Genomic DNA, 72,089 nt, shown 5'->3' with positions numbered 1-72,089 from the left:
AAAAAAAAAGAGTATTATATATAGCCCATCCCATGCATCCTCATAGATAGTACATGCATCCTATCTGATGCACATTATAATAAGATAATACATGCATTGCATCCCATTCACATCAATGGATAGTACATGCATCCCATTCATGCACATGTTGATAAATGCACATGCCTTCTATGCATATTTTAATAAGTGGTGCATGCACTCCATCTCATCACATATTTTAAGGCAGTATCAACCTCATTAGGCCAACACAACACAAGCATTGCATTCCATGTTGACATATCTCATGCACTTTATTGGTTCATGCATTCCATACAAGTACTTACATTAGTCATAAGAATATATCTCATCACTCAAGTAAGTATGTCATTGCATTTCATGCACAAGGATTCATGGATGGTAGATTTTTATAGAACATGCATTGCATTTTATATACCACCATCCCTGCAACATATCATTACATTCCTTGCATACACATTCGTGAATGATGAAATTTTTACCAATTAGGGCTTATGCATTAAAACTCCATTTACCTTAGGCATATTTGCATTTCATGATATTTTTACATCATCATCATATTCATGCATTCATAAACATGATTCTGTGTGCCATATAAGTTAAAATTTGTTTTTGTAACATTCATTCAATGAGGGTAATAATATAAAATTTTTGGCCTTTGTCCTACGATTGTTCTTGATGTATAAACTTGAAACTTTTGGGCATGAAGGAAAACTTTTGAATTTCTATGAATGGACATCTCTATTTACAGTTCATTTTTAATAATGGTGTGCCTAAAGGAGTCTGTGAAAAAGAATGATGGTTGCAAATATGCTTGCACTGAGCTTTTGAGGCAAAAAAAAATCTTTAAGTAACCTAACTTGAATACATGAGGAAATTTGAGCTTAGCGTCAATAATAATAACAAATTTTGACTTGCATATTATGCATCATTTGTTTGAATTCATTGTTTTCCATGCTAGCTACAAGCAAGGAGTAGTGATTGTATATATACTTTTGTTAAATCTTGAAAGTAAAAAAAAATTATTTGCAATAAAGTCCCATATAACAGTTTTCAAGATTAAATAATAAAATAAGCTTTTTCAAAGGGAAATTTATGATGGTGAGTATCTTGAAGTAATTAGTGATTACTATATATATATATATAAACCTCAACTGATACCACTACACTTTTCCTTGACCACGCCTATGTTTCAATCCTTTTGAATAATTTTACTCACCAGTCAATCCTTTAAGGGAAATGAATTTCCACTAGTGAATCTTGTCATCATTTGATATATTGAAATCATAATCTTTTCTTAGGCAATGAACAAAAAAGACCAATTTTGAAAAAAATTTTTTAGTAATTCAATGTGTGTCAAATCTTGCCAATATGATTGAACCATCCAAATTCTTTTGATGGCATAGACACAAAAAAATGTTGAACTTTCTTTCTTAGGTAACCCTTGTTTCATGTCTTAAGGCATAGTGACTAAAAAAAGCTAAATTCCTTCTCGCCTAAGATAATTTATTTCATGCCTTAATATCTCTTTCCCTCAAAATGCTAAATAATTTCGAATCAAAATGAGCCTTTTTGTGAATTGTGCTATCAAATTTTAAACATCCCATACAATCTGATTTTCATCATCATAAGAACCTTGAATAGGAAAATAGGATGGGACAACAGTCACACAAAAATGATTGATGGTTGTAAACAAAAAATGAAAACAAAAACAAATAAGTGCTTTTATCTATTTCTTCAAATACATTGCTTTTCTAATCAAGTGATCATGTTTGAAATGATGAATGGCCATCTTTCTCTATCCTTTGCTTATAGAAAAATTATCTACTTGTTACCCCTTTGAGCCTATTAAATTTATTGTTCCCAAAATAAACTTCAGCCAAGGATCACTTTTTACATTGGAGGGTAAAATAAAGATATCTTTAAAAGCCCAACTTCAAAGAAAGTTTCTGATATTGAAAACATCTAACATGCACTTTAAAAATGAGGGTCTGAAGCAAAAAGTGAATGAAGTTTTAGGAAAATAGAATTCAAGAAGTTGATTGCTAAAAATGAAGTCAAATGCCAACAAAAAAATTTAAAAAAAGAGAGAAATAAAAGAGAAATAGAGAAATGAAAAATGGTTATAACATTATGCACTTAGAAAATTTGAATGAATTCTAATAAAGTCCTAACAAATTCAAAGTTTTGGAAAAGGGACAAGAAAAAGGCCCAAAATAAAAAAATATAAAAAAAAACACAAAACAAAAAAAAAAAAAAAACTGTTGAAATGAAAACTTTTCTTCGAGATCATTTTCCTAAAGATAACTCCTCTTCAATTTAAGTTTTTATACTTAAAATGACAAATGGCCATCTTTCATTATCCTTTCACAAATGTAGAAATTTATCCCTTGCTACCTTTTTGAGCTTAATTGAATTCTTTTTAAATAAACCCTAACTAAGGATCACCATCCATATTGGAGGACAAAAAGGGAACACATTTAAAGGTTAAGAATGGGGATGTTTGAATGGAATCTTGTATGTTGGGACAAAAGCTCAATATGAAAGTTCACAACAAGTTTTAAATCCAGTTAGTGAAAGAAGAGGAAAAAAAGGAAAAAATAACAAAAAATAGAAAAAGAAGAAAAAATGAAATGAAAGGAAAGGAAGAATAAAAGAAGAAAAAAAAAGAAATGAATGGGTGGAAAGTAAAAAGGAATAGACCTCAGAGTATATCCTTTGAATAGAAAAATGATCATTGGTTTTAAATATCCTTAATACTTACTTTGAGCCTTTCTATCTTTTGCTTTGCTAACCTTGAACCTTAACCTACGTTACAACCTTTGGAAAGTCCATATTGGATCAAGTATGAAGACTTAAAATTGAAGAGTTTCTCATGGAAAAATGACCATGAATCTTTTGAGTCCCCATTTATTAAATAATTTTCTATCTAGACTGTTAACCCCTTTTGAAAAAATTCTTTTCCTCTTTTAAATTAATTTTGAATTTTTTAAATGCATGGTGTGTTAATAAAAAAACAAAGAGTAAAAAAAGATAGACACATGGTTTTTTTCTAGAGAATGCTCATTAAGATCCTTCGTCTAATTACCTTGAATAATATGTTTTGAGCCTATTTATCCTTTTTTCAAAACCCCGAACCTCAACCTACATTACCTACCTTAAAAAGTTCATTTTGATCAAATGTGGACACTTGAATTAAAAAGTTATGTCCTCGAAGATTTTATCAAGTTTTTCATTTTTAAAAAATATATAACCTCTAAGGTGAAAACCCAAAAAGGTAGTTTAAAGCTACAACCACTCTTGAGACCTTAAAAGAATTTTAGAGTTCCAAGGTTCTATCTAGAATAAAAAGTTATAATGCAAAACCTTTTAAAGGATTAGTACCCATTGAAGACTTTGCATTTCACCAAAGCGTGAAAGTAAAAACCTAGCCCTTTTCTCTTCACAAACCTTTCTAAAAAATATTGATTAGTTTTGATGCACATTAAAGTATCATGTTTTCAATAAAAGAAAAGTGTCTTTTTTGTAAGCCCAAGAGAAATCCTTGCAATCTTCCTCGAGCTTTCCTTAAAATATGCCCATCAATGAAAATTTTGAATTACCCCATCCATAAATATTCCAAATAGTAATCATTGAGTATTTTTCAAAATATGCTCACTAGTGAAAGAATTGAATTGCCTATCATGCCATCTATAAGCATTCCAAACAGTAATCATCAATCTACAAGAGATTCAGAAGTTATGTGTTTTTAGTTTTTCTCATTGATTATGAAAACACTTTATGTGGGGTAATTTTGAATTTCTTTGGAAAAGTTTGGAGATTAGTTGAGCATTTTTGTACAAGATATTGACATCATTTTTGGTAAAGAGTGAACCTTGAAATTTTGAACAAAGATTTTTTGAAAAAAATTGAAAAAAAGAGAAAAAGAGAAAAAAGTCTTTTAATTTGTATCAATTGCAAAAGACATTTAATTTTCATGTTGCAAAAACAAAATGAGTCTTCGCATTTGTATAGTTTGCATCTACATTTGTATCACAAAAAAGGACATCACATTTGCATCACTTATATTTGCATTTATGTGGGCATCATTAGAAAAACATTTGCGATTGCATAACTTGCATCTATATCAAAAAAAGGCATTCACATTTATATCGTTAGCATCTGCATCATGAGAAAGACATTTGCATTTGCATTACTGGCATTTACACTTGTATAAGACATCTGTATTTGCATCCTAAGGAAAGGTAGTTGTATGGGCTTTTACATAAAAAGAACATTGTAATTTGCATTGTGAAAAAATCAAATATATTTGCATCAAGCATTCACATTCTTGCATTTGCATGGACAATTGCATTTGCATCGACATTTCCATTAGCATCATTTGATGTTGTATCATGATTGTATTTGTCAACTTTATAAATATTAGAAAAAGAAAAGGAAAAAAGGGTAAAAAGAGAGAAGAAAGATCATGAAAAGATAGTTTGATAGGATACCAAAATATCAAAAAGGTTTTAAAAGTTCAAAGAAAAATTATCTACAAAAATCAAAGGGATTGTTGAAAAAAATGAGAAGAAGAGATTTAATACAAGATAAGACTTGAGTCCAAACAATTTCTAAGACCTCCAGGCATAATTTTTAAGACCACCAGGTAAAACATTTTAAATTTTTAAAGTTTCAAAGACTTTTGCAATCCTTAAGACCTTTAAGACCTCTGAGCACAATCTTTAAAACCTTCGAGCACAATCTTTAAGACCTTTGGGCAAAACCTTTAAGGTTTTAAAGATTCAACAATTTTTGAAATCTTTAAGACCTTCGAGCAAAACCTTTTAAATTTTTAAAGTTTCAAAGATTTTTGCAATCCCTAAAACCTTTAAGACCTTCGAGCACAATCTTTAAGATCTCAAGGCAAAACTTTTTAAGTTTTTAAAGATTCAAAGATTTTTGAAATCCTTAAGACGTCATGGCACAATCTTTAAGACCTTGGGGCAAAACTTTTTAAATTTTTAAAGATTCAAAGATTTTAAGATCTCGAAGACCTCCGGGCACAATCTTTAAGACCTTTGGGCAAACTTTTTAAGATTTTAAAGGTTCAAAGATTTTTGAAATATTTAAGACCTCCACCCATAATTTTTATGACTCTTGAGCATAATTTTAAGACCTTAAGGCACAGCCTTTAAGACCTTCAGGCATAATTTCTATATCCTCTAGGCAAGATTCGTAATTTTTTCAAGCTAAATCTATTTTAATTTCGACATTTATAAGACTTTCGGGCATAATCTCTTATTTTATTTCCAAAAATTATTGAGTTTTTATCTAAATTCGTTAGTTAAAATAAAAACAACAACAATAACAATATCAATAAAAAATAAAAAAATAAAAAACAAAAACAAAAACAATAAAAAAATAAAAAAAATGGAAATAAAGCAAGGGTTTTCCCATTCAAAATCATTATCTAGACAAAATTTTCGTCTATATTTATCACCCATAAAAAAAGAGGACCATTTATCACCCATAAAAGACTCATAGATTTGCCTATTGGGAAACCTAAAGTCAACTCAAGTAAAATTTGACCAAACAAAGTCAAAATTATACAAAACTTGGTCAAGATGGATAAGAACCCAGATCAATGCTAAAAATTCAAAACCTAATTGAAGTCAATGTGGTTCAAAATTGAATTTTTTTTTTAAATACTAAAATTTTCATTATGCCTTGGGAAGGGCAAAATTACCAAAATATCTTTATAGGGGTATTTTTGTAATTTGACTTCTTGAGTTTGGATTTTTGTGAAACTTTTTAGATCTCAATTTTATAATATTTCATGATTTTTGGTGCATTAAAATCATAGAGTACCATGGGAAGGGTAAAATTACCAAAGTAACCTTTGAGGGATATTTTCGTAATCTGGCTTTTTTGAGCTCAAAATTTTTTGAAACTTTCTAGATTTCAATTTTATAATATTTCATGATTTTTGGTGAGTCTGAAACCATAGTTGTACCCCAAAAATGTGAAATTACCAAAATACCCTTATAAAGGTATTTTCGTAATTTGGCCTTTCCAAGCTCAAAATTTCACAAAAACTTTTCAGATGTTAGTTTCATAATATTTCATGATTTTAGTGCTTTAAAATCCCAAAAATGAGCACCGAAATATTGATTTCTAAGAAAATGACCATAAATATCGAAAACTTTATATTAGGGGTAAAATGGTCATTTTCATGGGTTTTGGGGCATAAAAATTTTATATTGGCAGTGTTTAATGTGGGCCATTAGATCTTTTACTAACCTTTGATCCAAGGGCCAAAGGTGGCTCCTTGGAAATAAGAAAAGAAGGAACTATGGCCCTTGGATGAGTTTTCATCTAAGGGCCCTCATGGATCAAGATTAAGATCTTGTTTCTTAGAGGCTCTACTGAATAAATTGACTAGAAGCTACTGAATATAAGGGGGAAGGAGGGCTGGCTAAAAAAAAAAAGAGAAAAAGGTAGCACATGAAAAAAAAAAGGGGGGGAGAGCACAAACAAAAAAAGCTAAAAACAAAAAAAAAGTTGAAAAAGGTAAGATAGCCTATATAAGGGCAAAGTTTGCACTGTTGATATCATTGTTTTGTTTGTTACCATGTCTACACCAGCCATGACATTTTCTGCAAAAAATTCTTACTTGTTCCTTATATGTTTGATTTTGGTGTAAATGTTGATAAAGTTTGAAGCTTTACATGTTATATGTTTCTCTTTTTTTTCTTACCAAAAGGATGAAGTTTTGGTTTTTTTTTTTTTTCATTTGGCCAACTGCTCCTTGCTTCTTTCAATGGGAGCTATAGCAACAGGCCTTATCCCACAAAGTTAATAGTTCTTGCCCTTCCATCTTTCATGCTTAACCTCTAGTTAGTTGGCTAAAATGATTAAATAACTTGAAAAGCATATGGAAAACCAAACATGCTGCTTGTATCCCCATAGGCAGTCATAGTTTGTTTGTTTGTTCCACCCAGATTTTGAAAGCTACCTCCTTTTCTACCTTAGAGGTTCTAGCCATCTCTTAGTTTTCTTCTCTTTGCATATGGTTCAAATTTTTTAGGTAGGACTTAGGTATGAGTTTAGAATCCAATTTTGGTGTAAAAAAATAAGAAAAGGAAGTTTCGAGTTCCACAAATATGTTTTCGTTCTATCTAGGTTCTCTTTTGGCTACTCGTGAATTCCAAAACTCAATTGGTGATGGTGTAAAACTAGTTGTAGGTTGTTTATGTTTGTTTTTTCTCCTAGTGTTTACATGTTAGGCTTTTGTTTGCTCACCCAAGCTAACCCTTTCATCATCCCTAAGTCATTTTTTTTGGTAAATAGAATGAATACTGTAGTCTTGGTTTTTTTGGTGACCCTTTGTTCTGCATATGGATTGTTGTTTGGAAACACAAAGCTTTCTATTTTCATATGTTGCATGTCATATGTGTGTTTGAGAGGAAGTTCAAACTTTTTCCTTCCATGCATGTCCTTAGTTATATCTCTCATAAAAGGAAGTTTAAGTCTTCAAATTGTATGTTGTTTTAAAGTCTCCTCCATGTGTGCTGGTAGAATGGTACAAAGGTGGTCCTCATTTGCAAAAAAAAAAAAAAAAAAGAATATATTTTTACATGTATGATAATAATATTATCCATGGAAGGCCATGGTGTGGGACCATTTTGGCTTTCTAGGTATATTTCTTCTTTGCATTTTTATGGATCGATTTAAAATGGGATGTTAATACCATTTAGGCAATAAAAGGCCATGATGTGAGACCACGGTGATGGCATACTAAGATCTCATATACTTAAGGTTTGTTTCCATAAAGCATATTTTCATGTGTACTAATTTTAATCATACTCGTATCTTATTTTGGGTTGTTTAAATTCAATTGTAAGTTTAATTTTACGCATTTTAAAATTTTTTAATGTTTGGATTCTCATGCTCGTTTTAGTTCAATGATTCATACTTAAATCTATGATTAGTGTATTTTGATTTTTCTACACTTTAAATTTATGCCTAATAATAACAATAATAATAGTAATAATAATAATGATGATGATGTTTTTAAAGAAAAATGAAATATATACAAAATATATAAGTACATAAAATCCATTTTTTTTAGAATTATAAAAAACAAGCTTGCCCTGAAAGTCTACCTAGATGTTGGAGACTTTTAGAAGCTCGTAAATTCTTGAAATTCAAACTCGAACTTACCTAAGAACTCAAACTCTTTTAAATTTATAAGTATTTGCATGAATATATTTTGTGAAGTAATCTATTCTCGAATGTTACCTAGACGTTGGGATATTTATGAAATTTTATTTCATTAAGGATATTCATACACTTCCATGGCTTAAAAAAAAAAGAGAAATAAATTTGTTTTGCTAAAACTTTTGTTACGAAAATACCATATTAACTAATAATAATTGGACGAGATTCTTAAATATAAAAATTCATACCCAAACTCTACCTAGATGTTGAAGAGTTTATGTGGTTTTTTTGTATTTGAAATCCTGGTTATTAAATTCTCACTTAATCATCATTTTTGCATATGTTTCATTTTTACATTAATGTCTTCATTTATATTGCATATATATGTTCACTCTAGTTGTGGATGTTTAATATTAATTATATGATATTCTTTTTTATCAAAAGTTTTCCTAAATTTTTTTTTTAATAAATAAAATTAAAATACCATTTTATGAAATATAATTGATTGATAGTCTGCTTAGATGTTAGGAAGCATCAATAATTATCATTTATAAAAATGTTATTTTATTATTTTAAGAAGAAATGTTATGCTAAATCTTTAATGAAAAGATTATTTTTGAATTCTGCCTTTATGTCGGAGACTTTGAGGATATTTCTTTAATTTAAAAATTTTCTTAATATTCCTTAATAAAAGATCTTTTTTAGTTTCATTTCTTATAGACAAAGTGAATTATGATTAAATTTCATATACAAAACCATTTGATATGATTTGTACAAAAGTTTATGATTGGTATGAATTTTATGAGCGTTGTAGGGGTGCTAATCCTTCCCCACACGTAACTGACTTCCGAACCCAATATGTTTCGTAGACCAAAATCACTTTTTTTTATAAAGTTTTAAACCCAATTTATTGTTTTATTGAAAAGATAAATTTTTGGGTGGCCAATCACACTTTAAAAAAGATTGGTGGCGACTCTTCGTGTTTTTCATAACTATTTAAATTTTTACATCTAGTGATTAAGTCCCGGGATCAATATGTTACAACAAGGGTATAATTCTTATTTAGCACCCTTTAATAGCTGTTAGAATTTAGCAGCCTCAACATTGGGTTCTTGAGGTATACCGTCTATATTTTTGTCCATATCAAAAGCACCAATCAATTTTACATTCACATCCATCAATCCACATGCATCACATGAACCATATCATCATGTCCGTCTTCTTTGTATGCTAGGTCATTATCATCACCAAATTCTAATAAATGCCAAAAAGAGTAACTACTGTGAAATCCATACTTGAATAAATGAAATATAATATTAGATCTTTTGTTGAAAACAACATTTATACATCTATTACAAGGGCATCGAACTCTGTCATCCATGTTTGGTTGGCCAAATGCAAATTCTCAAAAAGCATCAACCCCTTATACTTGCACATCACTTGTTCTATCATTATTATTGATCCATTCCTTGTTGAGAACCATATACAATAAATTCATTATTATACAAAGGAATACAATCATGCAGTCATCTCAATTACAAAACAAATTTCAATTTACTATATGTTTAACTCCCAAACATTTAGGGTCCCTCTAGCTTTAAAAATGTTTCATTAATTATATATTAATGCTATTGTAGTATACTATATTAATGATAATCAACCATTCAAACTTTCAAAGAAAACTAAAAAAAAAAAAAATAGCATTAAACTACCAAAAGCAGCACGTATATATATATATATATATAACAAATTGAGTATAGTGAATGAAAACACCCACTATTAGTTTAAGAAACATACTTGAAAGAATAAAGTAGGTCAAATGGAATGGGCTAATGAACGTTAAAAAGAAATAAGCATATGTCATTACAATATATATATATATATTTTCCTATTTTGCTAATATAATAATAATTATGGTTGATTCTAATATGAATGTTTATATAAATGTGTTTGGTTGAAAAAAGTTCTCAAGGAGATGTTCCAGTGACAAGAGAAGATATGTATGATAAGGTAATGGGCATTAGGTTTGGGTATAGATAAGGACTTAGATATGGTAAGAAAGGATTTACCAAAGCACACATGCAGCTCAATATGTACACTAGCAACAAGAAAAACAACATGAGGCATTAGAACTTAAAGTGGCTAATCTTCGAGATAAGCTTGCTAATTATGAAGTTGATCAAGTAGAACGTGAAGAAAGGATTCGTGTAGAAGTTAGAAAGCAATTAGTAGATGAATAGCACTAAATGTTGTTAAAGCAATACCCCATAAGTTTCCCTAGTTTTCATAGCACTGAGTCACAACCATCAATATGTCATTTTAATTTTTTTTCTCCTTTGATGTTTCAATGAAAATGATATTTGTGAAATTACAATTATGATTACACAATTTAATGTTTATTGACATTACTAATAAATTTATAATTTATCTTTGTTGCAAGATGCTAATTATTTGTTACACATTTTAGTGGCTTCAAAAGATATCTATATTAATTTGGTCATTTAGTTGAATAGGAGAACAATGCCTTATTCGTATTTGATATTAGTATGTCATTTTAGTTGATTAATTTTATGTTGGGCATTGGATTAGTTGTTATTGATGGATGATTTTATTAACAAGTTTATGCTTTGTCTTTTTTTTTAAGTTTATATTTAATAATGTACTAATAGCATGAATTGATTATAAATTTTATGTTAACTTGCAAATTATAAATGTTTGCCAAAAAATGCCAAAAATTAAATTTGAAACCCATAAGGGGATCGATTCGTGATGAATGTAAGATTGGTCCATATTCCAAAGTTTCTAGTAATTTAAATGAAACCCAAAAAGGGATCGATTCTTATTGAACAAGGGATCAATCTCCAATGGACAACATCTTATTTCACTAGATTTTTCTAAATATGAATTTTTCCATATTTAGAAATTCATATTTAGAAAACCCTAGCAATTTAATTTTTAGAAATTTCTTCAAAACCCTCTAAAACCCTAACAATTTCTATCTATGAATCTTTCATATTTCTTCAAGTATTTCGCCAAAATCTTCTTTTCCTTTATCATATTCCTTCATCATACTCATCAACCATCCATACATTCTTTTTCATTCTTCACCAATTTTTCCAACCGAAACCTATATTAAATATTCTACTATTTAAACATTTTATTTTTACTTCCCATCTTCCTAGCCATAGCCCTCTCAATACCCACCTCATTTTACTTACCAACCATTTATTTTATCCTATTTTACATTCTCTTATCTTTAAACTTAGCATTTAACCAACCTTATTTTTAGTACCTATCACCTATTCGACTAAAATTCCCAAAGAGTACTTTAATCATTGCATATCTCACCCAACACCAGTCATATCCTAGTTTCTGCCTTACCCTATTCCTTATGGCTACTAAGACTAAGACAAAAACCATAGCCGGTAAAACCAACCACCATCGAAGCTTTAAAAGATAGAAACCTTCAGCTACCCCTACACCACTAGCACAAACTCCATCATCTCAACCTTTTTTTGACTCATGCTTTAAGGATGCATTTGAGTGCAAGTGATTTAAAAACCAATTTGCTTATGTGAACGTATAATTCGATAGAATTCTTGACTTTGCATTCCTTAAACAATTTAATTTCCCATATATCATCTATTTTTTAATAATTTGGTTGGATTTAGTTTCTAAGTATTAGAACACTAGTCCATAACATGTTAGTTAGGGTGTTAGATTATAATACTACTTGCCTAAATTCAAACCCATATTGCGAATCATTAGATATGATTAAGACCATTTTGATAGCTAAAGAATTAGTAGTCATTAAGGATTCACTTGGCCAAATTTTTGGGCTTGAAAATGAGAGTGAAACAAATGAAAAGAAAAAGGTTCCACAAAATGAGCGAGTGCTAAACAATCAAACTGTGTCATTAAGTTTGCATGATAAACTTCTTCATATTATCATTACCTATGTCTTTCATCCATTTGGCACCAAATACTCCGTTATCTGAACCCTTGACTACTGGTGGTTACACATGACCAAGAATTGACAAAAGCCCTACATGGTCCATTTCATCTTCAATGATATGCTTCAGATTATCCAAGGGAAAAAGACCATTCTAGTCTTTGGGATGGTATTTAGTTTTTTTCTTTAGACAAATAGGAGTCAACAATAGTTGTGACCCTATGGTTACTCACTTTCGAGGATCTATCATTGGTTTGAAAATAGTTCATAGAATGGAATACATTCAAAATGATGATGGCACTTGGGTTATAAAACCAAGCATGGCAAATCTCTAGGCTGATCTAGAAAGTGCTCTAAATGAGGAAGACAATGTAGAACCTATAGTTGGCATTCCACATGCGAAACACGTCACCACAACAATTGTTGAAGCCTCAACCTCGTAATCCTTTAATCATCAATGTGCCATTGAAACACTCATGAAACAATTCTCTGATTTGAGGAGTTATGTCACAGCTCGATTTGACATTATTAATGAGCATGCTATGGCATTATTTGATGAGATACAACACATTTGCACCTCTCATGATGCCATCTATAACTAATTTTAGCATTTCCCATATCTTCCTCATCCTCTTCTTCCATTGTGAACTATGCTGCTATGCAAGAACCAGATTTTAGACATTAGCATTATTTATTTCATATATTTGATACTATGTTTCATGTTTTTTTGTAAAACACTTTTAAATTGAAAGTTTAGACATCTATATTAAATGATAATTGAAAGTTATATGATGGTATTGCTAAGGGCCTTAAGTGTCTCATACTATTGTTGTAAATGTGATGTGAAAATGGCCTCATTAAGGTGGAGCTTGGTAACTTTGAATTGATTTAAGGTTTTGATAAAACACAATGTTAAGTTAAAATTTTGATTTTATAACTTATTCACATGTTTTTTTTTTTAATTTCATGATTAATGATATCTTGGAAAATTAATAAATATTATTAGATATTAATTTTTCTAAACAATTCATACTTTTAAATTAATATTGTTAGTAAAAATATGTTTAAGAAAAAACAACATTTTTCCTTGGTAAACAAATGTCAAATATTCAATTTTAAGAAGAAAGATCAATCCCACCATGTATGGGATTGATCCCCCATTTACAGAATGATCATCCTTATATTTTTTAAGTAAAGGATCAATCTTGTGATCAATCCTCATTATTCATACCATTACTCTACTGTTTCTAATGTCAAATGATCGATCCAGGGATCAATCCCATATTTCTAGAATGTTTGTACACCAATATAAGATAATATGTTGATCCCCTGATCAATTCCAAATTTTCAGAATGTTATTCCCATGTTTTCAACATAGAGGATCAATGTGATGGTTGATCTCGATGTGACAGATTGTTGGTATCCTACTTTTACTGAGACTTGATCAATCCCTAATTTCCAAAAACACTATCCCATGTTTTTAACCTAATGGATAGATCCCCTAATCGATTCACATGATTCATAACAAAGCCCTAATGTATTTGAAGTTATAGGATCAATCCCAATAATTCATAATGCTATTATGATTTTTTTAAAATATAAATGGACCCCCTTAAGTCAGAAAACTCAACATGTGTTTTTTTATCTATGTTTGTTTATTTGTTAAAATTTAAGTGAATAAAAAAATTAACTGTCTTTAAACCAAAATCCTTAACTGATTAAATAATGCGTGATTTTTATAATTTGAATTAGGTAAGTGAAAGCCATTTTAGTGTTTACTGTATGACAATTATCTTGGACTTGTAATTGACTTTGGCCATCCTTTTTGGCTAAAAAAAGGCTAAACATAATTAGCCACATTTATTTTGGTCATTGATTAATAAAATTACCCAAAACACAATGGGAAATTATAGTAAACAAATTTGACTAAGTCACGAAATGCATTGTTCAATACTTTAGAAACCATATGTCTTATAAAAACCCTACCTGATAGCCTTATACCTCTAATTTATTGCTCAGCCAACAGCCTTCATCAACTCATAGTTTTTTTTTAAGAGTCATCTATTCTCCAAAAATCAACCTTCTATTTGCATGATTCATTCATGATTCATCTAAGCTTATATCATAGATTTTAGCCTTTTATTCTCTAACAATCAACCATTTATTTTACAAGGTCTTTATATTCTATTTAGTTTTGAACATAGTTTGATAATAAATATAAATTGGCTTTGGTCTCTATTTTTTAGCTATTGCTATGGCTTGTATTTTGTCCACCTATATAATTTATTATCTTTTTTGTGTGCAGATCAAATTTCAAAGCTTTATGGATCACAACCATAAATCATGGTTAAAAAAAATGTCATCATCGATGGTAAAATTTAATAGGGTTTTAAACCATAAATCCTTACTTTTACTTTGCTTTTTATTGTTTTTTTGTCAGATTATTGTATGAAATTTAGTTTAACTCATAACACCTATTTCCCACTAAGCTTGAATTGTATGGAATTGAATTTAATTTTACTATGGTTCTATTATTTTTTTAAAAATCATTTGAAAAAGCCATTGTTGAGCTTGACAAATTGGGAGAAGAGTCATACAAGGACAACACTTTCATTATGCAATGATAAAGGGATAACCTTGTTCGCTAGACTTCAAACGTGCAAGTTAGTGACTGCCCTTTCTTGCTCTCTGACATATACACACGCAGACCCTATGACCATGTTAATGGGGATTTTGACACATCCAAATGACCAGTGCCTAACTCTATGTGATCTTGTTGTCATGCAAGACCAATTACATAAGCCGTGGAGAGTTGTAAACTATGTTGTTCCTATTCTTATTTTAAAAAGGTTTAGGTAAAACTAAATCACCAATTGGTAAAATTTTTCACTTTGATATGCCCATTCTTCCAACCATTTGTGTTAAGCATATTTAATTATTGATATTATGATTTATGGATAGCTATGTCCTTGCCATTATACCCACTTATTTGCTTATTTGTTTGCTATCTAGCTAAAGGATCAATAGGAACAAGAAAAAAAGGTCAAGAAAATTTCTAACATGAATTTAAACCCATCAAAAGTGATAGGAAATGGCTACATTGCTAGTTCAAGTAATTAAAAAAGGCTTCTCTGATATATCATACAAATATTTTGGTAATGACTTTTTTTCCAACCAGTAGGACTTCAATCATTGCATTTATCGATGGTAGTTGTACTATACACAATCTCCATGTTAGTGGAAATGGCTTCATCTCACTTTAAGGATAGATGGCTGCATCAAGGATCATATTATCACCAAATCTACTTTCAAGCCATAGCACAGTCCATTCTTCAAATGAAGAAATATAGGGGTATGGTTGGTGTGAAAGTTTGTAAATGTTTGAGAGTGTCTGGGTGGGCAAATGATTCAATGTATATGATTGAAAAAATAAAAATTGTAGCATAGAATAATATTATTTTATCAATTTTTGAACGACATGACTCATTGTAAATGTTAGATAATAGAGTTGTAAATTTTTTTATTATATTTACAAATAAAATAATAAATTTTCTTAATTTACTATTGGCAATAATAAATTTATTTTAGAAATTTTTATGTAACAAAAATAGTCATTGCTACAATTGTTTCACTTGGTTGTGTCAAAATAATTGCAACGATAAAATTTGTAGTTAAAATTATATAAATCATTATGAAAAATATTTTACCAATGACAATTAATAGTTATGTAAAAGAGTTTAAAATGACTATAGTCATTGTTAAAATTATTGTTTGTAACAATAAAAAATCATGATGCTAAACATAATTAGTAACTATAATGAAAATGTTGCAAAATATTAAATGCCACGAAAATATTATAGTTACAAAAAATATTTTATAGTAACAATATTTAACCATTATCAATCATGTTATGTAATGAAAAGAATATTGTTACTTAACAGTTTTTGTAACAAACTTATATGTGTAGACACCGAATTTTGTCTGAAATATTTTAGCATGGTTGAACAAAACTATTTGAAAAGCCCATAAAAAGGCCCCTTAAAGAGCCCATAAAATGCATCGATATTTAGGTGTAATAAATGAAGAAAAATGATACCTATATAGTTACTATCAAACTCTTACAGATGGGATTCATATGGATAATACTTTTTCACGTGGATGCATGAGAAATAAGGAATAAACGAAGTGAGTAAACCCGAAAGTCAACTTTGATCAAAATTATATAAAATTTGGTCAAAATGAATAGAACTAGAGTCAATCCTTAAAGTTCACAATCTAATTGGAATCAATGTGGTTTAAAATTAAATTTTTTGATTTTTAAAACACTAAAAATTTTTATTGCACTAGGGGAAGTACAAAATTATAAAATGCCCTTTATGAGGTATTTTCATAATTTGGCCTTTTTAAGCTCGGATTTTTATGAAACTTTTTAGATCTCAATTTCATAATATTTCATGATTTTTGGTATATTTGAAATCATAGCAGTACCTTAAAAAGTATGAAATTATGAAAATACCCTTATAAGGGTATTTTCGTAATTTGATTTTCTTGAGCTTGGATTTTCATGAAACCTTTTAGATTTCAATTTCATAATATTTCAAGATTTTTGATACATTTGAAATCATAGCAGTACCCTGGAAATTGTGAAAGTTGTGACCTCAGGAAATGTGAAATTACCAAAACACCTTTATAAGGGTATTTTTGTAATTTGACCTTCCCAAGCTCAGATTTTCGTGAAGAGCTCAGATTTCATGAAACTTTTCAGATCCTAATTTTATAATATTTCATGATTTTTGGTGTCTTAAAATCTTAAAAATGGGCATGGGAACATTGATTTCTAAGAAAATTGCCTAAATACCAAAAACTTTGTACTAGGGCTAAAATGGTTTTTCCATGGGCTTAAAGGCTATAAAAATCCAACTTTTGTAGTGAATAATGTGACCATTAGATCTCCTACTGAATCTTGATCCAATGGCTAAAAGTTATTCCATGAAAAAAAAAAGGAAAGAAACTTTGGCCCTTTGATAAGATTGGATCCAATGGCCTATACTCACGAACAAAAGAGATATTTTGAGGAGGGGATGCCAAAAGAAAAAGAGGGTTGAAAAAAAAAGGTTAGAGGGAAGCTACCGAAGGAAAAAAGATGAGGGGTCTACTAATAAAAAAAAAAAGAAGAACCAGGGGAAAAAGTTAGAGGAAGAGGCTGCCAACAAAGAAAAAAATAGGGGAAGAGGCTTTTTTTTTTTTAAGGGAAAAATGAGAAGAAAAAGTAGCCTTCTTTGTATTTTTTTTTTTTTTTTAGTTTACTTTCATGCTTGTGGATGTTGTCATTTCCATGAACAAAGCACTTTTTTTCTTTTATGTTTGCTAACTTCCTTAGGCGTGTAACATGTAAGTAGAAATAAAGATTCACCTTTTTCACACTCATCTCTTTTGCATGGTGGTTATCAATCAAATATCAAGCTAGATTACTATTGTTATAAGGCCTCCTCTTACTTGACACTAAACCCACTCAAAACCCTAACCAAAAGCAAAAAGAAACTATGTCTGAGGTTGACCTCTCACATTTAGACAAGAAAATGCACAAGGAAAAAAAAACCATGTCTGATTTTGAAACCAAAGAATTTGACCAAGATTTCATGATCAAACCCCAGAGCACCACCCCTTCCATCGACACTTCCCAGTGGCCTATCCTTCTCAAAAACTACGACCGTTTTAATGTGTGAACTGGACACACACTCTTCTTCCCCCCAGTTTCTCCCCTCTCTAGCCTCCCCTTACTGAATACATTAGGTATGGCATTTTGAACCTCGATAAACAGTCTAACCTTTCTTCCCATGAAGTTGTTGCTTGAGTTAGGCATATTTTATGCATCGAAATGACTGGTCATAATGGAACTTTGGACCCCAAGTCATTGGGAATCTCATTGTTTGTATTGATAGAGCCACACGGGTTGTTAAATCCCAACAGGGTGCAAGCAAAAAGTATAACTACGTTGCCATTTGCATTCCAAAGTGCTTAATGTCACTAAGGTTGCTAGGGCCCTTGAAACTTTGACTGAAGCTATTTTTTAGAAGCCCTCATTGATTTCGACTGTTAAAAGATAGCTTAGGATGATGACTATTTACAAAAGTAAGTTTCTTAAGTATGATATAGATCAACATTTGGTTGTTTTTTGGATTTCTTGTGAGATAGGTACTTATGTTAGGACTATGTGTGTTCATTCGGGATTGATTCTTGGGGTTGGTGGGCATATGCAGGAACTTATGAGGGTTAGGCCTGGAATTTTAGGGGAGTATGACATTTGGTGTCAGATTAAATAGTGGAAAGCCATAAGTTTTTTTCATTTTATTTTAATAATGAACAAAAACTTTAATACATGCTGAAATTTGCTTGTTCTCCATAAGGCCTCTCTTCATACATGACTTATCATTCAAAGCTATGCTCACTTCTTTTATGTTGTTTAAGTTTAATTACAATTCAAATTTCCTTTTTTTTTAGACTTTTTGTGAGTGGATCTATACGCTTATCTTAGTTTCTTATGCAATTTAAAATTTTCAACTCTAGTCAAAATTACATAAAATTTAGTCAAAATAAATAGAATCAGAGTCAATCCTCAAAGTTCACAACCTAATTGGAATCAATGTGGTTTAAAATTGAATTTGGTGATTTTTAAAACACTAAAAATTTTTATTGCACTAGGAGAAGTACAAAATTATTAAAATGCCTTTTATGGGGTATTTTTGTAATTTACCTTTCTTGAGCTTGGATTTTCATGAAACTTTTCATATCTCAATTTCATAATATTTATGATTTTTGGTAAGTTAGAAATCGCAACAGTACCCCACAAAGTGTGAAATTACCAAAATACCCCTAAAAGGGCATTTTTTTAATTTGGCTTTCTCGAGCTCAGATTTTTATGAAACTTTTCAAATCTCAATTTCATAATATTTCATGATTTTTGGTGCACTGAAAATCATAGCAGTACCTTAAGAAGTGTGAAATTACCAAAATACTCCTATAAAGGTATTTTCGTAATTAGACTTTTTCGAGCTTCGATTTTCATGAAACTTTTCAAATCTTAATTTTATAATATTTCATGATTTTTGGTGTTTTAAAATCCTAAAAATGAGCATGGTAACATTGATTTCTATGAAAATAGCATAAATACCGAAAACTTTATACTAGGGGTAAAATGATCTTTTCATGGGTTTGTAAGCTATAAAAGCCAACCTTTATAGTGAATAATGTGGATCATTAGATCTCCTATTAAATCTTGATACAATGACTAAAGGTTGTTCCTTGAAAATAAAAAATGAAAGAAACTTTGGCCGTTGGATGAGAATAGATCCAAGGGCCTATACTCATCAACAAAAAAGATATTTTGAGGAAAAGTTGCCAAAAGAAAAGGCATTGAAAAAAAAAAGGCTGGAAGGAAGCTATCAAAGGAAAAAAAAAAAAGGAGAGGTTTACCAATAAAAAAAACCAGGGGAAAAACCTAAAGAAGGAGGTTGGCAACCCAAAAAAAGAAAAAGAAAATGGGGGAAGATGCTTTTTTTTTTCTTTTTTAAAGGGAAAAATGAAAAGAAAAGGTAGCCTTCTTTTTCATTTTTTTTTTTTTTTAGTTTGCTTTCATGCTTGTGGATGTTGTCATTTCCATGAACAAAGCTCTCTTTTTTTTTATGCTTGCTATCTTCTTTAGGCATGTAACAAGTAAGTAGAAATAAAGATTCACCTTTTTCACACTTATCTCTTTTGCATGGTGGTTATTAATCAAATATCAAGCTAGATTACTATTGTTATAAGGTTTCCTCCTACTTGACACTAAACCTACTCAAAACCCCTAACCAAAAACAAAAAGAAACTATCAAAGGTTGACTTCTCATGTTTAGACAAGAAAAGCACAAGAAAAAAAAAACCATGCCCAAGTTTGAAATCAAAGAATTCGACTAAGATTTCATGATCAAACCCCAAAACACCACCCCTTCCATCGACACTTCCTAGTGGCCTATCTTTATGAAAAACTACGATCGTCTTAACGTGCGAATCGGACACTATACTTATCTTCCTTCCAATTTCTCCCCTCTCAAGCATTTTTTTCTTGAATACATCAGGTATGACATTTTGAACCTCAATAAACCCTCTAACCCTTCTTCTCATGAAGTTGTTACTTCGGTTAAGCATATTTTACATGTCAAAAAGATTGGTCACAATGGAAATTTAGACCCAAAAGTCACTAGGAATCTCATTGTTTGTATTGATAAAGCCACATGGCTTGTTAAATCCCAATAGGGTGCAAGCAAAAAGTATGTCTACATTGCCCATTTGTATTCCAAAATGCCTGATGTCGCTAAGGTTACTAGAGCCTTCGAAACTTTGACTAGAGCTATTTTTTAGAAGCCCCTATTGATTTTGACTATTAAAAGATAGCTTAAGATTAGGACTATTTATGAAAGTAAGCTTTTTGAGTATGATGCATATTGATATTTGGTTGTTTTGTGGATTTCTTGCAAGTTAGGTACTTATGTTAGGACTATGTGTGTTCATTTGGGATTGATTCTTGGGGTTAGTGGGCATATACAGGAACTTAGGGAGGTTAGGTCTGAAATTTTAAGGGAGTGTGATGTTGGTGTTAGATTGGATGGTGGAGAGCCATAAGTTTTTTTCATTTTATTTTAATAATGAACAAAAACTTCAATACATATAAAAAATTACTTGTTCTCTATAAGGCCTCTCTTCATGTATGACTTATCATTCAAAGCTATGCACACTTCTTTTACGTTGTTTAAGTTTAATTACAATTCAAATTTCTTGTTTTTCTTTTTAGACTTCTTGTGAATAGATGTATATGCTTATCCTAATTTCTTATGCAATTTAAAATTTTATATTCCAATTTACTTTTGGAGTAATTTGTTCTTCATATATGTTAGATTTAAGCAAAATTTATTAATAATAAATTGAATGAAATTTTTTAAGGATGATATTTTAGAGAAATCAGAGCAGAAATTCTCTAAAATATCTAGGTGATGATATTTTTCTAAAAGTACTACCAAAGGAATGAAGTATTTAGGAAAATATTTGATACAAAAAAGCCTTATTTGTTTATCTTTCTAAACTTTTGATAGATATTAATAATAATATGTAACGACTTTTTTAGTAATGAAATTGGTATAATTAGAATAAACATCAAAGTAAGAAAGGAAAAAGTAAATTAAATTTTTTATGATGGTTTAAAGAAATCTAAGTAGAGATTCCTAAGCAATCTCAAGGTGAGAAAAATTTGTCAAAAATATTGCCAAAGTATCAATGTATGTTGGAAACTTTTCAGTAAAAATTTTTATTTACTTTGTTCTTTCCAAAATTTTTAGTGATAATTGGAAAATAATTAAAAAAGATTAAAACATAATTAATATATGCTTTTCATATGCATGTTCTACTTGATTGTTTGTAGTACATAGTTTTAAATGTAAATGAAACTTTTGATGATGGGATCTTAGAAAGTCCGAATAGTGTTCTCGAGAATTCCCTAGGTGATAAAAGATTTCTAAAAATTACCAAAGTATTGGAATATTTAGAAACTCTTTTCAATATAGAATTTTTTAATTAATTCGAACAATTCTTGTAAAAAGAAAAAAATATATATTTATAAAGCATACATTTTTTAATAATAAAATTAAAAAATTAGAATTTTCAGTGATAGGACTCTGAGAAGTCCAAGTAGTGATTCCTGAAAATTCCCTAGGTGAGAAAAGTCTTTTAAAATTTGCCAAAGTATTGAAATATTTAAAAGTTTATTTTCAATATGAAAATTTTTCATTTCTTAATTATTTTTCTTAATTTGAACAATTTGTCTTAATAAATAAGAGTGTATTTTTTGAAAATTAATATATTTGTAGATAATTATACTATTATGTGATTTTTAATAATTCAAAAAAAAAAACAAAGGAAGATCTTTGATGATGAGATCCTAAAAAAATTCGAGTAATGATTATTTAGGAATCATTAGGTAAGAAAATTTATCTAATATGTCACCAATGTATTGGAGCATTTAGATTAATTTTTTATAAAGATTTTTCATTTTTTTTTTATAAATGGAATAGAAAATACTATTTGCTTTAAAATTATATATATTATATTTTATGTTTTTAAATAAATGCTATAAATAAGTATGAACCATTGAGAATAAGATTTTTAAAAATTTTGAGTAGTGATTTTAAAAATTCGTTAAGTGAGATAGTTCCTTTTTAGTATTGCCAGAGTATTGGAATATTTTTAAGAATTTTTCAACATAAGGTTCTTATTTATTTTTTCAAGCTTACTAAAAATTAAAAATATGTTTCTTAAAAAAATTAAGGAAATTAAATTTTAAATACCAAAATTAAAACTATTTTAGTCAATATTAAAAGATAACACATAATTAATTGGTACTATTTTAAACAAGCGCTATAAGGTGCTAATCCTTTCCTATGCGTAATCAACTCTTGAACTCAAATTGTTTTTCGCAAACCCAAAAATTGTCTTTTTAATAAATTTTTATTAATTTTAAAATTTTATTAAAAAGGTAAGTTTTAATAGGTGGTCAATCACACTTAGCCAAAAAAGATTGGTGGCGACTCTATTTTTTATTTTCAAATTCATCTAATGGTCTCCAAAACCGTTACGACAATACGGTTGCTGGAAATAGTTTAACAAATGGCATTTAATCATAATGAAATATGTTATGTAACCATAATAATATGGTTACTTAAGAGTTTTTGCAACCAATATTTAATGGTTGTTGAAAATAGCTTAACAAATGACATTTAATTGTAACGAAATATGTTATGTAACCACAACAATATGGTTAGTTAAGAGTTTTTGTGACTAATAATTTATGGTTGCTAAAAAAGCTTAAACAATGATATGTAATCGTTATAAAGTCTTTTATGTAACCAAAATACTATGGTTACTAAAAAGTTTTTACAACCAATACTTTATGGTTGCTAAAAAAGTTTAAACAACAACATTTAATTATTACGGAATCTTTTATGTAACCAAAATAATATTATTGTTTAACAATTATTGCAACGAACTTATATGGTTGCTAAAATGAAAATTATATATTTGTTATAGCAAAAATAGTTTTTAGCGACTATGTTTTTTGTTGTGTAAAAAATTTGACAACAAAAAAAATTATCATTATGATAAATTTTTTGCAACCAGAATATTATTGTTGCATTAATTATTTTGAAACCAAAAAATATTGTAGCTAATAAAAGATTTTACACAATGGCTTTTATCGTTGCAAATAAGTGGTTTATATGGCGACAACCAAAAGTCATTGCAATATCTATTTTTATCAATGATACTATTTGTTGTTACGATAACTCTAAAACAACGGGATTATTAGCAATGACCCCACAATAATAAAAAATCATTTCAGAATACTTTTGACAATGATAAATTTATATATAACAACGATTTTGACTATTACTAATTGATATATAGGAATGATTTTGACTATTACTAAATGTCTATTAGTGTTAATTCCTCAACATCTATGCGAAATTAAATTTAAAAAAAAAAACAATTTAGATTTCTTTCAACATATAGGCAGAGTTTCCAAAACCTATCATTACAACAATTTTTAATTCATCAATCTTAAGTAATCATTTGGTTAATTTCTTTTGCACTTATTTTAAATTTTTTTTCTTTTAATTTTTATTACCTTAAGCTCTTTTCCTTAGTCTTAACTTAAAAAACTAAAATAAAGCAAACACCCCTTATAGACAACCCAAATGATAATTAAATGCCAAGATTATAAAACAAGGAAATTTGGTGTTCCACCCATCCCCACTCTCCTTCACAAATAGCCAACCATCATAAAAAAAAGGAAGTTTTAGGCTTCCATGCATAAATTACATGTAGAAAAGACATGACAAACTTGCAAGCAAGTAAACAAGATGAAGATTTAAACTTTTACAAACCATTTGCATGCAAGAACCATAAAAAAAAAAAACAAACTTAAAAATAATCCCATACACAGACCCTCTATTCACCTATTTTGGAAGCCACTTTGCTGTTAAAAAACAAAAACTTCTTTTAACACCATAATAGGAAACCATTAGACCATTAAAATGTATTGCATTTCAATGATAGCCAAAAGAAAAGCCAAGAATAACCCAAAACATCCCTGCGAACTTTCAGACCCCTTTTCAATGTTAAAAATAAGACTATATACATAAGTATATTACTGGGTTTCTTTGACAATGAATAAGGGATTGAGGCTTAGCTTTGAAAATATTTCTAACCTTACTTTTATCATTCTCATACAATTATATAGCAAAGAAAGAAATGAAAAAAAAAAAGGTAACCAACAAACTTAATAAGATAAGAAAATAGTAAGCAACCAAACATAAATGAACATAATCTACAAACAACAACTCATGCAAGAAAAAAAAAAACAAAAAATGAATGAAAAACAAACGTCAAGTTTTCATATAGAAAGAGACACCTTTTTACATGAATTTTTTTTTCATTTTCTATTTCTTTTTTTATTTGTACTACTACTTTTTTTCTTGGTTTTTTCATTCCTACTGTTTATTTCTTTTTTTTTACTGTCAATTTTTTTGTTACTATTTTTCTTTGTTTTCTATCAAATTTTTTTTTGCCTAGTTTTTTTTCGCTAGTTTTTCCTCTTCTTTTCTACTACTCACATTTATTTTTTTTTAATTCTTTTTTTGCTACTCAAGTCTAGTCCCTCTTAGTTTTTGCTTGTGTTTCTTCTTTCCACATGTTTTTTCTATTTAGTTTTTCTTCCTTTTTTGCTCAAGCACCCACTTCCCCAAACTAGCAATTTTTTTAACGTGCAATTTCAAGCAGTTTCATCCAATATAAGTTAGGTTGAATGACCCCATTTCCATTCTATTTTGCAATAGTTTTTTCCTTTCACATGTAACTTCATGCATACATGGGTTTCTCATGCAAAAAACCATATAAGCAAATGAAGTAATGAAGGGAAAGGTAGGAAAAATCTCCCAAGTATGGCATTTAAGTAATTTCACACTAGTTTCAATCAAATATAGCTTTTTGCACCAAATTGCATCTAAAATGAGTCTCAAAACTAAATTTTTTTCACTTTTCTCATATTTTTACCTATACATTGAACATTTAAACAATTATGAGTAGTTTCGCCATAATTTCTTAAGAATCAAGCAAATAATTGCTAGAAAATCACTAAAAAAATATGATAAATCACTAAAATTTTAGTGTAATCAACTGCTTGAAATCAAGAGAGTGATAAGGAATGGTTTTATAGGTAGATGTTTTTTGGTGAATTGAGTTGGAATGTACTATTCTCAACACATGTTATTTAAGTAAGATAAAAGAACAAACTCAGTTTATTAATGTGTGAAAGATAAAGTTATTGCCCATTATAAAGATGTAAGAGGTTTGCACATTTGTCTTAGTCAACATGTAATCAAACATAAGCATGTCATCTTCATAGTTTGAGTTGTTTTCAAAATCGTATTCTTCTTTTCTAAGATTTTCACTATTAGATAGAATAAAATTCTCATAATGTGAACCAGAATCTTCTAAGTTAATAACTTCCTAATCATGATTTATTGGTTGTTGTCCTTGAAATGAGCTACCTTAATTTCGAGCATCATGAAACGCTGGTGCACAAAAAGTTACATTAAGTTCTTGTTTCGAAGTGAAAGGTAAAAATGGAGAAATTAGGAACCTTTTCTAATCTAGTTTGCATCAACAGTTAGCATGATTCTACTATAAGTGAAAAAAGAAACACCAAATGTGCTTTTGTTGAAGTTGTATTTAAAAATAGCAAAGTCTCCTAACTAGAGACAGGGGGCAGCTACAAAGTTTCTTCAACCATTGTGGAAGTTTAGACTATCATGAATTACAATTAAGTTGATTTTGAATATTTTTGGGTTCAATCCTTTGAGGTAAAATGTCCGTAGACTTTTAAAGCTTGCATAAATAGGTCAACAAAAACTTATGGACATGGTTGAAATTTAATGTAAAATGAAGAATTTGCTAGTTTTTTACAACCATAGTTGTTGTAATTACTTTTTTTTTTTTTTTGCAAAGAAAAGATAACATGCATGGAGTATAATGTTTCTAATAGATTAACATAAAAAGTTTTTTTCAATCAATTTTTTCTTTCATTTTTTCTTTTTATCTATCTTTGTTTTTTTTTTATTCTTTTGTTGAAGTTTTTTAGCAATGTTATTTGTTTTTTTTACCATGTAATTAACTAAAAAAATGAAAAAGTTGAAATCCAAATTGGTACAAAATACTCACAACTGTAAGCAATGAATTTTTGCTAAATCTCAAATAAAAAATCATTGATGTAAATAATGAATCTAAGGCTTATACATATATATCAAACAAATGGATAAATGTGAAGGTTAGTTTTAAGCATATTAGTAATATCCAAACAAATGAAGGGTGGTGGGTTAGTGCATTCTAATTTTTGAGCAAATGTTCATGAATTGGGAAAAAGGAAATAAATTAAAACATTTAAATTTTTTTGTTTGCTTACCATTAAGTCACACAAAACTGTGGGTTGGAGTTTGATCTTGATAAACTGAAGCGAATTGTCAAAAGATGCCATGTGAGGGTAAGATGAAAAAGTGGCATAATCGAGTTCTAAGAATTGAAAAGATTAAATGGCTTCATGTTTTGCATCATGAGAAGAGGAAAAGATTCACTTTCAAATGGGATTACATGGGTAAAGGATCTAGATTTGTAGGCATGGACTTTGGGGAGAGTGATAAGAGCAATTTTTTATTTATCTCAAGCTCTGTTATTAATTACTTGATTTTTTTTCCAAAAGAGATTTTGAGTTGTTTCCATTGTAACAAACAAGTAAAGAAATAAAGTGTTGATGTTTAATCAAAGAATATTACAAATAAAAATAATAACAATAAATCTAAGATAATTATTGTAATTATTATTTTTTGATTTTTATTAGTGTATTATTATGAGAATAAATTTTTTATTTAAATAAATTTTATCTTCAAAAAAGCATTTAGTTTTTAGGTATATCTTAATATATACTAATATTAAAATAATGATATATTTGTTAATTATAGAAATTAAATATAACTAAAATAATTATTTATAGTTATATTGATTTTATATTTTAATTAAGGGGTAAAATTATTAATTTAAAATATTAAATAATGTTAACTATTTTATTTATGGGGTAAAATGGTTATTTTGTAAATTTGAATAGCTATCCCTTTATTATCCTTTTAGGAATATGTATGTATGTATGTATGTATGTTTGATAATCAATGTTTTTTGTTGAAGTAATTACTTTTAGAAAATAAAATGATAAATTTGATTATGGAACATAATACTATTTACTTAGAGTATGATTAAACTTGGAGAAAAAGAATTTTAGTTTCTTAATCCGTAGTTGTAATTTAGTTTGAAGACTTATAAGAATATCAAATAATAACATCTTATTGGTTATAGAGATGATAATGCTATTTTTCAATTAAAGTAAATGGTAAGACTTCCTGTTTGTTTAACCTAGAAGTATAATTGTGCAAAAGTTGAAGGCATTTGATTTATGAGATTATTTCTTTGATGGTTTTCAAGAAAACGATTTGTGTAGTTAGTATCTATAAAAAAGTGATAGAAGGATGTTTTAACTTAACATTTTGTCTTAATGCATTTTGGTGAATTTTTTAAAATTACACATGCAAAATTATTCAATCCAAAACATATGTTAGGTAGCATATATTGTTTTTTTTTATTTTTTTTAAACCAAGTGTTGTAAAAATGTCATAGAAACTACTTCTCAAAAAGACTTTGCACCTTTTAACACATAAAGAAAGTCATGATAATTTGTACATACTTTTAAGTATTTATAAAACACTCAAAATGAAAGTAAAAAAAAATAAACACCAATTAAAAGGAAACATAAACAAAAAAAAGGCAAAAGAACATAATCACGATGGTAGCAACAAACATCATTGAGGTGATAATGTTTGATGTCCTTCATATGTTTGATCTGTAAATATGTTATTTTCTACATATACTAATGTTGTAGGGTGGCTACTATCTTTGGGTGCTCTATTAAGTTATTCCAACTTTAAACCTAGATTATATCAATGAAAAAACAAAATAAAATGTATAAAATTTTGACATTAAATTTTTGTCAAATGTTATCTTTAAAGGAAAGGTTGGAGAAAAGTAATATTGAAAATTTATACAAAGCTTGGAAAAGAGTAATATCACAACTGATGAATGAAATCATATGAAAGGGATTTTTTTTCTTCAAAAAAGCAATGAATCTGATAATCCTATTGTTTAATAAGTTGATGTAAACATTAATATGTACCTTATCTAGAACAAGCTGCATCAATTTTTTTAATGTTTCTAGCGAAGCATTGCATGTAGTATTTTGTTCAGATGAGGGTTTATCTTTATGTTTTAGAACACATTTGACAAGAGTCATTGATATGTCCTTGAAACTAGACATAAGAGGTCTGTTCTTCACTAAGACATCAGGGTTTACTATATCTAACCAACTATTTAATTGGAGATTGATTGCAGTAAAATTTTAGCATTTTATTACCTCTTTTTAGTGCAATTTCTCTTGAATATTGACTTGTTTTTTGAGAAATTTGACAAAAATATTCCAAAATGCATAAATATTCAATGTATAGGTGAAATATGAAAAATGAGAAAATTGGGAGCTTTTAGACTCATTTTGGAGGAATTTTGGTGCAAAAAGCCATGAAAAGCCAAAACTAGTGTGCATACGCTTTCATTGCCATTTATGGGAGATTTTCATACATTTTTCTTCTATGATTTCCTTAGCTTATTTAAGCTTAATTGAACTTTATTTCAAGCTTTAATTCTCATATTTTTCATTTGAAAACATCTTTTTTTAGCTTACTAGTGCTTTATCACCTTTATAGTATTTTTGCATGTGCTAAGAAAGAGATAATGCATTAATGTAATTTGAAATTATTGTGGGAGCTAGGAATTTTTCAAACTTTTCTAGAATTTTTCATGCATAAATTAACAACTAAATGGTATGTATTTGGTTAGAATTTGAAGGAGAAATTAGTTACAAGTTGGTTCTTAAAATGGAAACAAGGATTCAATCAAGCCATATGATGCATTTGGTATGATGATCAAAGTTTGTGGCACCATTTTGTGGATTCAAAGAGGGATCAAATGCAACTTCTTAGTTGATAATTTGAAGACTTCTCATTAGACATAAAATTTGACTTTTTACAGTTCACAAGATCAAAGGAAGAAACCTTAAAGTAAAGTGAAGTAAAAAGAAGCACACAACGAAGTTAAGAAAGTTAAGGAAGCAAGTTAGATAAGTTAGAAAAATGTAGAAGATGTGGTAGCTGAGTTATTTTTTTCCTACATTATGTTTTATTGAACTACCTCACATTTGCCTATAAATAAGAAGGATTAGTCGGCCATTAGGAGATTTTAGATATTTTTTCTATATTTTTTTTCTTTAGTTTTCTTGCATTTACTTTCTTTCTCTCTAAACATTTCCTCTTTATTATTTTAGAGGGTTGTTCGGGAGAAATTGCATTTATTTTCGAGCAAGAAATACTTTTTTTTCTTTTATTTTGCTTGAACTTTAAGAATCTTTGAATAAAAGTTCATGTTTTTCAATTTTTCAAGTTCAATTTGTAGCAATTTAACATGAATCTCAAATCTATTTGGAAAATTTTGGTTTTAACCTATGTGCAGTTTTTTCATTAGATCTTGATCAATTCTTGCGAGTTTTAATCTAACTTTTTTTTTTGTAGATTCTTGATTCATTTTTCTACAAATGTTGAAAAGATTAACATCCACGTTGTTATCCAAATTTTTAAAAAATTTCTCAAAATTTCGGTTAGATCCAAAAGTTGAGTTGAAGCTTGAGTGAGTGATAGAACTTCAATTGTCTTCTCTCCTAACTAGGTGTTTGGTTTGCTAATTTCTCACTTTGTATTCTTTAATTCATGCATTTACTTGTTTAGTTTCATTTGATTGCCTTTAATTTCAAGCATTTCAATTATATTAGTTTAGTTTTGTCACAACTCCTTTATTTTTGCATATCTTGACATGCGATTGTGAATCTACTTCAATAAGTTGAGTTCTTTATTGTTTCATGCAATTTCTTTGTTGATTTAGATTGCAAACTTGTAGATCTAGATTTGTTAGTTTAGTTTAAGCTCATCCCATCTAGAGACTTGTAGATATAAGTTTTTCTTCAAGAATTGGTAGTTTCTAGATTTGAATTTCGTTTTTGGGTTTGCTTGTTCATGCTTTATTTTGCATTTTTGCTTCTTTTATTGTTCTTCAAATCTATTTTGATCTTAGTTTAGTAATTGCTTTTGTAGTTTACAAGTTGTTTGGATAATTTCTTAAGAAGTTTCTATATGTTTCTTTTGTTAGAAATTGAAAGGTAGTTAAAGTAGTTTTTTTAGTTGTTAGTTATCTTGGTTTATGCCTTTAAGCTATTATTTTGAGTGTGACTTGATTTTGTTATTTTTATCCTTAGATTAATTTTACATTTTAAATCATATTGAGTTCAATTCAATTCGTTTTAGCCACTATTTTAGTTGATTTTTCTATCTTGCTAATCTTACATATTGCAAATTTACTTTTTACTAGAATTATGCATTGTTCATTGTTTTGCTCTCTTGTTCTAGTTAGTTTAGCATTGTATACTAATTGTACTAAAATTTTAGTTTTTTCAAACTTATTTTTAGTGTAATTTAATTCGTATTTTGGCTTAGTTCTTAGGATTTTTGGAAAAATTGCTCCTAAATACACATTTATCTCATGTGTAGGTGCAAATTATGTAAATGAGGAATTTTGGTCAATTTTGATACAAATTTGGAGAATTTTTGGTGCAAATTGTGCAAATGGCTTAAACTAGTGTCAATAGGTCACATTAGCATTAAGAGAGTTTTTCTTGATTTTGCTTGATTATTTTTTAATATTATTTTCATAGGTTTTTTAGTGAATTGTATGAAAATTTTTCATGAAATGTTGTAATTTTTTTGCAGCAAAAAGAAAAGAAATATATATATGAGAAGCATGCAAGAAGAACATTGGTGTATGGTGCATGGGAGGAGCACTAAAATTGCAATGCACAAACCATTTAAGAGCACCAATTAGATGAACTAATGTGGCACTTTCAAGAGTTTTCATTGTCCCTAATTTGCCTCTTTAGATCAACATTGACAAGTGAAAGAAGAATGAAATCTATTGAAGACATGAACCAATGTCAACCAGACCGAGTGCAGCAACTCAACTATGCACACCTGTAGAAAAAAGGGTCCAAAAGCACTAGTGGTTGGGAGATTTTTCTAGAATTTTTTTTATACTTGAAACATCTCCCTTTTGACTATAAATAAGGGGATAGGACTAGACATTTAGGGAAAGGTAGATTAAGATTTAAAATTTTTCTTTTTTACTTTTCTTGCACTTTATTTTCTACAATTTCATTTTTATAGTAGCTAAATATATATTCAACATCTTTCCTTTCAATTTATTTGCAATCTTACTGTTTCTTAACTATTTTTTTAAGTGTTCTTTCAAAATCTTCCAATAAAATTTGCATTTGAATTCATTTTGTAACTCAAATCTACCAATTTCTTGTTGATATTCAAATTTATTTTTGAATCTATTAATTCTAACCTATCTGCAAATTTTTTATGATATCTCCTTCAAATATTTCTTGCTTTTCTTCAATTTTCTTTCATAATTTCCTAATTCAATTAGTTACAGCATAGTAAAAATTCAGCCTCAAACTTGCACCACAACATTTTAGATTAAGCTTGAAAGATTAGTTTAGATGCAGGTGATAGATGCAGGTTAGATAGACCAATCAATTTTGGCATGGAATTGCTCTCTCCTTGGTGAGTTGTTTGTCTTCTTTTTATTCTAAATTCTTATTTTTACTTGTTTACTTGTTGATTCTTACATGATCCAATTTATTTCTTTACATATGATGGCTGTTTGGATCACATTTGTAGTGTATATTCAATTTTTTGCTTTTTTGCACACTATTTGGATTCTTAGCTAGTTGAGCTATTTTTCTTTATTTTACTGAGAATTTTTTTGTTGAAATCTATATAAACTTATTGTTTAATCTTGCTGTAATTCAATCTAAGCTTATGTTTAGTAGAAAATTCTAGATCTATATTTTTCTCTTGTGATTCATTCAAAATTATGCTTTGGCACAATTTCTGTTTGGATGACTTTGATTACTTCATGCAATTTCTCTTCAATTTTTATATTCTCTTTAGATTCTCATCTTGTTCTTAAACTATTCTTCCAATTTGCGACTCATGGTCAACTTATTTTGCACATTTTAGATCCATATCATAAGTTGACATTTAGTGTTCATGATTTCCAAGCAATTTTGGTCTTGCTATTTTTCATCAAAACTTGCACTTTCTTCTTAGCTTTAATCTTCAATTCAGGTTTTCTTGTAGTTTTCATGCTTTTCAATGTTTATATTATATTCATCTAATTTTTACATGAATTAGATTTAGAATTTCTCTCAAGAGCCAGTTTTTCCAACTTTGAAAATGATCTATAATTTTTGTTTCTTCTTTATAATTTGTAGTTGCTTTTTTTCTAATTCTCATTTGAAATTTGATGTTAGCTAGTTCATTAATCATTTTTGTCTTTCATAGTTGACTTTTATATAATTGAAGTTTATTAAAGTTAGAATTACATTTTAGCTTATCATGCAATTTTGTTCATAGTTACCTTTTTACTCTTAGGTTTTTTATTTTGCTTTAAATTACATTCTTAACTTTTAATTCTCACTTCAATTCCATTTTATTATTAGTTAGGCTACTGTTCTCTTTAAGTTTCAAAGTGTTTTCATTAATTTCTTAGATTTAGTTACTTTACTTTGTTTACATAATGCATGGCATTATTTGATTTTATTCTTTAAAATTAGCTTAATTTTCATGTTGATTCTTTGATTGAACCAACTTTAGAAGGGTATGGGGATAATAAGTATTTAGGCTAGAAATTTCTTTATCTAATCCTTGTGGGATCGACATCTAAGCTTTTTAACCTATATTATTACTTGAACAACCTATATGTTTGTAGAGTTTGTCCAAACATATACACCTTTCAATTGAGCCAACTTTAAAGAGAGCGTGGGATAATAGGTAGTTAGATTAAGAATTCTTTAGCTAATCCTAATAGGAATGATATCTAGACCTTAGTCTCTATTATTACTTAACGAACTATGTGTTTACATAAATCATGATAGTAGGTGACGTTACATGAAGTATTTAATTAGAGATAACAGCAATAATAAACAAAAACATGCAAGCAAAAAAAATTTTTTTGGTGGTTATATCATTATTTGCAAACTTGGTTTCGATTTTTGTTGTAGCAGTCTTAAATCTTTTGGTGAAAGATTTGTCCAAAAAATAGTTATCTTGATGTTTACTTGCTTGTTGCAGATGTGTGTGCTGGTTGTCAAGTTTCAGTTACAGAGAGACCAACATTTGGTTGATTCAGTTTTCTACGGAGTTGTGGAGTTATTGGTGCTGCAACTACAATTGGGGAGCTAGCTATAATGTTGGATGATTCATTACTCTGACGTAGCAAGTTATTAATGTCTTGAAAGGCAACTTTTATTAGGACTACGAGAGTTTTCATAAATGTTGTGGCTCAAGTGGCTTTAGTTACATCTCCAGATGATTAAACGCATTGCTGTAATAGCTCATCAACTTTTTATGGATCAACTTTTGTTGGATTTTTTAGAATTTGGTTGGTTTTAAAAGATTTAGCTTCTAGTTTTCTTTTTTGTCCTCATCTTTGAATCATCACAATCGAATAACTTGTATGCAATTATGCCTATCTTTATTGCTCTTAAAGTTATGATGAAATCAAAATATTTTTATTTCATTTTTCAATGATTTAACTAGCCTAGAAGTACCATTTTGTTCATCTAGCTAAGCTACAACAATTGTGTGAATAGGACACTAGTCAATTTTTTAATGGATTTACCAAACACTATCAATCACATTTATACAATGTCATCTTCGATGAGAAGCTGTACTTTGGCTCTTCAAGGGTTGGGGAAGAACTTGTTAATTAGAGTGTAATCAAGGGAAAAAACATAAAGAAAATGACAACTTACATTTTATGTTATTAGAAATTCATAGCAACAAAAGAGTTTTTTCACCTACTTTGAGCACCAAAATTTGTTTACGCAAAAGTGGAAAGTATTAACACATTCATTACATGCATTGTTAAACCATCCATTTATCATATCAATATCAAGAATTTTAGCTTTGTCATTGAAAATGGTGTTTTGCCAAAAGAATAAGTTTATGTAGTAATTGGCATTATTAAATGTTTATTAAATATGATACATTGAACAAAAAAACACTTGGAAAACCTATGCAGTTGTTGGATTAATAGCAATTAAATTGAAATAGTTGCATTCTGCTTAGGTTTCTACCCAAGCACATTTTAAGGATGATGTTCTTGCTTTGTTCAAGGTGTACGTGAATTGGATTAGCTTCATAACTGATAGAACATGTGTTAGTATGGAAGCAGTGAAAGTAATAAATTGATACATAACTATCATAAAAAAAAAAAAAAAACATAGCTCATAACTCTTACATTACTATTCTTTGAGGTCTCTTGTTTTTACAATATCCATATCAACGTGAAATTTGGTTGTTAAGTTAGATGTTAGATAGATTTATCCTATATGGATATGATAAAAAAAGAGGAATTGGAATCACTTTTCAAATAATTTCTCTAAAGGTTCATAAAAGTTTTAAACAGAAGGTCATGTCTAAAAAAAAAACCCATATATTTTTACCATTATTCCTATGGAGATTAGCATACAATTCTTTATTTAAAAAATAAAGATTTCTTCTTTGATTGTAGATACCATGGTTCCATAAAGAACTACCTTTAAATGATATCCCATGTTTGTAAGTAGTAATTGTTGCTATTGAGAGAAAAAAATGGAAAAAGAAATGAAGTATCATGTAAATGTCTCAAACGGTATGGAACATATTTCTAAGCAAACAAAAAACTAATATCTTGAATATAAACATCTCGCTTGGCAACATCTTCAAATTTATTATTCAACCAAACTTGCATGATAGCCACAATCGACACAAAAAACTCTAATGAAATCTACTTACAATGATAAGTTAAAACAAAATGGAAGAAAAAAATCCTAATTATAAATATAAACAGATAAGGAACCTATTAAATATTTGTCATGACCGATTTTGTCATTGAGATTGTCATAAGGTATGAAGTTAAAATAATGCTAAGGATATGTAGTCATGTTTTCTTATATTTCTTCAACTTGAGTTGTTCTTGTTAGACAAATATTGAATAGTCCAAGAACGGTATTGTAGTTGTACTTACAATTCTTAACTTGAAATCAAGCTATTGAGTACAGATAGCCTTCCTTTAAAATCTCATTGTACCATGGTGCATTGAATCCTTTTATGTAAAAACACGTTGCATTTTTCTACAAAAATAACAATTGTATAAATAAAATGCTAAAATGGTTATCCATAGCAAGGAAATTACAAACTCTGATAGCATTCACAGTTTTTTTAAAAATTGACTAACTTGTGCATCAATTCCTGTGAACTCAAAGCTAAACAGATTATTCAATTCTACAAGATTCAGACCTTTCTAAAACCTCACAATTTTGAATTTAACACTTCTTACACAATTAAAAGGATCAAGTTCACTAAAAAACTAATAGCTCATTGTTAAAGACCTAAACAGAGATTAATAAAGCCAAAGCATGATATGTCATAGAGCATAATCAAATGAATAAAAAAATGAAAGATCAATGAAATAGTTTAAATAAATCAGATAACTTATGACAATTTTAGACAATAGGAAAAATAAACAACAATTGAAGCAAGAAGTTAATCAATCACTAGTGGAACCTAAATTTGGGAAAACTTCCTTGTAAACAATATTTTTGGTTTCATTATTTGGTCTTGTATCTTCATCATAAATTAGAATCTTAAGACCTTGCTTAGATGTTACTTTTGAAAAAGCTACATAAATCAGACCAAAAAAGGCCAATAATGTTAAGTGCTTGCCTTTGGCTCTTGTTAATGCTCATACCATAACATAATCTCATAAGAAATTGCTTTCCATTTAAAATAAAATGCCATTTCTAATGTTTAATAGTCAAAATAATTCTTGGAATGAAAACTTTATCACCAGCATAAGTTTAGATATAATTTTACCTTCAATAACATTCATAGCTAATTGAATGACCAAAAGTCTAATACCATTGCATAAGCTTGAGTTTTGATTTATATTCTTAAAAGCATGATAACAACACCTATTTTCAAATTCAATTCATGGTTAGGAATACCAAAAAATTTCAAAGAGTTCAAAAATTTAGTAGGATAAAACAAAACTTGGTTGGCCATTTGTGTTGATTTTTCTGAAATGTTTAAGTTTTTATTTCTCCTAGAACCCAATCAAGGACATTAGAATTAATTAAATCCACGCTTTCATTATGAGAGTAACAATTGCTCTTTTTTTTCATATAGTGAGGGTATGAGTAAATGCACTAAAATCATAGTATACGACAAAGACTATGCTGCCTATGAGATCAATCAGTACAATGTACTAATAGATTTAGGGAATTTTTATCTAGCTTGTCTTTTTCTCATTTTCACGAGCCGTACATTCTATTTTTCCATCACCTATGTCCAATAACCATTGAGCAAATTATGCAATTTAAGCTTTGATTACCTCGTCTAGATTTGTTCTATAAAGTTTGATGTTTTTGCTAAATAGAATATCTTATAATTAGCCCATAAGATGGATTGATTTATAAAAGCTTCTAGAATATCTGTCTTTGTTACTGTTTGAACAAATAGTAGTACTTGTTTAAAATATCCACCCAAAACAATGGTTTTACCTCCAAGTGATTTTTTCATAGGAACATAAATGTCCTCTGTGTGCATATACCTTAATGACTTGTGTAAAGCATCAAAGCAATTCTTATGAACTATAGGAGTTTCATCCTAAAGTATCAAACTTATGTTTTGAATCACTAAGCAAGCTGAGTTCTTTTTTTATTTGGCATGTGGAACACTCATAAACACTTAAAGGAATCTTGAACCTGAGAACGCATTGTCCTATCCCTAGAAGTAGTAAAAAAGCAATGCCAAATAACTCCATTGCTAACACAGTTTTCCCTGTCGATCTAATTCCTAATATAAAGGTATTCCACAAATATATTTTTCCTGTTCCTTCATGACCATAAACAAAAATATTTGCCCTTGTTTATCATCAATAAATGATTTGACAAACTCATAAATCTCTATCTACTTTTCATTCAAAGTTGACAATAGCTATAAATGCTAGATTTAAAGCTCAACCAAATTGTAGCTCAATTCTTCATGAATAAGTGTATCATTAATCCCATATAAGTTCTATTCACTTGACACAAGTAATTTGTACTTAGATAAAGAACTGCAATTCCTATTCAAAATTTGTTCAAAAACAATCAACACATTTTTTATAATTCGCTAGTTGGGACAAAATAATTAAAGGATCCAAAAGCAATCTTCAGCTTATACTCAATATCTTCAGCTATAAGCCTCCAATTTTGTTCCCAAAAAGTAAAGGCATCTCCAACCAAACAAAATATCAAGATAGTTACAAAACGTTGCCTAACTTTTTCCACTAATGCCCATTTAGATGTTTGGAGCAAAGCATCATTCCATTCTCGATTATCACCTAACAAACCCAATGCATGTCATGCACCTTAAAATGTGGGATAAATAATCCCATCAACTGTATGAATATCTTCATAATTCTTTTCTCCCTTCACAATATTTAAAGCACTTCAAAAACTATAATTCACGAAAAGCAAGATGCCAATATATGATTCTACCTATCAATTTTCTCTGTTGTCTAAGCTGTCATTCTTTTATCTTACCATTCCAAACCCATTTTGTAGGAAATCTACATATAACAAAAGCCTAACTTCTTCATGAACTTGATTCACATACATCTATCAAGTCAACACCATTTTTTGAACATGAGGCATTCAAAAAATAGAGGACAAATCTTCTTATCATTGAAATACAAATTCTGCTCGTTTGGTAGATGAACATGTAACCTTTGCATAATGGGTTCTCTATGGTGTATACTAAAAGCAAAAAGTCTCCAACAGACTTTATAAGCTAACAAATACCTTTAGTCAAGGTTAGTTTTGACTTTATCAGCTTCAATAAGACTTCGCTAATCACCTTGGTTTTGGATGACTAAACATTCTCTAAAATAACACTTAATCGATAAAATCCTTTATTTATGTACGTAAATAAGTACTTAATTGCTTTAGTCTTGCTGGCAACCTCCACATTAACATGAGCATCATATTTCACAACCAAATCTATATCATGTGGGACAACAAATACATTATCCAACTCAACCCCATTCTAAGTGCAACATTTTCTTTAATAGTTACTTCCCTTCTTCTGTACAACGAGAATCCATCCTTAGTGATTGTGGTCTCAGATTGAATTATCTTCTAAAAAACTTAGAACATCATATTGTAAACAAGCATGGCACTTAAGGAAATACAAAACCGCATGGACTATGGATCATGAAATTCATAACAACTTTGTATCCCATAAGATTAGATCTTTTATCAAGTTTCCCAACAAATATAATCTTATTAATATCATTAGCAAAATTACACTTGTCATTAAGATGCAACCAAAAAAAGATATGAACATATGGTAACCTGTATTTCTGAATTCAATAGTATAAGTGACTAAAAAAAACCAAAAATCAATTAATGATTCTATGCAAAGAGAATTAACACATAATGCAAATCATAATAATAAATATAAGTAAACTAACCTACTGTAACACAATTGAAATGATTTTTCTTTGTTAAGTCATCCATGAAATATCATAATTTAATCTTAAAAACCCTCAACACAATATCAGACTTGTCATTAGCTCATTGACTTGGGATTAACGTCAATGCTTCTTGGATCTCTAGCCATCAAGCATTACATATAAATGTTATGAACAAATTGGGATAATCATAGAACCTATAAATAGCCATTGCATCTTGGTAGTTCTAAAATAAATATTAAGGGATAACTATAAAGCTTACTAGTAAAATAACTTGTTTACTAAAAGAATTACCTTAAAGCTCACTTTTAACAACTAAATCTCTAACATTCATATACATTTCAGATTAAATAGCTTTCTAATTATCCTTTATAAATTGGAGCTGTTTTTCCTCAACATTGGCATATGCATCCACAACAAATTGTTGAAATAACATATTACCCTTCAACAAAGTATTACCTAAGTCTATTTTATTTTAGACTATATACGCATAGTATTTGCGTATTGTCAATGTTTTCGTTTACCTTTTTCTTTCTTTGGTGAGTTAACATATTTGATATCAACATTATGGCCATTCTCACTTTCAGGAAATAAAAGATGATAGTGCAAAGCCATAAAAAAAGATCAAACTTATTGATTCTCTTCAAACCATCAGTTCTATGACCAATAATTATAACTTGTCACCTATCATATTCATCTAGATCTTTTACTATTAGTGTGGCCAGTTGGAGGAATATAAATTCTATCTCTTTATTTCCTTGTTCCTATCAACTTTAACCTCATAGGAACATAATTTAAATCCTTGAACTTATCTCTAGTTGATCTAAATGCTTTAATAACCTCATTGTAGGATCCACCATTGGGCCTTCATTACCATATCTAAACAAAGACATCCGATTCGAAATCTGATACTCAATATCATATATTACATTTGAACAAATTTAAAACTCTGATCAAGAAACGAAATCAAAGACCCTCTCTTATGATGATTTTGCCCATAAATATTAAAAAAATAAGGGCTTGCTTTATTATTGATGTCATTATTAACTTTTCCCCTATCAAAATAAATTGAAACGTAAAATTTTAAACTTTTATATTATCCCTAAAATCCGTAGCTCTATGCCCATCATCATATTTGAACAAGTTATTTAAAAATTCTAGAGTTTTCCTAAAAGCAGATAACTAATCAATTCCTTGTTGATAACAAAGTGTAAATATAGGATTCTATGTTTGTTCAAGAAATCAACTCTCTCTTTGTACCATATTACAGCATCACTAAATGGACAGCTTCACTTAGGACCACCAAAATAAAAGAAACAAAACATGTTTTTAAAAAAACAATGAAGAAATAAACACCAAACAAAAAAATTATTAGCATGGCAAAAAAACAAACCAAACATATTAAATTATAAATTATTAAAATATATTAAATATATTCAAACTTACTTGAATGCTTATTTGATTTTTTCCCCTTCTCACAATTCCTAGCTTCTTCTTGGCCTTTTAAGCCAATTGTCATATCATGCATCTCACCTTAACACATTAAAGCCAAAAAATCCAAAAATAAACATATATTAATCATTCATATAATAGAGCAACAATAATAGGGAAATGTTAGCCAACATAAGAAAAAGACACAAATGAAGCAAAGATTACCTATAGGCTCTATGACAACCATGTTTGAACCTTTACCACATCTGAAAGAACTTGTTAAACCATCCAATGGGAACCTGAATTTCCTTTTTCTCGACATATGAGTAATTGAATCTCTTAAATAAAATATTTAGATGATTTAACAATAATTGTCTTTAATTCCCCATTAACACCAACACTTGAATGCAATGATATATGAAATGGAAATTCATTTTCTCCATTAGAATCAACAAAGCTATCTCTCAATACAACACTGGCCAATCCCATCAAATTATTAACCAAAACTAAAAGTCTTCTTCTTCTAACCCGTGTATCATTAGATATCATAATACCTCTACCCTTAACCTAACAAACAGGTTTATCATCTCGAGATCCATCAATAACAAATTGAGGAAATGTACCTAAAGTAATACTGTCATGCCTTCTCAACCTATTTCATCTTAACCTTTCTAATATCCTAATTTTATTCTCCCATGCTTGATTAATAGGATTAATGGTTAAAAGCTACTACTTGATAGAAAAAATAACCAACAAATGTGTACACATAATAAAAAAAAAGTAGAAAATGGCACAACAACTTGCCAAAAAAAAAAAATTCAAGATATCAAGAAACAAAATAAGAAAATGAGAAACACCTAAAAACAATTGAGTCAAGATAACCAAAAACTGACTGAAAATAACACAACATAGGCAATTAAAGAAGAAAAAAAAAAACAACAATAATAGAACATAACCTTAACCGTGAACTCAATTTAAACTGGATTAGCCAACAACTTTCAACAAATCCTAGAAAAAAATATGATATTAAAGAAAAACCCTTTTCAAATAATATAAAAACCAATTCCATTCAAACAATGAATCTGACACATGTTTTTTTCAGTATTTGCTATAAAACAATCACCATTGTTGGGATTTGCTCCATAATGTTTATCCAAAAAATTATAAGTGCTTTTTGAGTTTATAGTTTAACTGAATGTAATCCAAAACTTTCAATATTAATCTAAAAAAACAAACATTAATGTAGAGAAACCCCAAATCAAAATGAAGCAACATCAAACCTGAAGAAAAGATTATTCAAAAAAGGAAACTGGCAATAGTAAAAGTAAAAAAACATTAACTTTGCACTCACCTTAGATCAAAACAGCAAAAAACCTTCAACAATTCTTGTGAAAAATACAAAATAGTTATCAAATTAAAGAAAAACTTTTATGAACAACATGCAAGAAATAAAAATCCATCTAAACTATTTTTTATCATAATAAATATTAAGCCAACCCAAAAAAATAGAATATGATAAAAAATCAAAATTTTTAAAACCAATCTCACACTAAAATGACCAAAAACCCACCACCCGAAAGATTTCTCACCAATCAAAAATAGAACACCATTATAAAGATATCCAAACCGAAATCAAGCAACATACAAACTCCATGAAAAGATAATAAAAAAAATTTAATGAATAACATACTACATTCAACCACAAATTGCTAAAAACTAGGTTAATAAAAATCAAATAAAAGCTCACATATTAAAAAAAATAAGTTAACAACTAGAAGATCAAACACAATAGAAAAGCTCAAGGGGTGAAAAATCGCTAGCCCAAAAGTAAAGAAATATCGTAGAAAAAGAGAATAACGAAAAAAGAAGCAAAGAATATAAAAACCCAAAAATGAAAAGAAAGAAATAGATTAATCATAATCTAGGAACAACATAGAGCCCCACATAGACTTAACACCACTATTGTTACATTTCACGCCACATTTCTTCTTTTTTTTTTTTTTTTTAAATCTCATTTAATGTTGATTCAAAGTACAAAAACCTATACAAGTTCCTATTACAAAAGCCAAAGCAAATGTCTAAAAACAAACGAAGAAAGGTTTAAAAACAAAATAAAATTGTTGGGCCTTGGGATCCTTTAGGATCCTTTAAGATTCTTTAAGATCTTTTATTGACTTTAGGGAATATAAAATTTTTGTATTGGATTAGAAATTTGTAATATTATCTAATAAAGTCTTTTATTATAATATCTTTAATAATATATGAATAATATGTAACAAATATGAAAATTTAGAAGTAACTTATTTATTTAACATTTTATAGAATCTTTTAATTATAAATTATTTATATATTTACTTAAATACTTTCAAAATATTTGTATACATATTTTATTAAGTTGCATGGATCCTAATTACTATCCTAATGTTGATTTCTCTGAATAAATTTTATATGTAATAATATTAAGTAAATGTATTTTAAATTTTATATTTAATAATATTAAGTAAAGATATTTTACATTTTTCTTTGATTCTGTTTTGAGTAGCATAAGAAGATCTTGAGTTTTATGTTTTCAAAATGGGAATCCAACAACATTGATGTCAAATGATAGGCATAAACACCAAGAAAAATATCATTTTTACAGACGACTTATTGGAGTAAGAAAACATAATAGATATTTAAAAAATGACCTTTTTTTTTTCCTTGCAATAAAACGTTTTCTTTCCTCAAAAAATTATTGTTTTGATTTGTTAGATGTAAATTAATTTTTTTAATCTAAAATTTTTTCATAATATATTTTCAACAAAAATTGTATTTTTTAATCTTAAAAGTATTATCTTTATTGAAACTATAAAATTTTAAAATAATTTTGTTAATATATTTAATACAAAATTACGTTTTTTAGATTAAAAACATGATTTTTGTTATATTTTCAAAAAATACTGCATTTTTTTAGAAAAAAAATGATTTTTATTTAAACTATAAAAATAAAATACAAATATTTTCAAAATATATTTTCAATAAAGATTACGATTTTAATTTTAAACCACATTTTAATATAAAAACGTGATCTCTATTTAAAATATATCAAGAAAAATTTTATTTTCATAATATTTTCTAAAAATTATTATGTTTCTAAAATAAATAACGTTATATATATAATTCAAAAGTACAATTAAATGAGGATAAATGAAAAAAATTGCTTTCCCTTCAAAATTTAAAATACCTTCAAGGAGGGTAATATTTTTTATTCTCTTACTTCCTCCCTTTTTTGATAATGTTGACTCATGATGCGGGGGAATCAGGAAAAGTAGTCTTGTGTTTCATGGTAGTAATTTTTTAAGGCCAACCATTTCAAATGTACCTGTGATTTCACCTCAAAACGAAAGATTGAGGCCATTTTAGACGACTATATTGTAGTTTTGCTACTGGTGGGTTACAACGATATTTAATTCAGTGAAAAGGTCAATCATCATCATATGCTTCTTGGATTGCTGCTCATGAATTTTGCAAATTAAATCCTGGGCTTATTTAATTGAGATTTCAGACAGGCATTAAGAATCATTATTCTCAAACATCACAATATTATTCCAAGTGTAGAAAAAAAGGCATCACAACTGATTAAAAACCACATGGAACAAGATTACCAGCTACTGTTTTGGAGAATGGACATTAAGAAAGAGCCACACCCAGTACAAAGAAGCAAATCTCACCAAAAGTTATACTACTTGTCATTATTAGGTTCAAAGCAAACGAGTCATAATGTACTATAGATGTTCCAATCAACCCTTGTAGGCCTCTTCGGTGGTCTGCAATAAAAATAAACATGTCGAAACTTGAAACTGCAAGAAAAAAAGTGAGACAAGAAACAAAGGAACAAAAAGAGTCATATGGCTTAATCCAAATTGGTGCAAGGTTGCATTCATCAAGTAATTAAGTTGATTACTTGAGGATATGAGTGGTACAGACCTAATCCTTTTCTATCAATTGTGACAATAAGGCTGTGCTTGGTACAGTAGAAAAGTGGAAGGATGTATGAGGGTCGATGGAAAAATAGAAAGAAAATGAATTTTGAGTGTATCAGATACAGCTGAAAATAGAAAGGAAAGAAAAGGCGAGATACAGAGTGTTTTCTTTCCATACCAACAAAATTCAATCCCCCCAAGGAGAGAGGAAACGAGTCTAACTTAAATGGGTCATGTGGAAGGACGAAGTTATTCCTAGTTACATGAAAAACAATCTCTAATTTTTTTAGTGTAGTGTGGAGAAACATTTTTCCATTTCTTTATGCAACTAAAAACCTTTTATGGAAACTAGGATGCATCAATTTTGGCATTATGGTACAACCATTTAAAAAAAATTACGAACTTCATCTAGAACCAAGGGCATTAAGCCTATAAAAGGAAAAGTTGTCACAACTTCTTTTTCAAGCAACATTTGACTTTTTCAAAAATTAGGTAGAAGTACATTCTTTTTTTCTGAAAAAAAAAAAAAAGGCAAACTATACCAAAGAAAATTTCTCAAAACAGGACTATAAATTAACTAGTTCTTGATTTTGATATTAAGGCCAATTACATTGAAATAGATTATCAGTTCAACAAAAACAAGGAATGTTTTTTTAACAATTATAAGTAGCATAAATATTTTCAAATTTTCATCCAACCACTCATTTTTGTTATTTAATTCCTACATTTTAGCCATTAGGATTTGAAGCATCTAAGATAAGGGGATATCAAAATGTGAGTATTCTAATGTAATGTTTTGCATGTCCTATGTTGAACATAACAATAAAGTTAAGCCCAGTTGGATTTAATTCTTTGGTCTAAAATCAGCATCTCACATGTATATGAGTCATAAGCTATAACTCTAAAAATAATAGAAAAACTTCTGCTTCTACATATACCAATTTCTACACAATTTATCCTCTAGCCGCTAATCTTTAGAAACTGTTGATTCTATCTCACCAACTCTCTTCTTGATCTGTTTTTTTTTTTTTTCCTTTAAAATTTTGTGGACTGGAAGGATGAAAATTGCCATCCAAAGAATTCCATAGCCAAGTTAAACAAACAAGAAAACTTAACATATCATACCTTCTCAGCACCCTGTTTCTCTTTCTCTGCCTTTTCCTTGTCAGCCTTCTTCTTCACCTTGTCCATCCTCTCCCTCTCCATTTTCTTGATGCAAAGAATCAAAATCAACAAATAGCACTCATAGAACACAAACTGGAAACTAAGCATAGGAATAAAGAAGCTAATCACACAAACAAAGTTAGTCTCTATAATGAAGGAAAGAAAGAAGTCTCAACAATAAAAAAGGAACTTATATAATACTTCTTTGGCTGTAGGGAAAAAGAGAAGGAATAAATACTCATAAATCATGTTGTTTAATAGTGTGTTTTGAATAAAATGCCAATGGAGTTCTTTCATTTCGATATAGAATGTTACAAAAGAAATTATTTAGAAATATTGAAGTACTATGTTTAAAATCAATAGTTTGTATGATTCAAACGACCTGAACAAAATCTCATAAAATTTCCTAGGCTATGAAAACTGACAGATAATCAACTTTTTCTATCTAAATCAATAAGTGATCTCAGATCGCCTGAGGCAAAACTTTAAGAAATTGTTGATATGTAATGTTACATCATTTCAGCTAACAATGAAGAGAAGCGGAACTTATCAAACATCAAAGTAAGATATAGAAATAAATCAATGGAGGAAACAATAAAAAGAATCCCTATTTGGTTCAATCTACAAAAGACAAAACAATTAACATGTAAAAATAGCAACATATAGATTCAAATGACATGCACAAAATCTCATAAAAATTTTCAATTTTCTAAGAAACAAAGAGTTAATCTTAATACCTAAGCAATTTTAACCAATGGAAGAGAATCAACCTCCCTCTATGTTTACACTATGTAGAAAGAATCAACCTCCCTAAGCAAAAAGATAACGATCCGATTCAACTTTAATATTACTTGCTTCATCAATTTCTTTCATCTTACTACCGCTAGCTTTATCTTTCTCCAGAAACAAACAGACTCGGTCGTAAATTAAATCAAAATAAAACCTGGATGTAGACGTTCTCCTTACCGCGTTCCTCTTCACTCAGGATCCGGCCCTTACCATCGTTCAAGTACCGAATAGCACCACGAGTTGACTCATTGACCGATACCGCGTCGCAGTATTGAATCGACTCGGTGCTGGTCTCATTGCCATTTTCGGACTCTTTTTTTTTCTTTTTTTTTAAGTTTTGATTCCTTTTTGCTTATTATAAATAAAGATACAGAAACTTCGGCTTTCGGCTTTTATTTTAAGAAAGAAGCACACAGCAAACAGCATTATAGCACGCGGGAATGCTAAGGAGAGCCGACTCATCAACCGCGTCGAACACAGAAATTTTATGAAACCACGTCAGCCAACTTTTGCAACTTAAACGCCAACACTAGAATTTTTTAAATGGATTAACGTGTAATTTTGGTCTCTAACTATATTATTTTTAATTATTTCGATTTATAAAAATATTTTCTGTAAGTAAATTTTATTTTCATCAAATACTTTATATTATTAACTAACAGTATTAGTTAAAATGTTTATATAATAAATATTAATCAATAACAATATATTAGGTATCATGATATTTTTAATATTTAATTAAAATAAAATTTGATTTATATAATTACAATTTTTTTTTTATAAATACCAAGTCATAAAAAATTATATAATTCAAAGATTAAATCAAACATTAACTATTTTAAAATCATGTATGTCTATTTTTATCCCTTGCCACAAATATTATTTATAAAATTAATTACAAAAAAAAAATAAACAATATAAATTTTAGAGTAAAAGATTGTCTGTTTTATTTTATCTATGTATCATAGGAATGCTTTAATATTTGAAAATTTTGGGCTTTAATTGATTTTACTCTATAGACACCTTAATCGGTCCAAGCCCAAATTTATTGGGCTTAGTTCAATAGGGTTTGAACCTAAGCCTATTGAGCCTGGTTTAACAAGATTCAGACCACCAAACCCAATTGTTCATTATTTATTTATTTATTTTAGGTTTTATCTTCTTGGATTATTTATTTGTTTTGTTTATCACTAATTTTTCATTTTTTATTTTATTAGGTGGTGATAATGAAAAAAAAATACAAAATAAGTAAATTTGGCAGTAACTAAGGTGGTAGAATTGTACATAGATTAAATCTATTTTGTGGTGATCTTATCCAAGGTGGACTCATAATCAAACAGGAATTCCTCTAATTTTTTTTTATAAATTGACACACTGATCAACAAAGAGAAAATGAGAGAGAGAACAGAAAACACAAAGATCAGAGGGACAAAGATCACATAGCAACAAATTAGGTAGAAAGCACACCAAATAGGAAATCATGGTGATCACACACAGAGAAAATATACGATAGAAAGCATAAGGGTTAAAAAAATCAAAAAATTTTAAAGATTTCTAGAAAAATCTAGAAAATTCTCAAATTTCGATGAAATTTCCTAATTTTTGATGAATTTTTCGGTGAACTTTCTGACGCCAATTAAATTTTTTGGCATACTTTCTAGAATCTAGTGGAAGATCCCGGTGCCAGTTGAATTTTTTGGCAACCGTTCGGTGAACCAACCCGAATTCTAGTAGCACTTCTTGGAATCTGGTTGATATTCAACCAGAGTTCATCCGGTTAAAGAGAGAGGGAGAGAAAAAAAGGGGGAAGAAAGAAAGAGGGAAGGAGAAGTTTGAGGAAAAAGAAAGAAGTCAACCTTTTATAGCATCACCAAAATGATGCTATTTTGGAGTTTAAAAAGACTCAAGATCCACACGTTTTCCCTTTCAAGCAACTCGACCCAAACGCAACTCGATCCGCCAACTCGGGTCCCAACCAGACCCTACTGTTGAGTCGAACCGAGTCGATTTTCCCCCAAGCCGTCGTTTGTGCCTGCAGTTGAGCCGATTTAGCCACTCTAGCAAAGTCATTTCTATTTTTTTGGTATTTTTTATTTATTATTTTATTTATGTATTTTTTTAGTATTTTTGCATGATTAAATTTTAAAAAAATAATAAAATAATAAATAAAATAATATAACATTTAAGAATAAATATTAATTATCCAATGATGAAATTTATAGAAATTTCAAATGGTAAATTTTTATAAATTTTCTATATAAGAAATTTGTCTAAATTTGTCCTACATGACGGAATAATTTGGATGAAATTTCAATAACAATAATTAATATTTATTTTCAAAACAAAAAAAAATAAAAAATAAAAAAAGTTGGTGGAAAATATTTGATAATTATCCAATGATGAGATTCTTAGAAATTTCAAATGATAAATTCCTAAGAAATCTCTAGGTGAGAAATTTCTTTAAATTTATCCCAAATGGTGGAAGAATTTAAATGAAATTTCAATAAAAAATAATTGTCATATTATTTGTTTTCAAAAATAAAAAAAAAAGAAAAAAAAATTCTAAATAGGCCCAAATGATGGAAAATTTAGAAATTAAAAAAAAAAGAAAATATTTCTAAATTGACCTAAATGGTGAAAAATTTAGAAATTCAAAAAATTAAATAAATAAAAATAATTTCTAAATAGGCTCAAATGGTGGAGAATTTAGAAATTCAAAACAAGAAAATATTTCTAACTTGGCCAAAATGGTAGAATAATTAGATAAATTTTTGACAATAAGAATAATTAGATAAATTTTTGACAATAAAAATAATTAAAAAAATCTTTCCGACGATGAAGCCTTTTCAAGATATCAAATGAGATTCTTGAATACTCTTGAGGTGAGGAAGTATTTTTAAGAATTCTACCATATTGATGAAAAAATCTTATAAATTATTTCCAATATTTAACATAAAAGTTTGAAACTATTAGAATCAAGACCTAAGGATAAATTTAAAATAATATGGTACCATCCTTCAGATGGGTATGTGAGGGTGCATAATCTTTCTCGCATGTAACCAAACTTTCAAACCCTATTCTAGTTAGTAGACCCGAACCTATTCTTTTAGGGACCCATAGTCAAGCCTAAGAGCTCCTTAAGAAGATAGATTCCATAGGTGACCAATCACACCTAGTTAAAAAAGATTGGTGGCTACTCCTTTTGTTAAGTTTAGCTATAGATTTTCATATCTATATGTTATGATAGTTTAGCGACTCCATTAGGGACGCTATAGAGAGTGAAGCCATAAACTTTTGATTTTATCCTATCCTTTGATCTAATGGTTTTAAATTGTAATTATTTGTTTACTAATTTTTTTTGTTTCTTATTTGATTTTTGAGGCATGAAACCTATGTATTTCTTTACACACATTATCACATGCATTTGCATTACATGAGCTCTATACCTGGGTTCCGTTCTTCTTAGGGAGAGTAAAGTACCTACGCTCTCTAAGATGATAATCTTCATAATGGCTAGCGAAATACTCCTACTCAAATTGAATCCTTTCTGGTAGTAGCTTATGATGGGTGAGAATTGGTTTGCCTTACTAGTCTATGATGGACGATGATGTAAGGAACAATTTAGGAACCTTTAATGGTCAAAGTCACCTAACCCTACAAATAATAAACACCTAAGAGGACCAACTTTAGGATAGAGCCCTTCCTACCTAGTGATAGATGTAATCCGAAGTTAGGACATAAAAAAGAACAGTTTGTGATCTAACTATTTTGTCTGTTTGACTTTGTGCATTTGCATTACCATGTCATGCATCATTTTCATTGTCATATGTAACATTCTACATCTGTATCATTTTTATTCCATAAAAATGTATATTTCATTCATGCATCAACATATCATGCATAATGCATAGCATTTCTGATCATAATTATGGTGTTCAAGGTTCATGGATAGCTTCACCAAGCAAGAACCTCACTCACTCATATAATACAAGCACTTAAGCTAGACAGATGGAATAAGAAAATTTTAACCATCTTAAAAAGATAGAGAAAGCCCAAGAGAAGCTTGAAGGGGAATTAAATAAAATTCTAAAGGCTTTAAACAAGTTAAACAAGGGAAAAAGGTATAAAAGAAAATACTAACCAACAAGACCATCTATCACAAGAGGTGGATGACCTACTATACCCTTCTGATTTTGGGCCACATTAAGTCTAACCCGTATAAGATCCATCACCCCACTAGTTCACATACCTTGTAGGATACACATACCTTGGAATGCCATCAGCTTCAAATCCAGGATAATATTAGAGTTTTGTAAATCTTATCTTTATCGAGAAGGCAGTAAAACCAATACCAATTCTTAATTTGGATGATCCAGAAGAGAAAGAGAAGTTAAGGCTTAAGGAGAAAGAGACTTTAGAAGCTTCAAAAGCTAAACAGAAGATGAACTTGTTAGAAGAAAGACTGCGAACAGTGGAAGGAGTTAGTTTTTATGATTTTATGGATGCTACTAGGCTCTGTTTAGTCCCAGATGTGGTTATTCCTCTGAAGTTCAAGGTGTCAGAGTTCGAGAAGTATGATAGTACAAAGTGTCCAAAGACCCATATTACCATTTACTGTAAAAAATGATTGCCTATGCTAATAATGAGAAGCTATTCATGCATGTGTTCCAAGATAGCCTCATGGGCTCTGCTACTAGTGGTATTTTTAGTTAGACAGGACCAGTATTTATTCTTAGAGTGATATGGCGTATGACTTTATTAATCAATATCGACATATTATAGATTTAGCCCTTGATCGCTTATCTTTATAGAACATGGAAAAAAAGGCAAATGAATTATTTAAGGAATATGCACAGAGGTAAAAAGATATAGCTTCTCAAGTGCAACCTCCTCTGACTGAGAAAGAGATCATAGTATTATTCGTCAGCACCCTGAAATCTTTCTATTATGAAAAGATGATAAGAAATGCATTACTAACATGGTGATCTCAAGTGAAATCATTGAGAATATCATTAAAAATGGTAAGTTGAAAAGAGGAGAAACCAAGAAAGCATAAGAGAAAAAAGAGATTAAAGCTCAAGTTACGAGCTTTGACAAGCAGTTTAAGGGATATCAACCATATCCATAAGGTTAGTATTCATACTATCTTACTGTGAACAATACCTACCCATACCATAATCATTTTACTCATCCACATACCAACATGTTTTTAACCCTCAATCTCTCATATACAGCCTTAACATTCAACCTCCTGTAAGACCTCAAATTAGTCCTATTAGCCCAACAAGTGATTCACGAGAGCAACGAATTACTCAAAAAAATCTTGTATTTGATCCAATCCCTATGACTTATATAGAGTTATATCGAGAGCTTTACAATAATCACTTGATTACCCTCAGCCATGTAGAGCTACTTAAGCCACCTTATCCTAAGTGATATGATTCTACAGCCCACTGTGACTACCATTATGAAATTGCTAGCTATTCCACTGAGAATTGCACTACTCTAAAGCATAAAGTGTAACGGTTGATCAAGGATAGAATGATAAGTTTTGATTAAGAAGGAGCAACAACACCTAATGTTAATGGCAATCCATTGCCTAATCACAATGTCAATGTTCTAAGTGAGAATCAAGAACATGTTGATCCAAAAAGGCCTAGAGAGTTACAGTAAATTAGGGAGCAAGATGTCAATAAAGATCTTTCACCTATTGCACAAGGGCATAATTTTGAAGAATGAAGATAAGGTTGGTTGGAAGTTTCTTATCATTTTAGGATTTCTTTTAGAGTAATATTAGGATTTATTTTATGCAATAGGATTTCATTTGTTATCATTTTAATAAGAGGCAAGGATAATGCATTTCATTACATTTTCTCTTTCATTCAACCATGGTTTCATACTTTGTTACCTTTCATACTTTTCATTCCCATTCTTAAATTTTAGATGATGAAGATTTAGATAATGATAACAATAATTCTGAAATTTAATTTTGAGAACTCATTCAAATTGATTTGAAAAGATTATTTGAGCAAAAAAAAGCTAGCTACTAACAGATATAGAAATAGATATGTCTTGAAAATATGCAAAGATCCATGAGCTTATTTTTGTTCAATAGATGAAGTTTAAAGAAAGCATTCACATTTAAGATGAAAAATAGCCATCTTTCTTTTACCATTCAGAAAACCATTCATTACTACCCTTTTAATCTTATTATGTTTTCTTTTTCTAAAAAATCCTAACCAAAGATCACTCTTTACACTAGGAGCATTTTTTTAAAAAAAAGAAAAAAAGGCAAAAGATTGTAAAAGGTCTCAAAGAGAGAAAGAAAGAAAGAAAAAAAAATCTCACAAACAGGTTGGGACAAAGTAATGAGAATTCTTTTGTGAGGAATGTGATGAAAAAAAAAAGAAAAAGTAGGGAAATGATGTGGAATGGGACAAAATGCCAAGTTGTTTCGAATGATGAGAAATGATCATTTGGTTTTAAACCCTTTAAACACATGTTTTGAGCCTATTTTACCCGTTTCTTTCATGACCCCTTACCATGGCCTACATTATAACCTTTAGAAGTCCATTTGGATTAAGTGTGAATGCTTGAATTGAATGATCATATGTTGGACTAAGGCATGCTCCTAATGGAATAATGAAATCGTGCTACATTACTTTAGAGATTGAAGTGTGAGAGATACCACTAATGGATGGGAAAAGATGAAAAAGAAGAAAAAAGGAAAAAATGAAAAAAAAGAAAAAAATGAAAGAATGGAAAAAAAGATGAAAATGAGAGAAAAGAAAAACTCAAATTGAAAATCCGAAAGGGCGATTTAGGTAGAAAATCTTTGAGTTGAGAGTTGGACACATGTAGGAAGGTCAAAGACATATGAAGATCTCTCAAAGCTGGGACAAAGTTCAATGAGCTCAAAGATGATCTCAAAAGTCAATGGAATGAGTTTTTGAAAAAGAATTATGGATTAATGTTAAGAATTATTTGACTATTCATTGTTTGGATATTATTACTCTATTTGTTCAATACCATTCCTAAAGTCATGCTTTGAATTTGCTCTTTTGTGCAATTATTTTGTATCAGACTCGCTCTTCATTGATTACCTTTCCCGTAATTCATTTTGTGCTATCTTATTGTTACATCCCTAGAATAAATCGAGGAAATGTATGATTGCATTGTATTTGTCACGATTTGAAATGATCATGAATGAATGAATATGTATTTAAAAGATTCTTGCATTCTTTTGAAAAAAAATCTAAGATGATAGGGAGTAAAGAAAAACTTGAAAAGATTATTTGAAAAAACTTATGATGTGACCAAGTAATGAATGTGGTGATGGATTGGTCAACATAATTTTGTGAGAGGTGATCAAATGATGAGAATCAACGGACAAAATTTATTTTGAAATGGCTAGTGCTGAGAAGCCTATCAATGGTTATCAAGTGATGAACATAATGTGGATCAGAGGATAAAATTTATTCTAAAGTGGCTACTACTTAGAACATGTGTATTGTGGTGAAAATAGTGTAGGTCAATGGATGAAATTTATGCTGAAATTATTAGTATTGAAGAGCTTATGAGTTGTGATTAAATGATATGAGATAATGGACGAAACTTGTTTTGGAATTGTTAGTGTTGAGAAGCCTATGAATGGTGATCAAGTGATGAAAATAATGATGATCAGTTGATGAAACTTATTCCAAAGTGTTGAAAAGCTAAACAAGGAGAAAACGTGAGATGGTGGAGTCTTAAGAACCATATTACCACATTTTGATTAGAATTTCATAACCTTGATATCTGCATTACATGCATTATGTTGGCATTATTTTTTGGAGAATGTTTAAAACTTTGGTTTGGATAAGCATTTGCATTATACAGTAAACATTTGAATCTTGGTTAAGAATATGGCACTGTGAGAATCTAGATTGTTGCATTTACATCATTGAGAAAATATTTGCCTTGTTATTATGACATTCATTGTATGCACAATTTTGAGTCACTTGAAAAAGAAATTGAGAATCTTTTGGTGAGAATTTTTGAGCTTTCAAATGAGAATTTTTGAATTTCTAATGAGAATATTTTATGTGTGAAACCTAAAATTTGTCGAATGTGAATCTTCGAACTCAAATGAGAATTCTTGAATTCCAATTGAGAAATTTTGAGTTGTAAAACCCTAAGATTTGTCAAATGTGAGCCTTTGGACTCAAATGAGAAGCTTTGAACTTTTGGATGTAAATCTCCAAAATTCAAATGAGAATCTTTAAATGTTAGATGTGAATCTCGCAATTTGCAAATGTGAATCTTGAGATCATGCAAATTTGAATCTTTATGAAACTAAAATTTTGAGAATCAAATTTCAATGAATTCCTGCGAAGCTGAGAGGTTCTTGCAAATCTAAACCTTTGATTTTCGAACTCAAATTATGAATCTTTGAGTTTCCATTACAAATTTCATCAGATCTATCTATGACTCCTCTAGACATGATCATCAAAGAGCCATTTATTTTTCAAAGTTGTGGTGCCTCTGTTTAGAGGAGCAATTTTTTTTTCAAAAGTTGGAGTGCCTCTGTTTAGAGGAGCTTTTTATTTTCCAAAGCTATGGTACCTCTGTTTAGAAGAGTAATTTATTTTTCAAAGTTGTCGTGCCTTTGTTTTGAGGAGCAATTTATTTTTCAAAAGTTGTGGTGCCTCTAATTAGAGGAGCAATTTAATTTTCAAAGTTGTAGTGCCTCTGTTTAGAGGAGCAATTTATTTTTCAAAATTATGGTGCCTCTATTTAGAGGGCGGTGCCTCTGTTTAGAGGAGCTTTTTATTTTCCAAAGTTATGGTTCCTCTATTTATAGGAACATTTATTTTTCTCAAAGTCTTTAAGCCTTTGTTTAGAGGAGCTTTGTTTACTTTTTCAAAAAAAAAAAAGAAAAAGAAAAAAAAAGAGCGTGAATATGTTGAAATGATCATATGCAAGGTATCTACGTCTTTGCACAATTCCTGTTGCACAGGAAATGCACAAAGAGAGGTAGTTGTAGAGACCCTAATTGATCCGGGCCTAACCCATTGGGTTTGGTTCAACAAGGTTTGAACCTAAGTCGATTAGGTCGGTTTAACAAGATCCAACCCACCAAGCCCAATTGTTCATTTATTTATTTATTTTGGGTTTTATCTTCTTAGATTATTTATTTGTTTTGTTTATCACTAATTTTTCGTTTTTTATTTTATTAGGTGGTGATAATGGAAAAAATAAGAAAAAAGTAAATTTGGCCGTGACTAGGGTGGTAGAATTGTAAATGGAATGAATTTATTTTGTGATGATCTTATCCAAGGTGGACTCATAATTGAATAGGAATTCCTCTAATTTTTCTCATAAATTAACACATTGATCAAATAAAGGGAGAGAGGGAGAGAGAACAAAAAACACAAAAATAAAAAAGACAGAGATCACACAGCAATAGATTAGGTAGAAAGCACACAAAATAGGGAAATCATGGTGATCACACAGAGAAAATATACGGCAGAAAGCATAAGGGTCAGAAAAATCAGAAAAAGATTTTGAAGATTTTTGGAAAAATCTAGAAAATTCCCAAATTTCGACGAAATTTTCTAGTTTCCAATGAATTTTTCGGCATCAGTTGACTTTTTCAGCATATTTTTCAGAATCCGATAGAAGATCTTGATGTCAATTGAATTTTTTGATAACTGTTTGGCGAACCAACCCAGATTTTGGTAATACTCCCCAAAATCCAGTTGATATTCAACCGGAGTTCATTCGGTTAGAGAGAGAAAGAGAGAAAAAAAAAAAGGGGAAAGAGAGAGAGGGAAAGAGAAATCTAAGAAAAAAGAAAGAATTTGGCCCTTTATAGCATCACTTTCGAGCATCTAAGAAGACCTGGGTTCCGCACATTTTTTCTTTCGGACGACTCGACCCATGTCCCAGTCAGACCATGCTGCTGAGTCAAGTCGAGTCAATTTTTCCTCGAGCCGATTTAGCCGCTCCAACAGAACCATTTCTATTTTTTTGGTATTTTTATTTAGTATTTTATTTATGTGTTCTTTTTAGTATTTTTATATGATTAAATTTTAAAAAAATAAAAAATAAAAAATAAAATAAATTTGAGAATAAATATTAATTATCCAATGATGGAATTTATAGAAATTTCAAATGGTAAATTTTTATAAAATTTCTAGGTGAAAAATTTTGTCTAAATCTATCCCAAATGACAAAATAATTTAGATGAAATTTCAATAACAATAATTAATTTTTATTTTCAAAACCAAAAAAAATATAAAATAAAAAAATTTGGTGGAATATATTTAAAAATTATCCAATGATAATATTCTTAGAAATTTCAAATGGTAAATTCTTAAGAAATCTCTAGGTGAGAAATTTCTTTAAATTTGTCCCAAATTGTGAAAGAATTTAAATGAAATTTCAATAAAAAATAATTATCATATTATTTTCTCTTCAAAAATAAAAAAAAAAAGAAAAGAAAAAAAATTTCTAAATAGGCCCAAATAGTAGAAAATTTAGAAATTAAAAAATTTTTCTAAATTGACTCAAATAGTGAAAATTTTAAAAATTCAAAAAAATAAATAAATAAAAAGAATTTCTAAATAAGAATTCTCTTGAGATGATGAAGTATTTTTAAAAATTTTGTCAGATTAATGAAAGAATCTTATAAATTATTTTTAATATTTAACATAAAAGTTTAAAACTATTAGAATCAATACCTAAGGATAAATTTAAAATAATGTGGTATCATCCTTCAGATGGACATGTGGGGGTGTTATAATCTTCTTCACATGTAATCGAACTTTCGAATCCTGTTCTGGTTAATAGATCCATACCTATTATTTTAAAAAAACTTAATTAAGCCTAAGAGCTTCTTAAGATGATAGATTTCATAGGTGAGTAATCATACCTAGTTAAAAAAAGATTAGTGACAACTCTTTTTGTTAAGTTTAGATATAAATTTTTAGATCTATATATTATGACATACTTTATTTTTTTTTATTGATTGGATTAAATTATTTTTAAATTAATGAAATATATTAAAAATTTAGATTATTAAACAAAAAAAAATCATTCAACCATCCAAGAAAAAAGTTTGAGAGAAAAAATGAAGCAATGTATCTAATTTTTTAGGTAATAAATATTTAAATGCTACCAAAAAAATTAAATTAAAAACATTACTAGAAAAAATAATAAAAATGATGGATTTATAATTTATTTCCGAGAGAATTAATAAACAAAAGGTAATTTTAGTTTTTATATAAAATTTTGAGATAAGCATAAAAATAAAACCTCTACTGAAAACATGAAACCATCTAAACAGTAGCCGGTTTTAGTATGCAAAAATGAATTGACGTGACCAACGGCAAAATTTCGAGCGTTGTTTGAGCAGTTGTTTTTCAGTGCCCCTAGCTGCCTAGCATTCTTCTGTAGCACACTAATTGGATCCAAACACAGGTTTGGATATCGGGTCGGTATTCGGTAACCAAAAGCAATAATTCTTTTTATAGGTTTTCCCGTAAGTTGGCCTTTAAATCAGATGACCTTTTTCATCCAAGTCCGCTCCCTTACATTACTATGGTCGGGTATTAAGTATGATTTTTTAAATTTGGATTCAGTTAGTCAATTCATAATATTATTATATAAAAAATTATTTTTTTATTTTATTTTGATAAAATTTTTTAAGATATTAGTATAAATTTTTTTTATTATTTTAATAATAAATATTACTATTTTCTATTGTTAACAATAAATATTTTAATATTAAATAGTATTCTATTACTACTTTAATAATAATAATAAATATAAATATAATAAATGATATTTTATTTTTAAAATATGTTATTTAATATAACAATACTAATTCTTTAAAAATAACATTTTAATTATATATATATCTTTTCATATTTTACTATTTTAATTATTTGTTAACGTTCTCAATACTAATATATAAAGTATAAGTGTTATTTTAATAACAAATAACAGTATATTAGTATTTGTTAATAACAAAAAATAAATGATACCTTTTTATGATTCAATAATAAATACTTTTAAATAAATTATACTATTTAATAATACAAATATTTTAATAATAAATATTACTATTTTTAATACTTTATTTTAGGAGAAATAATATTTTAACAATAAATAGTAATATTTTAAATATTTTCAATCTTAATATAAATAATAATTTAATAATGAATAGTATTCTAATATCAATATAAAAAATATTTTAAAAATTTTATCATAAATGCTATTCTTAAAATATTACTATTTTAAATATAAATAACAAAATGTTTATTAATCAAATACTATTATTTTAATACTTTTGTAATAAGTACATTTCAATATATCAATAATATTTTAATCATTATGTCAATATTATTATTTTAAAAAATAAAAAAATTTTGAAATGTAATGAAACAATAAAATAATACCTTTTATTAAATCATTCACACAAAAAAATTAAATTTTCAAAAAAATCAATAATTTAAAAAATTATTACTTTAAAGTACATCTTCACCAAACAAATAAATTTTTATTCTTCATTAATTTTTCTATGATAAGGGTTCAGAGCCACATGTCAACTTTTGTATGCTAAAACATTGTATTATTGTGTGTTTTTTTTTTTTTAAATGGACTTTCCCATTTTAAACACATGTCCACTCTTATAACGTTTTGATATTGTGTTTTTTTTAATAGATAAAGGGACTTCATAACTTGAGGGAGACACGTTTTAGAGGAAGAGATTCCATGATTGATGGTGTTGTACCCGTAAAGTCACATTCGCTTTTGTTGTGTCGAGCATCTAAACGGTAATTCGAGAGCAATGGTGTTGGTGCCGACCAATCCATAGAGGATAAAACTATGAAAATATAACAAAAAAATTGATAAACGATAAAAATTGGATTTGCATTGATGTTTATGCTCCGATGCTCAAATTAGTGTTTGGTTTAGGACAAGGAAAGAGAATACAATGAGATGTTTGCTTAAAGGCTAGAAGTTTTCGCTAGTTTAGAAATACTTGAATGGGGCTATTTATACATGTGATGGGGGACCTTGGGCCTAGACAGCTCGAGGTTGGTGTAGGGGGGCTAGAGTTGACCTCATAAGCTTGAGCCAAGTTGGTAGTCGACTGTCCATTCAGGGAGTGATAAGTTAGCACATTGGGACACAGGTTGGTAGGCTATTGAGGTGGTTGAGCTGACATGTATCTCAGTATTTCAAGTCGCCCCAACACTTCAACTTAACCAAAATGACTAGAATGCCCCCACTTGTCAACTGACTTATAGTCAAAGTAATGTCCATATTATCCTTTGGAAACTACAATGCCCTTAACATTATGGTCCATATCGAGTAGTCTGAGGTATCAAACTAGTGAGGATAGGCTTGGCCGATCTATTATCATTTAGACTGAGTTGAGTATGGATTTCTAGCTTTCATTAAGTCGCTTAGACAAAGGTGTTTTTTCGATTGTCTTGACCTTAATTTGCTAAGATAATCATGGGATCATGTTAATGTGGATGAGGTGGTATCACTATTTGAGTTTGAGGTGATACGGTTGATGTATGTTTATTTGTGATGGCCAACGTGACACTCACAATGTGTATAGCATATTCGACATGTTATTATGTCTGTAATTGATGTGACATTTATGAACTTCCTATAATGGATCATAGCAAGTTTGATGTTACATTAAGTGTATGGTTGATGTAACACTAATAGATTTTGCATGGTGAGTTCTATAAGTGAAGGAACCAACATGCCCTTTATGCAAGCTCCTTTGAATCTACATTTATTGAGGAGAGAAAATTTTTGATAGTTCTTTGAATTAAGGTTAAGAATGTGAAAGGTTATCATCAATAATCGTTATGGTGACATGGCTTAATTTGGGATGTTCATTTGATCTAGGACTTGGCTATATAAAAAGCCTTCTAAGGTCCTAATTTCTGGTTACCTAGACTAATAAAGCTCCCTAGCCAACTAGTTCCTGCCAATCTCAAATTTTTCTAGCTTTTTTTTGTTTGATCTTTTTTTTTTTTTCAAAAAATCTTCAATATGTTTCTCTCTTTTTAACTATGTTTTTTGATTCTAGCATGTTTAACAACTTTAGGGTAGAAATAAGGGGAAGGTTAGCTCAGCCAAGCTGCCTATTGGTTAAACATAATGTTTGTCAAAGGTTAAAAGCAAATCGAAAAGAACGCCTAAGCAAAAGGAAAAATAGTCTATCATGGGATGGATGAACTTCTTATAGTAATTGATTCCGACCTCTAAAGCCCTTCAATCCCAATACTTGTGGCTAATGTGGCTTATCTATTTAACCTTCTTTCTACTTCCTTTGTTCCCCTTCTGAATAATCCAAACCCTTATTACCTTCGTTCATTTTTTTCTTCTCAACTTGCCAATAATCTAAGCTCAGAGTCTAGCTTTAGCTCATCTTTTTCATGTTCTTCTTTCTCTAATGTAGCAGAGGTTCGAACCCCTGCTCATGCTCAGGCTCATGGGCCTGCTCAATCTTCAAAAGTTAAGCAATCCGACTATGAGGCTAAGGAGGCTCAAAGTTCTAAGTAGGCTGAGGGGTCTGACTAAGTAGAGGAAGAAGGCGAAGGTGAAGAAGATGCAAAGGTTGCTAACAACGATGATAATGAAGACCTCACCCCTTCTACACCTTTAGCCCCTTAGGCATAACTCCTAAAAAGGTGATAAGAAGCTTAAAAGGTCAAGCTAATCCTAAAGACTGCCCTAACTTGTGTTTTGTCATCACATCTCTGTGATGAAAATCAAATTTGATTTTCCCAAAGAGGCCATTATCAACTTTCTTTACTTTTTTTAATTATTGAACTTCTTTTGTCTTATAATTTAACCATAACTTAGGTTACCCTAAATTCTTTTAGGTACATAGTAGGATTTAATATTCTTTGTAGAAAATTAGGTCTTATTCATTCTGTCCCCCTCTTTAGGGAATTTTTTGCTGCTAAGAAGCATCTCCATGATAAGAGTTGGTTTTATGTAACAACTTAGCCCACCAAAATAAATTTTGCCAACTGATGCACTTAAACTTTAATTTTTTCATGCTCATTTTTAGTGTAATTTGATTCATTTTTTAGCTTCATCCTCGGCATTTTTGGCATAATTACTTCTAAATGCACATTTATCTTATGTGTAGAAACAAATTATGAAATTGAGGAATTTTAGACAATTTTGATACAATTTAGAGGATTTTTGGTGCAATTTGAGCGAATGGCCTAAATTATTGTTAATAAGCAAATTTGGCATTGATGGAGTTGCTTGATTTTTTTTTCATCATTTTTGAATAATATTTTCATAGTTTTAGTAAATTGTTTGTTAAAAATATTCATATAATGTTTGGGAATTTTTGCATAAATATATATGACAGGTATAGGCCAAACGTGAAGATCAACTTTGTATGGATATTCTTTCCACTTTGGCAATTTGTTTGCATTCTTGTCTTTTTTGGATTTTTAGTTCTACTTGTTACCTTGTTTAGTTTAATTTTGTGCAATTTATTTCATGATTTTAAAGTGCTATTTTATATGTTTTATTTTTTTAGATTTTACACTATTTGGAAATTGAGTTCATTGAGCCAATTTTTTTGGTTAATTCATGCTATTTTCTTGTTGATTTAGGTATTTAATTCATAGATCTATGTTGTTCCAACTTAGATGAAGTTCATTTTCATTAAATAATTGAAGATTGAAATTTTCTTTTGCACTCTTCATACATTTCCAATACATATAAGAATTAGAATAGTTTCTATTCATGTGTTGCTATAATTTTTTGCATGTTTTCTTTTGCAATTTTAATTTTTCACTTAGTCCTTTACTTTATCATAAAAATTTCAGTTTAGGTTTAGTTTTATTTGTGCCATTTTGTGAAGTATAAAAATCAGTTTCCAACTTGCTTGTTTCTTGCTATTTCTAGTTTGCCATATATAGTTGGTTGATTCTTCTTTTGTATTCAGTTCATTTTTTTTTTTACTCTTAGATCATGTTTTCATATAGCTTGCTTAATGTTTAATTCAAAATTCAATTTACATTTACTAAGCCTTGCATGTTTTTAGTTTGAGTACTTATGCATATTATAGTTTTATTTTGGTTTGTGCATAATATAGTTTTATTTTGGTTATATTCATCTTAGGCGTCAATTTCAGTTTCATGCATTATTTTTTTGTTTCTTTATTTTCACATAATTTTCATACATACTTTTCATATTTGATTTTCAATCATGCATTTTATTTTAGCTATTACTTGTTTTTGCATTTTAGGATTAGTTAAAATTTTTCATTTGCATTTTATTCATTGTTTTTCATATTTTGTTTTCTTATTTGATTCTAGTTGATTACTTGTATTTTTTTAGTAGAATTTCAATTGATTTTTGTTATTTGGCATATTAGTTTTTTTTATTTGTTAATTTTGCCTTAGTTAATTTTTCATTTTCTTATAGTTATTCTTTTATTGAACCAACTTTAGTAAGAGTAGCGTGATAACTAGTACTTAGCTTAGTAAGTTTTGCCTAATCCCTGTGGGATCGATATTGTGACTTAAAGGTCACTTTTACTACTTGCCTGGCCTATATACTTACAGTTATCCTATATCTCCAATTCCCAAGCTCAATAAAGACCTGAAAGGTCCTTTTCCTTTGTATAGAATAAGTCAAGGTGGTTTGAGAGATTTAATAATGGCCTAGGCATTTTTTAAGAAGCCAAGACCAGAACCCTAACTACAAATGAGCTCGGTGCTCAGGATACAATAAATGACTTCTTCAATAAAGGGAAGCTAGTAGTTGATGCCTATGAGCTAACCACCTTAAATGTTATTAAGGACGTGGAGTACTATGGTAGGTGTTTACTAACTTTTCATAGCTAACTTTGCTTTTGTTTATTTTGTTGTAACTTTCAGTTCAATTTTGTTTTACAGACATGGCTAGTCAAAGTGAGGGTAGTTTTGACATGTCCTGTTTTATATAGCCTCTTAGGGGAACAAGATGGGTGAGGCCCCTTCTTAGCTCTTTATTCCCTTTTAAGGGATCAAAATAATTATCCTCCCACGTCTTCAGCAAGGCCATGTCAATGGCAAAACCCCAATCGCACTACAGAAGCTCAAGCAAAAGACCATGGCACAAAGGTTCCTAAAAAGGCCGCGGACGGAGTTTTTCTCCTTCAAGCTTATAGGCAAACCCTAGCCCTCATTGAAGAGGGTTTTTATCACTATAGAGTTTGACTCTTTAGAGAATGCCTATGAGGATCTCGAGGTAATGAGGAAAATCACGTAAGCCATAATGTCCAAAAAAAGTTTGTCCATCTTCGAGCTTGATTGATAGCACCTAAATATAAAGAGTTTTTACATATAAAAAATGGTGCTAAAATTTAAATTTTGGATTATTTTTAGTGCTTTTCATGTTATTGTCATGGTTTTAGGTTTTCAAGCTTATGAACTCCATTTTCATGCAAGCCATGCATGCAAGCATGTAAGGAGAAATTTTGGCCTAATATTGGAAGCTCATTATCGAACCACATTGTCCCACATTCATAGAGTTTCAAGTGCATAAAGACTCTCCCAATGATGCATTCGACTAAAGCTTTATTTTGAGAAAAGTTGCATGTAATTCTCAGCTCACTTGGACTCCATCATGTTCAGATCCAAGCATGACTCCTTTACTTAGCTATGAAGAAATTATGTGGCATGAGGACTTTATCCATTCAGCCATTCCAAGATGAGGATTAATTTACAAAAGCATGGACTCTACAAGCATCAACCTATTCGGTCAAGACCATTTTAGAAAGCCTCCATGCAATTTTTCCATAATGAAGGCTAGGTACATTCGATTAAGAAGAATTTGAAGCTCACTATGAAGCTTGTTGCTTAGCCTTGAAGATTTTGAGTTGGAATAGGATTTTATCCATTTAAATTTCAACACTTGGATAAAAGTCAAACTACTCTTGAATTTTCAAGCCTTAACTAGATCCGCGGGAGCAAAATTATCAAGATTTTATCAAGATTCAAATAAGGGCCAAAATTGCACCATCAAGAGACCATTCAACCAAGAGCACTTCATTTCCCATTCACTCATCTTTTCTCTTCTTTTCTTTTAGTTTTTTTTAGTTCTTTAGGAAAGTTATTAGCTTAGGTGACAGATTTACCAATAACCACAAAATCTTTTTTTTCTTTAATTTCCTTATTTTTATTCAAGAAGTATTGTTTTCAAGATTTTTCTTTTCTTATTTCCAAGTTTCAAGTCTTGTTTTATTTTCTTTATATTTGGCCAAGAATTATTTTTTCAAGATTAATCCAAGCTTTCTTTTATTTCTTGCAAGATTCGATAAACACATTTTTTTATTGTTCTTTAAGTTATTTTTATGCAATCTTTATTCCAAATTCATTATAAACATTCATCATTCTTAAGTTTCTTTATTTTTCAAGCTTTCAATTATTGTTTTCTTAGATCTAGTTTTTGGCAATATTCTTTTACTTCCCAAGTGATAGTTGGTGAAGTCATGATCTCTACCTACACATTGCTTTAAATTTTTATTTTTCTTTCCAACCAACTCTGAATTCTTATTTGTTTAGATATAAGATCTTAGGCTTTCACCTATGGTAATTGTGAACAACCCAACATTACATTCTATAATTCCTAAGGAGATGATACTAGAATACTTCCATTTATTACTTGATCTGTGCACTTGCAGGCTATACGAAAAGCAACAATCAAGTTTTTGGCATCGTTGTTGGAGATTATAATGGTGTTCTCAATATCAATATAAAATTCTTAACTATTTATAATCTAAAACTTTTTCTTTTATTTATTTACTTTTTTTTTTTTTGCTTTTCTTTGATCTTTTCTTATTTGTATGTGTAGATCCAAAAGTGTTGACTTTGTTTTTGTTTATCAAGAAATTGAAAAAATCTTTAGAAAAAGAAGAAGAAAAGAGCAATCAACACCACTTGCACTAACTTCCATTGCTAATGCAAACAATGAAGGGCAAAGAACATTAAGGGACTATGCAGTTCCCAATACAAATGGTTTTCAAAAATCTATTAGAAGGCTAGCTATTCAAGCCAACAATTTTGAAATCAAGCCTTTAATCCTACAAATAGTCCAAACTTTTGTGCAATTTAGAGGGTTACCAAGCAATGATCCAAATCTCCACCTTTCTACCTTTCTTGAATTATGTGATACTTTTCGCTATAATGGTGTTTTTTATGAAGCTATAGACTAAGATTATTTCTTTTCTTTCTCAGGGACAAGGCAAAAGTTGGTTGTCTTTTTTACCACCTAGTTCAATCACAACTTGGGATGACCTGGTCTAAAAAGATTTAGCAAAGTTTTTCCCACTAGCAAAAATAGCAAGGCTAAGGAATGAGATCACCACATTTCTACAAGCTTATGGTGAAATATTGTATGATAGATGGAAAAGATTCAAAGAGCTATTAAGAAAATGCCCATATCATGGATTACCCCAGTGGTTACAAATCCATATCTTTTATAATGATCTCACACCACCTATGAGAACCACCTTAAATTTAGTTGTTGGAGAGGCAATTATGAGCAACACTCTTGAGAAAGCAAATGAGCTTATTGAAGAGATGGCTACAAATAATTACCCATGGGGCATGAAAATAAAGGTTAGTAAAAAGTTTGCTAGTTATTTGAGGTTGATGCTATTACTTTTATCAATTCCCAACTAGTCGCCTTCATAAAAAAATTTAAAGCCTTAAGAAGCCAACCCTAAGCCAACTATGTGAATGCTAACCAAAGACCTTTTGTTGCTTGTGATATCTGTAAAGGTATGAAGCCATCCAATTTGCTTAACACCATAAGTTAACTATCCTTGAGACCATAGCACATAAAAAATCAACCTTTCAAGACTAAGCTAAATCCATTGAAAGCATGGAATCTCAAATTACCACACTGGCTGAAGATCTTCTAAAGCAAAAAGATAGGTGATAGCTACAACATCGAAGAGTGGAAAACTTTATGTGGTGAACAGCTTGCTCCAAAAGTGATCCCTAGGTTGCCAAAAGTACGTGTAAAAATTGATAAACATGCTTCAGATGCTCCTTCAAGGTTGAAGGATCCAATCCATTTCCTCAAAGATTTTAGTGACAAAAAGAGGAAAGGTAATTTGCAAGATTTGATGAACATTTCAAGAATTTGGAAGTCACCATTCCTTTTTCTAAAGTCATAGAATGTATACCTAAACACACTAAGTTCTTGAAGGGAATTCTGTAAAAAAAAAAAAAAAAGATAAGAGATCATGAAACAATGGCAATTGCCCAAAAGTGCAGCACTATCATACAAGAAGGAATGCCACCAAAACTAAGTGATCTAAGGAGTATTACTATCTCTTACATTATTGATAATCGATATTTTGATAAAGCCTTATGTGATATTAGTGCCAGTATTAGTATAATGCCTTTATCTATTTTCATGAAATTGGGAGAAAGAAAGTTTGAACCAACAACAACCACAATATAGTTTGCTAATGGATCTATCAAACACCCTAAAGGTGTGGTTGAAAACTTAATTATTCGAATAAGAAGGCTACTGCTCTTAGTAGATTTTATGATTTTAAAATTTGATAAAAAGGTCAAGGTGCTAGTTATATTAGGGAAACCTTTCTTAAGGATAGGAAATGACTATAATTGATATGTAGAAGAGGGAACTAACAATGAGTATGCATGATTAGGAGATTTTTCACATGAAGGCACACAAAGAGACTTAAAAAGTAATTTGAGTCATTACCACCAGTACAATAACATAATCCAAGGTGAAAGCAACCATTAAACCATCCATTGAGGAACCCCAAAAGGTAGAATTGAAGCCCTTGCCATCTTGTTTGAAGTATGCATTCTTGGGTGAAGCATCTACTTTCCTAGTTGTTATCTCTTCAACTTTAAGCCAAAAGTAAAAGACAAAGTTGCTAGAAGTATTGAAAAAGCGCAAAAAGGAATTGCTTGGTCAATAGCAGACATCAAAGGAACAAGCCTTATCATATAATGCATAAAATCCATCTAGAAGATAAGTAAAATGGAACAATTGAATAACAAATGTGCTTAAATCTTGCTATGAAAGAGGTGGTCAAGAAAGAAGTCATCAAGTAGATGCTGGAATTATCTATCCAATTTCAAATAGCTTATGTGTAAGTCCAGTTTAATGTGTACCAAATATGGGGGCATGACAATAGTGACTAAAGAGGATAATGAATTGATCCTCATATGAACGGTAACTAGATGAAGGGTTTGCATGGATTACAAGAAGTTAAAGAAAACCACTTACAAGGATCATTTTCCCTTATAAATTTAAAAATGAGTTTGGGGTTTTAGTTAAATTTGGGTTAAAATTTTAAGAATTTACAAATTTTTCTAAAAGTTTTTAACATCTAGGCAGACTTTTGAAGCAAGCTCATTTTTATAATTATTCCAAATATTAATTTTCCTTTATCTTCTTTTTTCCATTAAAAGTTTTATTACTATTTTATTATTATTATTATTATTATTATTATTATTATTATTATTATTATTATTATTATATTTATCTTATTATTTAATAATTCCCTAATAGCTAGGCAAAATTATTTTTTTTATTCCCTCCAACATCTAAGAAAAAAATTTAGAATTATTATTATTATTGTTGTTGATGTTGTTGTTGTTGTTATTGTTATTGTTGTTGTTGTTGTTATTATGTTTTTGTAGATTAAAAATGCATGGGAAATGGAAGATCAATATTGAAGCATGAAAAATCAAATTACCTAGTAAGTATAGAGATTCAAACATTAGTACATAGAATTTTAATTTTACCAATAATGAAAGAAATACGTATGAGAATGAAAACAAATCTATCAAGTTGTCCATCAATAAACTGTACCTAACCCAAGATGGAAAACATAGGTATTTAGACTTTTAAAAGAAAAGCTAAGCAGTATCTACAAGTAGCATGTATATAACCCTAGGTAGAAACATGCTCACTTAGCTTTGAAAAGATGGCTAGGTTTTACATGTTCTTATCCCTATAAGACCCCACATGTAAGCAGAATGGTTGGAAGCAATATGCCTACTGCCATGCAAGAACAATTAAGAAATGAAGCTTTGGCTTTTTTTTTCTTTTTTTTTTTCATCATAAACTACCTTTACATGGAAAAGACATAACTAAAACTTATGAGACAACATGAGGCCATAAATTTCTAAACAACAAGCATGGAACAGGATGGCTTCTACAAGCAAACCAAATTGAAATAGCAAACAAGAAATATAAGAGAGAAAAAACTTCAAACTTCTTTAACAGTAGCTAGACACATTGGGAAAAAAAGGCAAAATCGAGTGAAGCTTTCAGCTTCTTAAAATAGTTAACGCCTACAAGTGTGAAGTTTTGGGCTTCAAGACAATTCATGTTTGGTAGAAGAAAATGAAGGAGGAAAATAAAAAAAGCAACAAATGAGTTTAAAGCACTCATATAAATCATGTGCAAGACCTAAAAAAATTTTTTATGCTTCTATCACAAAGACCACGGTAGTTTAAAGGATATGGCCTATGATTATAGACTCTTCTGGTTTTCACTCTTCTGGTCTTTCTTTTTTTTGCCTATTCTTAATAGACTTTGGATTTTTTCCTTTAGCTTTCTTTTTTACTGTGCCTTGCTTCTAGTCTGATTTCCTCCTGTTTTTTCCCTTTTATTTTTTTTTAAATCCTCCTCTTAGTCCTTCATCTTTTTGGTTGCTCTTTTTTTAGATCTCTTTTTGGCTTTTGACTCATCCTCTTAAACTCCAAAAAACCTCTCCTTTAATTTTCAAGAGCCCTTTTTTTATCCTCCTCAACCCTTCATCCCCAAGTTTCTTGTTGTCTTCATTCTCTGGTCCATTGCCAGCCACTATTCTGTCCTCCTTTCTGCAGGTTATTAGTGCCCAAAAAATTCAGCTTGTCTCTAATTGAGATTATCTCCTTTATTTATTTTTTTCATGCCATCCTCAAGTGGCATTTTTTGGACCTTTCTTTTATTGTTACTTTTTTGGTTTTGCCATTTAAGCCTCCCTTTTTGTTCGACAGACTCCTTTTTTTGTTTTAAAAAAAATAAACAATTTTTTTTTGTGAATATAGGCCCTTGGATCAAGTAACATCCAAAGGCTAAAGTTTTTTCCTTTCTATTTTTTAAAGAACAAACTTTAACCATTGGATCGAGATTCAAAGGAGATCTAATGTTTCACATTATTCACTACAAAGGTTGGATTTTTATTGCCTCTAAACCAATGAAATGACCATTTTACCCCTAGCACAAAGTTTTCAATATTTAGGCTATTTTCTTAGAAATCAATGTTTCCATAGTTATTGTTAGGATTTTAAAGTACCAAACATCATGAAATATTATAAAATTAAGATTTAAAAAGTTTAGTGAAAATCCAAGCTCGGAAAGGCCAAATTACGAAAATACCCTTATAAGGGTATTTTGTTATTTTCACACTTCTTAGGGTACTATCATGATTTCAAATGCACCAAAAATTATGAAATACTGTAAAATTAATATCTGAAAAGTTTCATCAAAATTCAAACTCGAAAAGACAAAATTACGAAATTACCCTTATAAGGGCATTTTGGTAATTACACACTTTCTAGGGTACTGCTGTGATTTCAAATGCACCAAAAATCATGAAATATTATGAAATTAAGATCTAAAAGGCTTCATGAAAATCCAAGCTTGGGAAGGTTAAATTATGAAAATACTCTTATAAGGGTATTTTGGTAATTTCACACTTTCTAGGCATTGCTGTGATTTCAAATGCACCAAAGGTCATGAAATATTATAAAATTAAGATCTGAAAAGTTTTATGAAAATTCAAGCTTGAGAAGGCCAAATTATGAAAATACCCCTATAAGGGTATTTTGGTAATTTTACACTTTTCGAGGTGTAATAAAAATTTTAGTGTTTTAAAAAATCTTCAAATTTAATTTTAAATCACATTGATTCCAATTGGGTTTTGAATTTTAAAAATTAACCTGGGCTCTATCTATTTTGTTCGAGTTTTGTGCAATTTTCACATTATTTGACCAGATTTGACCCAAGTTGACTTTGGGTTTCTAAATAGACAGATTTGTGGGCTTTTGATGGGTTGTAAATGGTCATCCTAAATGGTCTTGGCCCATGTTCACTTATGAGCCTTGGGTCAATCATGTTGAAAAATGTTTCGGATAAAATTCAATATCTACAGTCACCTAAGCCAATAACTTACCTAAAGAACTAATGAACTAGAAGAAAAAAAAAAAAGAGAAAAGTGAATAGGATGATGAAAATGAGTGAATGGCCTACCTATTTATAGTGAGGGATTCGGCCATGGGGGGATAAGATTACAAGAGTTTTGTTTAATTCAAATACAAATGGATAAAACTTAATCTTGATCTCCAAAGATCATGGTCGAATGAGACTCTTCATGGTGGAGTGCTCTTGGCCGAATGGTCTCTTGATGGTGCAATCTTGGCCCTTGCTTGAATCTTGATAAAATCTTGATAATCCTCTTTCTTTGGTTCCAACTAAGTCTTGAAAATTCAATAGTAGTTTGATTTTTATCCAAGTCTTAAAATTCAAATGGATAAAATCCTACTCAAAGTCAAAATCTTCAAGGCTATGTAACAAGCTTCATGGTGAGCTTCAAATTCTTCTTGGCCGAATGTACATAGCCTTGATTGTGGAGAAATTATGTAGAGGCTCTCTTGGATTGTCTTGGCCGAATAGGTTGGTGCTTGTAAAGTCTATGCTTTTGTAAATTGATCCTCCCCTTAGAATGGCCAAATGGATAATGTCCTTATGCAACACAATTTCTTCATAGCTAAGCAAAGTAGTCATGCTTGGATCAAACTTCTTTCTTAGCCAAACATGATGGAGTCCAAGTGAGCTTAGAATTGTATGCAACCTTTCTTGGAATAAAGGTCTAGCCGAATGCATCATTAGGTGAGTCCTTATGCATTTGAAACTCTATGAATGTGGGACAAGGCGGTTCTACAATGAGCTTCCAATATTGGGCTAAAATTGCTCCTTGCATGCTTACATGGAATTGGTTTTCATAAGCTTAAAAACCTAAAACCATGAAAATAACAAGAAAAGCACAACAAATCATCCAAATTCTAAATTTTAGTACCAATTTTGACATGTAAAAACTCTATATATTTATGTGATATCACACCTCCACACTTAAATCTTTGCTTGTCTTCAAGCAAAACCTTAAATCAATAAAATTAAATAACATTATAAATATTCACAAAGTAAAAAATTATACAAAACTCCTATCATGCACTATTGCATAATACAAAGTTAAGAATAAATATAGAGTCACAAGAATTTTCTTCAAAAGTAAGCTTCAATATCTTATGCTATTCGCTCATACAAATCTGGTCAATCTTTAATTCATCCATATAACTTAAGTAAACAGAATGTAAAACATTTCATCATATTTCAATTCAAAGATAGAATAGACGTCATATATTCACTTTCCCCTTCCCTTTCCACTAATGTTAGACCTACATATTTAACTTAAGATCAAAAAGTCTTTTAGGCTTGTAATGTAAGGCTTGGATCAAGGAAGGAAAAAGGAAATTTTAGGCTAAAAAAACTCTAAGGTTACTTTCTTTGAACTTCTTGGACTTTAAACAAATGGGAGCACTTTT

At 29.4% G+C, this 72,089-nt stretch overlaps 1 protein-coding gene and 1 non-coding gene across 2 annotated transcripts; both read right to left on the bottom strand.

Moving 5' to 3' along the window:
- Positions 1-44,003: 44,003 nt before the first annotated feature.
- Positions 44,004-50,645, bottom strand: LOC111310414 (uncharacterized). Its single transcript, XM_089748672.1, has 4 exons — positions 50,558-50,645; positions 46,571-46,767; positions 45,589-45,672; positions 44,004-44,340 (listed from the first exon to the last, which is right to left on the bottom strand). The coding sequence occupies exons 1-4, from the start codon at positions 50,643-50,645 to the stop codon at positions 44,281-44,283; spliced, it is 429 nt and encodes a 142-aa protein (XP_089604798.1). The 3' UTR covers positions 44,004-44,280.
- A 15,144-nt stretch (positions 50,646-65,789) lies between these two features.
- On the bottom strand, positions 65,790-65,896 carry LOC149513454 (small nucleolar RNA R71). Its single transcript, XR_016330543.1, has one exon. It is a non-coding gene; the product is annotated as a small nucleolar RNA R71 (small nucleolar RNA).
- Positions 65,897-72,089: the final 6,193 nt, after the last annotated feature.

This window comes from Durio zibethinus, chromosome 19, assembly GCF_047325235.1.
Source record: "Durio zibethinus cultivar Kanyao isolate XHJ-2024 chromosome 19, ASM4732523v1, whole genome shotgun sequence".
Classification (NCBI taxonomy): Eukaryota; Viridiplantae; Streptophyta; class Magnoliopsida; order Malvales; family Malvaceae; genus Durio; species Durio zibethinus.
The sequence above is the reverse complement of the archived record's forward strand: the minus strand, read 5'-3'. Positions and strand labels throughout refer to the sequence as shown.

What these genes read in the sequence shown, in the direction of transcription:
- LOC111310414 (XM_089748672.1), bottom strand. Translation starts at nt 50,645, where the DNA reads ATGGATCTTATACGGGTTAGACTTAATGTGGCCCAAAATCAGAAGGGT. An exon ending in TGTGATAGATGGTCTTGTTG is followed by an intron (nt 46,768 to 50,557) that starts GTTAGTATTTTC and finishes ATTTATAATAAG; the next exon opens with CAAAAAGGAATCAAAACTTA. An exon ending in AGAAACAGGGTGCTGAGAAG is followed by an intron (nt 44,341 to 45,588) that starts GTATGATATGTT and finishes TTTTTCTTGCAG; the next exon opens with TTTCAAGTTTCGACATGTTT.